The 72,089-nt window shown below is 24.8% G+C and overlaps 5 protein-coding genes across 7 annotated transcripts in view; 2 read left to right on the top strand and 3 right to left on the bottom strand.

The window, feature by feature from the left end:
• LOC112692722 (epidermal growth factor receptor substrate 15-like 1) overlaps positions 1 to 8,724 on the bottom strand; it is a 12,505-nt gene extending 3,781 nt beyond the window's left edge. Inside the window, exons 1-12 of one of the 3 annotated variants that reach the window (XM_025567481.1) lie at positions 8,498 to 8,724; positions 8,170 to 8,214; positions 7,550 to 7,639; positions 7,283 to 7,426; positions 7,064 to 7,210; positions 6,893 to 7,003; positions 6,651 to 6,824; positions 6,276 to 6,466; positions 6,035 to 6,206; positions 2,951 to 3,106; positions 2,112 to 2,201; positions 1,797 to 1,859 (exon numbers count right to left, since the gene is read on the bottom strand). In XM_025567481.1, the coding sequence (XP_025423266.1) occupies positions 1,797 to 1,859; positions 2,112 to 2,201; positions 2,951 to 3,106; positions 6,035 to 6,206; positions 6,276 to 6,466; positions 6,651 to 6,824; positions 6,893 to 7,003; positions 7,064 to 7,210; positions 7,283 to 7,426; positions 7,550 to 7,639; positions 8,170 to 8,214; positions 8,498 to 8,524 (1,410 nt within the window). In that variant the 5' untranslated portion in view covers positions 8,525 to 8,724. The remainder of the gene's footprint in view (positions 1 to 1,796; positions 1,860 to 2,111; positions 2,202 to 2,950; positions 3,107 to 6,034; positions 6,207 to 6,275; positions 6,467 to 6,650; positions 6,825 to 6,892; positions 7,004 to 7,063; positions 7,211 to 7,282; positions 7,427 to 7,549; positions 7,640 to 8,169; positions 8,215 to 8,497) is intronic. The other 2 variants (XM_025567482.1, XM_025567483.1) reach the window with 2 other exon arrangements.
• On the top strand, positions 4,033 to 6,028 carry LOC112692723. Its single transcript, XM_025567484.1, has 6 exons — positions 4,033 to 4,660; positions 4,723 to 4,879; positions 5,084 to 5,280; positions 5,338 to 5,519; positions 5,613 to 5,750; positions 5,810 to 6,028. Exons 1-6 carry the CDS (start codon positions 4,559 to 4,561, stop codon positions 5,979 to 5,981), a joined length of 948 nt encoding a protein of 315 aa, XP_025423269.1. The 5' UTR covers positions 4,033 to 4,558; the 3' UTR covers positions 5,982 to 6,028.
• Positions 8,725 to 9,034: 310 nt separating the features above from the next.
• On the top strand, positions 9,035 to 10,667 carry LOC112692740 (60S ribosomal protein L29). The gene is made up of 4 exons (XM_025567514.1): positions 9,035 to 9,141; positions 10,219 to 10,281; positions 10,342 to 10,406; positions 10,474 to 10,667. Exons 2-4 carry the CDS (start codon positions 10,245 to 10,247, stop codon positions 10,633 to 10,635), a joined length of 264 nt encoding a protein of 87 aa, XP_025423299.1. The 5' UTR covers positions 9,035 to 9,141; positions 10,219 to 10,244; the 3' UTR covers positions 10,636 to 10,667.
• A 12,093-nt stretch (positions 10,668 to 22,760) lies between these two features.
• Positions 22,761 to 24,015, bottom strand: LOC112692773. The gene is made up of 2 exons (XM_025567561.1): positions 23,530 to 24,015; positions 22,761 to 23,399 (listed from the first exon to the last, which is right to left on the bottom strand). Exons 1-2 carry the CDS (start codon positions 24,013 to 24,015, stop codon positions 22,761 to 22,763), a joined length of 1,125 nt encoding a protein of 374 aa, XP_025423346.1.
• Positions 24,016 to 26,607: 2,592 nt separating this feature from the next.
• Positions 26,608 to 49,600, bottom strand: LOC112692743 (phospholipid phosphatase 1-like). The gene is made up of 6 exons (XM_025567518.1): positions 49,321 to 49,600; positions 28,669 to 28,826; positions 28,375 to 28,589; positions 27,976 to 28,096; positions 27,203 to 27,376; positions 26,608 to 26,902 (listed from the first exon to the last, which is right to left on the bottom strand). The coding sequence occupies exons 1-6, from the start codon at positions 49,373 to 49,375 to the stop codon at positions 26,756 to 26,758; spliced, it is 870 nt and encodes a 289-aa protein (XP_025423303.1). The 5' UTR covers positions 49,376 to 49,600; the 3' UTR covers positions 26,608 to 26,755.
• Between the last annotated feature and the right edge of the window lie 22,489 nt (positions 49,601 to 72,089).

The raw sequence follows: 72,089 nt of genomic DNA, 5'->3' as shown, positions 1-72,089 counted from the left end.
AATTTATTTTTAGGCTAGAACAAATATTTTATAATACTTTGGTGACAATACTTTTTAAAATTTCTAACTAATATGTTGTGATTAAAATTTCCATATGTATGCAAAAGTAAATAGATTTATAATAATAAAAAAATCTTCTTGTTATCTTCTATTTTTGTTTCCCACTAAAATCTAACAAAAATGGCACTTGTGTCAATAGATTTATTTTTCGGCAAAAACAGTACTTTGTTATTAACTTGTATATACATTATTTTTCTTTATTTGTTATAAAATAAAAGGAAGAACTTTTAAAATATAAGGTTAATAATAGGTACACTGTTTCTATTAATGAGATATATACATGTATAAATAAATGCAATCAGGGGCGTCATTTGGGGGGGGGGGGGCAGACTATGGCAAATGGCCCACTCTAAGAAATTTTAAAAAGTCGGCAATTCTTTGTCCGATGATCAAATGCTAAAATTAGTAAATAGTAAATTTTTATTTAATATTTTGTACTCAGAAATCAGATAATATTCTCTTTTAAATACACGTTCATGGTTTAATAAAAGTTGAGAAACATTGGCTCCTCCCGGGTTTATGACAATTGTTATTCCACAAACCTTATATACTTTATTTTTGTATATTATATATTTATAAATATGTGATATTTATAAAACAGTTTTCCTGATATTGATACCATAAAAATTGAGCTCATAATCTATATATATAAAAAAAAAAAAAAAACTGTTAAAAACGTTCCTATTCACCTCAAACTACGGTACATTATATTTGAGATACAATTTTGTTTTTATAAATAAGTTCTGTTAAGTATTAAATATACAAATAATAAAATTATAAGTATTTATTTCATTAGATTTATATTATTATTCCATTAAACGTATTGATAGGTAACTTACAGCATATAGGATAAGTAAATTAATTAATGTTTTACTATCTTTAATGTTATTATTTAATTGGATAAATTGAAACGTTTCATGTTCTTTGTTTATCATCATGACATTATTATTCATTACTAATCTTTATATGTTTTGTTCCAAAAAAATATTTTATAGTCCAAAGATATTAAAATATAGAGGTAATCATAATCTTTTAAATATTATGAAGTCGGCAAATTTAAATAGTTGCCCCACTATTTTAAAAGTTTAAATGACGCCCCTAAATGCAATTACATTAAATTAAGGTTAGGAATAGAAAGTTATAAAAGTTATAAATATAACAAATATGACATTTTAGAGAATAAATAAGATGGTAACATGAAATATTTGGGAATAAAAAATTTTTTATTTTGATTTGGGAAGATATAAAAATTTTCAAACTTCTAATGACAATATACAAAAATGTATCAATTCAATAATTTTAGGATATTAAAAACATGTAATATTCATTTGTTTGTTATAAAAAGTATGATTTTTTAAAAAAAATAATTAATTTTCATCACATTTTAATTTATCCGACAGTACTTTTTCCCAAAATAGATTTATAACTGAGATTGTACTGTAATTAATGCAAGACCATTTTAAAATAAATATATTATATTTTTAAAAATTAAAAACTTTTTTAAACTGTATAATGAATACTTTGTTGGAATTTATATTATACTAAAATAAAATAATAATTTAAGATTTCCCTATTAAAATGATACACACAAACCATTTTATAATTATATATTACCTTATAATATAAAATCAACAAAATTATATATATTTTTATTAGAATTTAAATAAAAATAATTGTGAAAAAAATAATTATGCGGTAAAATATAATAAGCTAGGGATGGATTCAGGATAAAATACCTGTATTTTTTCAGCCTTTAATTTCTGATTGACGTTGATTATTTCATTTTCTACCAAAATAGTCTAAAATGGTGAAAATAAGCACATGCAAGTTAAAAGGAGGAACAAAAATAAAAATAACAAATAAAAAAGCTGACAAATATTAATATCAGTGTTATATGTTTAGTATGCAAAATAAATATAAAATGTTAGACAATAAATTAGTAATAATATATTTTTCAGATAGGTTAAATAATAAATATTCAAAAAATATACACAAAGACGAATCATTTATTCAACCCTAATTATTTCGTGGTATAATTTGATAAAAGTTACCTGGTTTCTGAGATCATTTAATCGTTTTTGAGCTTCACCTTTTTGATTTTCTAACTGTTTAAGAGTAGCTGATAAAGTGTCAAGTTCTCCCTAAAAAAAAAAGTATTGCTAAATGAATATTAAAAAATTAAAAGTTTACAATAGAATATACTATACTATTTTAATAAATATTAATTATAATAATTTAATATATATTTTATTTAAAATTATCAAAGGATTATAATAAATATATTAAATATAAATAAAGTAAAACTTAACTATTATATTTTTAAATTATGAACAATTAATGATGTCTTATTAAAAGCTTAGACAATTTACAATACAAAAGAATATAATAGGAAATAGAATAATTATATATAGAATTCTTTAGAATTAGTATGTATTAAAATAATTATTATACTGTATTCGAAAATAAAAATGTTATAATTTTTTTAAATATACATTAATAAATAATTTAATAATTGAGACAGTAAAAATTAAAAATAAACATTTACATTGTAAACAACGAGTTATTTGTTAAAAAATAAAATAAAATTTTAGTAAAGAATAGTCTTAAATCTTAAATAGATCTTTTATATTTTTTAAGATTAAGTAGTATAAAATATTTTTGTTATTAATTGCTTTTATAAGTAGAATATTTTAGCATAACTATGATTAAAATATACAGTTGAAATTGTAAGATAAATGGAAAGAAATTCTACCAAAATTATAAGATGAGAAAGATACATCATAAATAAAATAAGATGTTTTTCACATATTAAGAAATAAATGTGTGCTTAAAATTAAAACATTAAATTCTGAAAAAAAAAAATAATAAAAAAAATATGTTAAATAATAACCTGCAAACTTTTAACTTCTCCAGATCGTATCTTTAAATCAGCTTCTTTTTGAGCAATTTCTGTTTCCAGAACAAGTCTTTCTTTGACTAGTTCATCAATATCTTTTTGAATCATATCCAGTTCAGGGTTTGAATACATTGGAAGCTTTTCTTGAACCTATAAAAAATAAATATTATAACCTATACTTAAATTAAGAATACATATATTTTAATGTATAGGTTTTGGTAGACAAAATATTCTTTCGCAAACTCTTTGTAAAGTAGATGGGTGTGTGGAATGCCACTTTGATTTACATGTTGATTATTGACTAAACAAACCAACAATAAATATTTACTAATTAATGTAATTTGGGTACATGTAATTATTAAAACCAATGAAATTTGAATTCACATATTAGAAAAATAGGTATAGTAGATATGTTTAAAATATTACCTATGTAATATTTAAAGGTTTATTTACAGTAATTTTCTATTTTGTTAACTATAGTTTAAATGTATCAATATATAACTTTTTTACAGAACAATCATTTTGTTTTAATTCATTTTATTTCAAGTATATTATTTAAAAAATCATAAATTAAAATTGAATCTAAAAATATATGATAAATGTATTATTACAATTACATAATCAACCACTAATATAATTTTGTGGTGATCTGGTAGAAACCAAAAAAATTAAAATTAAAATAAACCATAAGTACTATTACAATGTAAAACAAATATTAGTTTTTGATAAAATTTAATATTTTTTTTATTGTAACTGAAAAAAAACTAATAAGGGTACAGACAATTTATATTAATAATTAAGATTTTATAGATATAATATAGTTTAATATAATCTAATAATAAAATTCTAATTTTATTTTTGTACTCCATGATGTCAGCAAATTTGATAATACATATGTTTTCAAAATATAGTGTAATATATAAATAGGGCATATTAAGATATAAATATTTTTTGGTTGCCATGACTAACTATCATTGTAAAAATGTTATGGAAAATTATGTAACTCCAATAAAACAAAACATGATATTATTTAAAAAGTTAATTTTCTTAATAATAGCAATTATATTATTTTCAGAAAATGGAGTCTTATCATTTAATTTAAAATTAAATTGGAATAATATAAAAAATAAAGCAACAAATATTTTAGCTGAAAGTTGGAATAAATCACGTGGTATATCTCAAATAGGACCAAAACCAAGTTTATATCTTGATTATCCTGGTTTGGATAGCGAAAAACTAAAGAAAAACATAAATCTTTGGAACTTGTACTATCAATGTTTGGAAGAATTTCTAAAAAATGTTAATAAAAATAATATTTTTCAGGCAAAAGTAATAACTGCATTTAAAAGCTCATCTTTGAGGTAATTTTTATCACTATTTTAAAAATGTAATCAATATTTAATATGCTCTTATGTAAATGTATAAAGTGTTTTTCTTCTAATTTTTAGTTTAGAATGTGAGCTCTGTATTTCTCCCAAGAATTTAAATCATAAGAATGTCTGGTACTACTCATGGCTAGGAAATTCAAAGAATTTAAGTTTAATAAATGAAAATAATTATTATCGAATTTCATCTTTGGATCTATCTCTAACTATAATTAAAATGGACAAGTATAAAAGTGGATACTATCAATGCAAATTATCCAATAGTGAAGCAGGACCATATTTCATTGAACTTATTAAAGATGAAATGCCAATTACTTTGGTAAATTGTTAAAAAATATGTATGTAACTGAATTAAGTGAATAATAATGTAAACATATTTAGATAAACAATACTATAAAGAACTACAAAAGTACAAAAATAATTTTGAATGGTTTAGATTTAAATATAAGGTATCATTGGACAAAATGGTCATCATGCAGTAAATGTGAAGAAATGGGTAAAAAAACAAAATTTGGTCATTGTTATGTATCATTAAATGGTACAGTATAAAGCAATAATACAAATGTAATCATAGATAAATCAAAAAATATTTAATAGTCACTAATTTAATAGATTTTAATTAGATTAAAATTTAGATTAATATATAATAGGTTTCAATATGTTTAAGCAATTAGTATGTTTAATTAAAAAACATAATAATATTAATTAAATTAAATTATTTTTGTGATTGTTTTAATTATAGAAATTACAATTAATAAAGCAAATATGAAACATAATTTAACAAAGAATCACAAGGGTCAGGAAATAGATTCATTACAAAACTTATTGTATGCTTTTGATACTGGGTTACCATGTCAAAGTAATTTAATAGATAGATTATATACATTTGATAATATATTAAAGAATAAGACACCACAAATAATGGTTGAATATTGCAAAGTAATATTATATTATTATAGTGTTTTGATATTTTAATATTTTTAATTCAATTTTAAGGTAAAATGTAACAATAATGAAATTTTTGAAATCAAAGATTTTAAAGGGAATATAAAAGAAAGAGTTAATAATTCAGCAGACATATATTCTCCATTACAAATTATACCAGAATTACCTCCAAAAGTTGAAACTTTAGTTATAACTACATTTTTGAATAAACAACTGAATATCACATGTCCTGGGTTAGAAATTGTTAATTATATAGATATAATATGTAAATAAAATAATTATCACCATTAATTTATAATTTTTTTTTTTTTTTATTACAATTAAAGGAATTTAAATTCGGATGCACCTTATGAATGGAGGATAAATAATCAAATTATCTCATCAACAAGCGGGAGGATAAAATCTGATATACTTAACAGACTCATAGTTCAAAACATAACACAAGATGATGAAAAAATATATACGTATAACCCAATATTAAATTATTTATAACTGTGAAATGTATACTAATTTTCATTTTTAGATGTTGGCAAGTAGATTATCTAGCTGGAATAGTGGAGATAATATTAATTAAGGACTTTAAAATTTCAATTCAAGAATATTTACACCTATATGGAGTTTACTTTATTTTAGGTATATTTATCTGGGTTGGATTTAAAATTTGTTTTGATAGAGAAGCAGCAACTTTTTTATAATCATGTTACATGTGTATATATATTTAATAATTAATTAAACTAATAAATAGTACTGTTACTTGAACAACAGTAGTTGGCGCAATAGTTCTATTGCTTGGAGGAATCATTTCAGGGGAAAGTGTAGTTGGTGGATCAATTCCCATGAGTTTACGTTCTACTAGCCACATTGCGAGACTAAATTGCTCCATATCTAATTTTCCATGTTGATTGATATCACAAAGACTCCTAAAACATTAGAAATGTATATTAATATATAAATTGACAATAATAACAAAACATTTTTAATACAATTACCATATATGAGCTAATATAGATTGATGAATACCAGTTTTAAGAAATCTGTCTTTGATTTCTGGTCCTGATACAAAACCATCCATGTCAACATCAGATTCCAAAAACATAGAATCATAACGATTTTTTTCTTCAGCAGTAACTACCCACGTGGCAGGGGATGGCACTAATCCAATACATGAAGTAATTGGCCTCTAAAGCAACATTTATTGTTTAAGTTCTATTAATAAAATAAAACCTTAATATAAATAATATTATAGGTAAAATAATAGCCTATCATAACTTGTTAACACTTATGTATTAAATTTTAAATATTTTTATTATTTATCAAGTTTATGTTATTTTTAGAACAAAACATAAATGTATATATAAATTTACTTTTGGTGGTTGTTTGACTAGATTTGAAGGAACACCAGAAGGTAGCACTGGTACAACAGGTACAGGTGAGTTAGCAACTACTGAACTTTTTCTTTTTGTTGGAGGTAATAGTTCTGGAGGCAGTACACTAGGAATAGCATATTTTTCTAATGCCTTATAAACTAAATGCATAGCCTAAAAAAACATATTTTTAAATAAAATAAGTTTTCAATATATATTTTATTAAAATTAAAAGGACATACAACAGCGAATTCATGTTGATCTAATTTTCCATCTTTATCCATATCAGCAAGATCCCAAATTTTACCTAAAGTATCAACTGACAATTTGGAATCTATAAGCAACCCTTTAACCTATACACATAAATAAAAACCAATTTATTATTAGTAAAACAAATAAGTATTAAAATTTACTTTATCTCCAGCAACTGTTCCATTAACTGGCCTTAATGATTCAAACAACTTATCATAGTTAATTTTTTCTGAAGGTTTCATAGACCAGTCATTCATATTACTAATATTTGTTGGTAATTTGCTTGTTATTTGTTTTGATACTTCGCCCTGTAATATTATTTTGCAATACATACTTCAGTAATGTCCACATAAATTCACATTAAATATTTTAATTTATACCATATTAGGAGGTGGTGTTTGCTGAGTAATGTTTAACATTGATATATCACGGCCATTTTGTGCTAATGATATTAATTTCAATGCTACAAAAAATCCAGGTTTAGATAAATAACCTTTAGCAGTTGGATCAGATAAATCCCAAATCTTAAGAAATAAAAATTAAAAATACAACTAATTAATTATTTAAATGTCTTATGTTTTATAATTCATTAAAGCAATAGTAATATTTTTAATAAAATACATTTATTAGAAATTATAAAAACCTACTTGACTAAGAATAATTTGTGATAAGCCAGACTTTTTAAGAAAATTTGCTGCATCCATTGCTCCAATATTTCCTTTTTTAGTAGGATCAACCTAAAAATAGTAAATATAATTTTACTTTAAGAAAGAAAATTATAAAAAAAAACCATAAAAAATTAATAAGTAATGATCCTATTTTGAACATTAAGCAAATACACAAGGATACAACTAAATAAATTACATTGAGACTAAAGATAAAATTGCAAATATTTTATTTAGAAGTTTTGTAGTATAAAATTTAAAATTTTTTTTAAATATGTTAAATATAAATATTAAATAATTGAATCAAATGCTATAAAAGAAAGATTCAAAATGTTTGGCAATTTTATAGTTCACACAATGAAGTAAATATAAAATAGACTATAGTATCCTTAATTTATATTGAAAGGTCCCTATCATTTATTGTAACATTTTAAATAGTATTTATATTTCTATACAAATATGAACAATGGTACAAGCTAATTTGTGCATAATTTAAAAAAATATAGGTATATATGAGTAAATATCATATACACATTATTAAATGAAAAATAGTATACTAAATAATAGGAATAAAATTATATAAATATAGGGTAGTTACTTACCATAGTATAGAGTGCTTCATATATTGGGAAATTACTTCCAGCTACCTATGAAATATAATTAACATTGAATATTATAAAAATAGTTTGAAATATAACCTTGAGATTGATGGATATAAATGATATAAAAATATTAATAAATTGATTTTAGGGTGGAGTCAAGATAATAAGCAATTCACCACATTTAAGAATTAAATCATAGCATAAAAAAAATTTTTGTAACCTAAGTTCACCATTTACTTGATTTAAGAAAGAAAGAAAAACAGTTATTTTATCTACATCTTTGGGTTTTTATCTAATTTTTAAATAAAATATTAATTATTTATCTCACTTCATTTGGGGAAGGCAATGAAGCCATCCTGAATGCTTGACCGTAATTACTGAATTAATCTCAAACGATATTGTAACGGTAATTGGATCAATATACTAATAAAATAATTACACAGTTAATAGAAGACGACCGTATTGTTAAAATAGTACACTTGATACACAGGAGTATAGAAAAATATAATAACTGTCGTCATAAAATAATCGAACGTAATAACAAAACACAAATAAAATTGATTTTTCTAGAATTTTTATCAAAAAGCAAATGACACTTTGATGCAGTGCTGCAATGTAAGCAATGTAAAACTCTAAATCCCTTTTATAATTTTATGTCAAATTTCATCAAATATTTTCCCACTGACAAAATGTTGATTATTTATTAATATTTATACTTAGATATTTATAATAATTGCAGAAAATAAAAATAATTTCATTAGGTTTCATAGTTATTAATTAAATATTATTATTATGCTTTTCAATTTCAATGTGAAGGAAAATTACAACTTTTATCTTCTTTGATATATTATCTATAATATGAATGTTGCTTATCACTTTCACAGTGAATGGCGTCATATTTTGTTTTCTTGTAATATCTTCTAGACATCTCGAATCCACAATTCATTAACTTGTTCGTCGTTTTCGTTTGAGGTAAATATTTGAATTTTACTTTCTTTAATTTTTACATTAATCTGATGATATTTTCTTCGTATATGTTTTAGATTAACAAACCTATTTTTGTATTCCTTCAAAACTAATTAGTATGAATCTTGAATCTGAATTAATTTATTGTATTTGAATACTCGTGTCACATGGTCTTGGTATTAGGTTATCTTCTGAATTTTTCTAAATTTCAATTTCTTTTAAAAGTGATCCATTACTAATCATTTTTCTATAAAATTAAATAAATATTAATAAAAAATCATTTGATTAATTATAAGTATTAGTTTATCTTTTGAATTAATATTTTATTCTTGAGCTATTTACATTATTCTGTCATTATAGTATTTGTTTCCCAGTTTAATTGATTAACTAGTATAGATTTACCAAAGTACTTATAATTAGGATATTGTGCATAATATATTTCTTAATTTTTTTTGAGAATGGAATGAATTGGTCAAAAATATTTAATTTCTTTTAATGTTCACTATTTATTTTATCTACTAAGTAAATATAAAATCTCAAACTCCAATGAAATTATTTTTTGTTATGTCTACATTGTATTCTAAGAGCACTCTCATCATTACGCAGCAGTACTCTCGCTAGTTTTTCTAATGCTATATTAAATAGGATTGGAGAAAGTGCATGCTTTTGCTTCAAATTTGATTCAACTGAGTAGGAAGATGACACTGTTTGTATTAGCTTTTGAGGGAAGGAAGCCAAACTCCTCAATCATTATCCTGTACAAGCTGTTCCTGAGTTTGTCATTGTATGCTTTTTTTGAAATCAATGAATAGGTGCTACATATTCTGCTAATATTTGTATCTTTTCTCAATAATATGCCTTTTAATTATTTGTTGCTCTATTGTCGATTCTTCCTTTCTGGTGCCATATTGATAATCTTCCATGTATGGGGAAGATTTTTTATAAGAATTTTGGTGAATATTTTTAATGCTGAGTTCAGCAATGATAGATCTCTATAATTATCACATTTTAATAAGTCTCCTTTTTTGTGTAACAGAAATATAATTATAAGCTAAATAAATAATTTATTAAATTAATTTTTAGGAACTTATTGATCTAAACGTTTTATCATGGCCAAATCTAAGAACCATACCAATCATAATCAAAGTAAGGTGGTTTAATTTTTAGTTAAAACTATTGTAAAAATAATTTTATCCATATTTTTAGATCGTAAGGACCATCGTAATGGTATTAAAAGGCCAAAGAAGTTCAGACATGAATCACGCCGTGGTGTAAGTTTTATTTTCATCATATTAATATCTTAAGAATATATAATTATTTTATTAATTATTTCTATAGGTTTGCCAAAAGTTCTTAAGGAACCAAAAGTATGCTTTAAAGGGTAATCTTTCTACTGAAAATCAAGTTTCCAGAGCTAATGAAAGGAGCCAAAAAAGATTAGCATTGAGAACCAAATTTGCTGAACTTAAAAGCAAAAAAGCTGCAACTAAAAAAGCATAATTTTTACTTATTAAAATATTTAATAACATCAATATGTTTCCTTATTGTTTAATCATAAGGATTTTATTAAAATGATTAAATATAATTTGGTGTTAATTGCTTTTTTATCCTTTATATTGATAAATATATAGTGGACCTTTCATTCGCAGGCATAAATAAGCAAATTTATGTTATTTGTAAACTAAAAGCATAGTATTTCAAATAATCTATGTCATTTTAATAAAGTAGAATTACCCTTTCTAAATAGGTATTAAATTTACAATAACACTATATTTGTAAACTTAAATTAAAGTTTACTGTTAAGAGAGTTGAATGGTATAAAATATTTTTAAAATAATTTACAACATCAAACATTTAAGTATTCATGTATTTCTATACAAATTTTATTTAATATATATATTTGTAATATAATATAACAAATAGTTAGGTTACATTATCCAAAATGTATACATTATAGAATGCGGATTCTTTAATATATCTTAATAATATAAAAAAATGGTTAAAATAGTTCATTAAGTATGTCAAAACTGGAATTATTTTTGTAATAATTAAAAATATATTGTGGCATGTTTTTTTTGATAGAAGATAATGTACTTCAATTGATGGTCTTTTAGTTGTTTTTGATTTTATTTCATTAGTTGAATCTATTGAAATATAAAACCGATATTAAAATCTAGGGTTTGCTTATTGTATTATTTCTTAAATTTACTTGTGCATTATTTAACCAGTCTTAAGTTAGATTAAATTTCTTCATATGATACTCATCTAAGTTAAAATATATACCTGACAATTCATTTTAAAGACGTGTACATTTTTAATAGGTAGTAAAACATAATCTTTTATATCATATTGATACATGTTATCACTGAATAAAATGTTGGCACATTTAGGTCTAAAATATTGGGGGGAGCTGAAGCCCTACAAAAAAATTTAGTCAATGTGAGCCATGAGGGGCTTCGCCCCCCCATACCTCCCATTGCTCTGCAGACAACAATAATTATTAATTAAAATAAAAACAATCGTAAGATATTATTACCATTGAGTATATTATACTATAATATACTATAATAAGTATATTATCATTGAGTGATCAAGAAGTTGTGCACATCAAAATAAATGAGTTTATAAATAGTATTTTGTTTGAATTACTTATAATGTTAATCATAGATAAAAATACAAAAAGTATTCAAAATGAATTTATACATTATGCATATATTACAATATATACTCGAAATGGCTACGTTGTCCATTAATAAATGCATGAACACATTTTACCACGTTTGTAGTCACTTTGTGAAGTTCGCTAGCATTGATTAAGTTAATCTTAGACCCAGATTTCTTTCTAAGGAGTAATTTTAATGGAAGGGTTTATAAAAATAGACCACAAATATTGGATGAACTGAAGAGTAACATATAAACGGAGATTAACTTAATCAATGCTAGCGTACTCCACAAAGTGGCTACAAACATGGGCGCAACTAAAGCCCAAATATTGGAGGTGCTGAAATTTCTGAAAATTAAATTAAATAGTATTTAACTGTAATTACTATAGATTATATAGATCTGAAAAAAAACAGAAGTGCTACATTTGAACTCAGTGGTGCTATTACGCCCCCCTAGTTCCGTTTATGGCTACAAACATGGTAAAAGGTGTTTGTGCATACATTAATGAACAACGTAGCCATTTTGAGTATATATTGTAAAACACGCATAATGCATACATATAAATTAATTTTGAATATTTAATGTATTTTTATCTATGAATAACAGTACAAGTAATTCGAACAAAATACTATTTACAAACACATTAATTTTGATGTGCGTGACTTCTCGATTACTCTGTATATTATTAAAAATCATGTACCTACTTCTATGTAGTATGTTTTACATAAAATATGACATAACACCACCGCAATATTCCACCTTCGTCCGTAACATTTATTAGATAACAATATTATTATTAATTATGTAGGAATTACAGAATAAACTATAATAATAATATTTTATGTTTATACAATTTAATTTTGAACAATTCTCTGCGTCATATACTCATATTATTTATTATTTATCTCACTATCCCATACTTAAATTATCATTAAATTTATAATAATCAAAAAAATGTGGGGGGCTAAGCCCCCCCTAGTTGCGCCAATGCACATTTATTAATTAAATTTAAACAATTATTAACCACATGTGTAGTCTCTATTTGACACGCATATATCATAGCAAATTTGAATTCTGTAGTTAAAATGTTTGTTTAGTTACATACCTTAGATTATTATATTAGTAAGAACTTTGTCTCCTACAGCAGTGCTGTAGCTAAAGAAAACTTTCCGTTGAGAGCACTTAATTACTTCATTGTTTTCTTGAGTTTTTACAATACTTATCACTTATTACCAGGGCTCATAACTTTTAGCATTTGCATATTTTTTTTGAGAAGTTCTAGAAGTACCTATGTGAGCTATAAATTTATTTCAGATAACCAAGAAGCTACATACGAAATTTTATGTTGCATATTTTTGCATATTTCGGAGTATAAGTGCTATTTTGCTTCTTTTCGCTTTTTTTGCTTATTTTTGGATTTTTGCATGATTTTTCTTAAAAATAACAAGTAATTATAGTCGTATTAATTGTTCATATTAGTAATTAATTCGTGTTAATTAATTTTTCTTATATAACTTATATAATAATATCAGAAGAAACTATATATATATACCTACCTACCTATACGAGTTTAGGCGACACGCGACGTAACGAGAGTATACGCCCGAAACTTCGTAATTCCTTCGATAAGGAACCATTACAATTGTATATAATTGTGACTTTTACTGTAGTATTTTATTTTTATAGTTTCTAGGTATTCGGGTATTCCGATATCATCATTCTCAGATTATTTACAGATTATTTTTCATTAATATTTTGCAGTAGTTTCCGATTTTTCGTGCATATAGTTTGTTTCATGAATTCAGTATCTAAATTTTTTTTTTTTTTTATACTAGAAGCTAAAGTAATAAAATAATATAATAAATAATAATAATAAAATAATGATTTTTGTATACAAACGTTTTTTTGCATATTTTAGTATTTTTAGTGCATATTTAAGCGCTTATAACAACCTTTTTTAGAGTTATAAGTTATAAGCCTTGCTTATTACTAGGGAACGGATTTATATGTAATAAAAATACAGAAATATTTACATATATATGTTAGTATAATTTATAAAATATGTGCTAAAAACATCCAAATATGTGGGGAAAAAAAAGTGATTATTATTTTTAAATTATCAAAATGATTTTTTGCATAGAATTATTACAATATCTTTTAAATTATCAAATGTTAAATGTCGCCAATTAGGTATCAAAATATTTTTAAAACGGCTAAATTATCGTTTCATATCAACCGATGTATTAAAAGGATATTTCAAGTGCGTACTATTAGAAGGCGATAATTTCAAATTTTTAGAAGAGTGTCTACCACTCATTATGTCATTGATTGTTTTAAAATCAATGTTGCCTGGAATTTTTTTCTGTAACAGCATGAATTTTATTTTTTACAACATCTATTGATCTGCTTACGAGTTTTAATCGCTGATTCAACAATTTGCATACTATCATTTGGGGACATATTTTTTATTAATAATTTTGTTAAATTATTTTTAATTAAAATTAAATTATTTTCAATGTTTCATTTAACATAATATTTTGAGCTTTTCCAATAGCGATAAAAGTTTTTGGATCTAATTTTGAAATAATTTCTTGTATTTTCGTACGAAGAAGACGTATGAATGATGAAATGATAAAATATGTTTAAAAATATTTCAAAATTAGTGAAATATGTAAAATATGTAAAATAAAAGTATCATCATTTTAATAGGAATGATTTAAATCATAAACATTTCTTATCGAGTTTTAAATATCTCGTTTTAATAAAAATATGCATTTACATATAAATCCGTTCCCTACTTATTACTTTATAAGACCCCATTGTAAATAGTAAAGATTAAATACATTTTTTTCTTTAAATAACATTATAGTAAATCACAAATTTATATTTATTGATATAAGTAATTTATTTACTTATAATTTTACAAATTAAAATGTAAACGTCTTTCTTTTCAGTCGGTAAAAACATTTGACCCTCCATTGATTATTATTCGTAAGTAAAATTTCTAATGTAAGTTTTAATATACACCTAGAGTAGAAAAGCTTCTTTCAATAAAGCGGTTCTAACTGGCAATATTGAAAACAATTTCAGCATTATAAATATATTAGAAAAAACATGGAAGAGCCCTTTAAATAAGATAGTGCTTTCGGGGTCAAGTATACTCAGTACTCCCTTTTGGCTACAGCACTGCCCTACATTACGACTGTATACTTATACTTTATATTTTTGGAGTTTTCCTTACTTTTTCTGAATTGAGTTCTTTTATTATTACTTTTTTTTTTATTTAAGCACTATTCTTAAATTACATATTAAATAAAAGTTACTATAAAAAAAAAATAATCATGTAATATGCACTTATGAATATCTATTATATATTTACGTAAATGGAGTAGAAACAAAATTTTAACTCTTGATGTTATGAAATATATTTGCTAACCACTAAGCTATATTTAAATTTATAAAACTACATAAATTTCTGTAATTGGTTCTAACTAGGATAACTTATATGATTTCAACAACACAGAATAAATGATTAAAATGAATGAGTATTTTGTGAATATTCTGTATGAAATATGTTTAGACGAAAAACAATTAAAATGGAAAGATGCATCTATTTTTATTTTGGTCAAAAAAATAGTTGTTTGACTGTTTATATTGATACCAAACAGTATCTATAAGTATAATAAATCTCTACTAGTGCACTAAGTTCAACATGTTTTTGTTTCAGTGTCCAAACGAAGAACATGTATGAATATTTATAGAATATACTTTTTCTTTGCAGATATGATTAATGCACCACATGTTATAATTTTAACTGTTGAGATAATATATTTAATAGAAGATTAATTCAACTATAAATTATATTGTTTATGTATAATTTTTAAAATGTTTAAGTCAATAAAATTTTATTTGTGATTTTTTACAATTTGAACCAATAGCCTATACCAGCGTTTCTTAACCTTTATTAGTTCACGGACCCTTGATGAAACATCATATATCCACCTTACCAATTTTTTTTTTCGTTTACATTTTTTTCCACAAAACATCTCATGTTATTAACACCAAAACTGTATTGATTATATTATATAATAAATTACATTAGTAGACATAAAAAAATATACATATTTATAATTATTTTTATTATACTTAATTTTTCAGCCAATTTAAATTTAATTATTTTAGTTTTACTTAATTTGTGATGGTTGGTGTTATACTTGAGACACAAGTTTTTTAACATAATATAAAGATAAAATCTGTCTATTATATAATAAAAAATATATAAAAATAAATAAAAATAAAATAATAATATTAATAATAATAATATCTAATAATATTTTAATAATATACTCATGTCACATATTGACGTATGTTAGGTATGTGTTAAGGCTGCTGCGGACCTCCGAAATGAATTTTGAGGACCCTTAGAAGGTCCGGACCACTAGTTAAGAACTGCTGGCCTATACTACAAATAGGTATGTGCACGATTGGTATTTGGTGTGATTGCCCCCTCCCCCCAAAGAAATGTTGTAAATGAATCCCCCTATAATTTAAATCTAAGACTAAGAGGTTGTATTTTAATTGACGTTGCTCATATTAAATGTAATTTATTTTAAAATATATGGTAAAAAAAAAAAAAATACGATGTTTCATAATAGATAAAATAAAACTAAATATTCTAAATTTTCGTGCAAAAACTTATGGTAATATAATAGCTACAATTCACTACAAAGGTACAAATCATAAATAATTTAAGCTATCTGAGAAAAATATACGAGGTTCATGGAAAGCATATTCATTGCAGGGGCGTATTTAAACTTACTTCTATGGGGGGGAGGGGGCGACTTAAATTTTTTCTTTAATTCAGGCTCAAAATATACAAGTAAAATGTTTGGTAATATTTATATCAGGTGAATTCTTAATATTTGTGGATTTTTTTTTTTTTAATCTAATGCCGGATCCACTTAGAATGGTCTTTTTTGTAGTTCTTTTTTAACACCTATCTGTGTTTTGAAAGTTTCGCTTCTGTTTTATTTAATTTTTCACTAAGTATGGACTGGGTCTTCAATTAAAATAAAATATAGACTAATTAAGTAGGTATTAAAGATATCAAATTAAGTTTAATCCGAAAAAAAATTAGTATGACTAGACAACTAGATAATTAGAACTTTACTTAATTACTGTTACTTCCCAATGTTATATCAAATACCTATTTTAAATATATTTTGAAAATCAGGGCCGGCATTAGGTGGAGGCAAAACGGGACATTCTTTCAGGGCCTCGCGCTTAAAATTGTCATTGAAAAATATTTTGTTTGGAAATCCATTGGCGTCATTTGGGGGCGGGGGAGCAGACTAATGCAAATTCCCCACTCTAAGAAATTTTAAAAATTCGGCAATTCTTTGTTCGATAATCAAATCCTAAAATCGGTAAATAGTAAATTTTTATTTACTATTTTGTACTCAGAAATCAGATAATATTCTCTTTTAAATACACGTTCACGGTTTATTAAAAGTTGGGAAACACTGGCTCCTCCCCAGTTTATGACAATCGTTATTACGCGAACCTTATAAACTTTATTTTTGGTATATTTATATATATGTGATCTTTATAAAATAGTTAAAAACGTTAAAAAAATTAAAAACTCACAAAAATATACATTCTTATGTCATAAAAACAAACGAAAAATCCAAACTCAAATAGCAGGGCTCTATGAAAAAATATTAAGTGTTCTCAGTTAGTGTTTACACACTGTATTTACAACATAGTATAACATATAAAATCTGTAATTCATGTGAACAATGACTAAAAAACGGCAAGTTGAGGGCTCTTCATGTGAACTTACATAATTGATGGACAAAAAGGATGGATCACTGGTAGCTGGAAATTCACAGGCCGTCATGCACCACAATACATACTGGCGGGAAATCATTATTAATTAATCCATTTAAATGCAACATTCTCAAAATTATTTCTTATTACCCATCTGGAGTATTAGAGATACCACTATTCCAAGTTTCAAATTCACACATATAGTAGTTTTTGAGAAATAGCGGTCAGTGAATGAGTGGTAAATAGTTTTTAAATATATTTAAAGATTATTATGTAAAAAAAAAAAAAAAAAATTAAAAAATTAAGAAGTTTAAACATAAAAATGTTAGAAACATAAGTTTTAAAAATTTTATATTGCAAAATAACAAATTTAAAATTAATTGAAAAAATAATATTGTACACAAAAGATTAGAAAATGCTTGTAGCACACTCTGCATATATGATATACGTGATGTTTTACCTGTTTTACTCTACTGGTAGCAGTCAATAAGCACGGCGTAGCTAGGAATTTCAAAAGAGAGGGATGTTATTCAAAATTAACTGGGGAAATAATCTAACGTATATTTTATTGTACAATCACAAAAGTACATTAGTACATTATACAATGTGTGAATATCTATCGATATGTGATGTACTTATGTATGAGAAAATATTTAAATATTTCAAATGTATATTTTGTTCCTTATATACCTACATTTTAAATCGTGCATTAAATGACACAAAACCACGGCTTTAAATTATTAGATAAGACGATGTAATGAGAAGCCGGGTCTCAGCTTTACATCACTGTTATCGTAATATGTTCCTATATACTTCGTTATGATAAATATGTATTCATTACGTTTATGATATAACACTCTTATGAAGTAAAACACGGTCAAGAGAGGGGGTGTTACTACACCTGCAACATCCCTTGACTACGTGCCTGATGAGTGATATACATATTATTATCTGTTATGGATCGAAAGAAAACAGACATTTTAAAGCTATAAAGCAATATTTACTATAACCAAGAGCTTTTAAAAAGAAATTCTCTATCCGGTTATGTAATGCTTGTAATGATATACGCCTAAGCATTCATATAATTTTTAAAATGTAATGTATAATTAAATAATTATAATATTCGATAGCCATTAAATATAATAATAAGTCGTAAGTATTAATGATAAGATATTACACACACACATACATACATAGACGCGCGCGCACATACACACACACACACACACACACACACACAACATTATATATAAGGAGGATAGTTTTTTTAGTTAAAGAGAGACGCGTTCTTGTTGTCCTTTTGTATAGATGGTCAAAGGTGAGTGTAAAAGACTACGCAGATTGTCTATGCAAAAATACATAATTAGTTGTAAAACGTTCTGTAAAAATTTAAAATACGTGTATTAATGTGTGTAAAAAGAAGTTTAAATAAAATTATTAAAAGTGAGTAATAGAAAAGTTATTAATATTTTAAAGTACGAATTGGTTACCTTATCTCATTCCTCAATCGTCTACTACGGTTTTCAAGAGGCAAACAGATTCAATCATTGGAGAGGTAATATTGTTTATTTATGATATAACAAGTAATGATTTAAAAAATATATAAATATTTTTCACAATAACTAACAACCTAATAAATTAAATTTTATATCATTACAGGCTACTGGAAAATTTTTAACGATTATATATTTCATATAACCTAGACATATTTAATGAAATACGTTTTACAGCGATTACTTACTACTGAGCACTGTTAGGTACTACCTATATTTATACATTAACAGTATTTGTGCAGTATTATAAATGTGTATAATGTTCATTATATTTACATAATAATTTGATGTTTCAGAAAATAAAAAACATGTAGTGTTGATTCATTGTCTTACCATGAGACTAGTCTTTGTATATTTAATAATAATATAGTCGTTTAATATTCATAGGAATGTAAATAGCAAAAGGTCTTTTTCTAAATGATATTGATTATTATTCACTAGATATTACAAGCTTGCGTGATTGTGTGACCATTTTATACTATAATGCACTTCAAAAGGACAACTAATGTTCACAAGAATTCAGTCGTAGTAAATATAAATATATATATATATATATATGTATGTTACCAGCAATATGGATAATTCAGGCATTTTGCAAAATGCCAAGGCATTATGTGAATTGTCGACCTGTTTTAGACAATGTAAATAAAACATATGATTTTCAATAATATTTTATATATGAAGGGCTATGGGGAAAAACGATAATAGTCAATATTCCTAAAATGTTCAGTATTGCAATTTTAAAGTTTCAGAACTCAAAAACCCAAGAAATAAAACTAATTTTACGTCATATAACGAATAAAAAAAATATTAAATTTACTTTTTAAATTTTAGAAAAAAAAAAAAATAAAAATACTGACATTGATCTTTTTTTCCTGTTATGCATCTTCATTTTTGTCGATTGGTATATTATTTGCATACTCTACATCTACGTCATCTCTATCTGTTTCATTTGACTTGAGTGCAGCATAGAATTGTTGTGCATCCAATTTGGTTAAAAATTGCTTTAGGTGTAGTAGGTCATTAAGTTTTGCTTTTTTTATTGGTAGGGGACCATCATATAAAGGAACAAGAGTAGTATTCTTATTTATTTTATTTTTTCTATTCCTTTTATTAGTGGCGCGAGTGATGACAGCTGATAAGTAAGGCCCATGATATATGGACTTATGGTTTATAAATCGAGGTTTACTTTCCTCAATAAGTAGCACTCGAATGGGTCTCGTTGGAATCGGGTTTTTCGTTGGGTATAAATCTGAAAAATAATCTGTCCACGTCTTGAACTCGACTTCAATGGCACAGTCAATAACATTAAAAGGTGTTGGTTTTTGACGGCTCTGTAGAAAGGTATTCCTCCAGTCATCAGGAAGTTCGATATAAGATTTAGAATTTATTTTTCTCATGTCTCTATCGCATTCTAAATACGAGTGACCATGAATTGGGAATACCATCTTTATGCTATCGAAAGGTTTTTTTATGCAGACCATGTAATGAAAAAATCTTATTGTCGTATAGTTTTTGTTCTGACCTACACACGAATCGCAAAAAATAATTTTCTGACTTTCAAATCCAAAATTTTAAAAAAATAATGTTCAAGCATTGAACATACGTCATCGTACGTACTAAAAATAAAAACCATACACTTGACTTTGATCATTTTTTCACGTTTCCGCTCGGACTCTGATCTTTTTTTGCCGTCATGGTAATATTTAAACCTGTATTATATCATTGACCGTGATATTTTTTCCCTAACTCGATTCACGTCACAATTCGTTCAAAAACCAACAAACAAGATATTATATTATCTGATTATTATTTTTTTTTTTTTGACTATTATCGTTCTTCCCCGTAACCCTTCATATGTATAATCTAAGTATTTTATATAATACTCAGTGTCGTATTTAGTAATTTTGCGCCCCAGCACAAAAAAAAATATTGGAGCCCCTCTAAGGGGCCTATCCATGGAAAATTTTGGAGATAGATCCTCATGTACCTTATAGATATTCTAAATTAATGCTATTTTTGTGTAGTAGGCACGCCACCACACGCCGTACGTGATAACATAATACTCCGTATTATTATAAATAACTTATGTTTATTGACATTATCACAAAAAATTTCGGAATTGATATTAGGTATACTAATAATATTCTAGATCTTTGATAGCTATATTGTTATAAATATATTAATAAATTAAATACATTAACATTAATTTATGATACTGTTATTAAAAACAAAAAAAAAATAATTTCAAAATAATTTTAAAAGTTCAATAATTCACAAATGAGCAAATTTCCGACCACAAAATTTTGGCGCCCCCAAAAAACTTGCGCCCAGGACAGTTGTAACCAGTACCCCCCTTAAATACGGCCCTGATAATACCTAGGCATTATGCAAAGTGACAATATTTTTTTAGGCAAAGTACAAAATATTTTGTTATATATTATATTACATTAAGATTCTTATAATTCTTCTTCTTCTTAGGCTTGAAACAGACCATTGAGGTCTAATGCCGCTTCTGCAATACCTCTTCAATGCATTCTATCTACTGTCAAATTGATGTTATAGGTAGGGTCCACTCGTGTCAGATCTTTCTTTACAGTATCGAACCATCTTTGACTTGATTTCCCTATAAGTCTTTTTCCATTCAGATTTCCATCGAGCACTTTTATTATAAGACATCTTTCTGCACGCCACACGTGTCCAGCCCATTCTAATATCTTGCTACTAAGAAATTTACAGATGTTTGGTTTATTATAAAGTCTTTGTAAATCTTCATTTTTCCTTCTTTCGAAAACTCTTAGGTCTACATTAAACACGGGACCATAGAGTCTCCTTAGTATTTTTCTTTCGAAGATGGCTAGCTTTTCCTCGTCACCCTTCGTGCTGGCCCACGTCTCGCATGTGTACGTCGCTATTGGTCACAAATAGGTTTGTATAACCTTTCCTTTATTCGTCACGACAGATTCTTCGACGTGAACATCTCTTTCATTGCGTAATAGTTTTTGTTAGCCATCATCAGTCTGATCTTTATTTCCTCATGCATGTTATTTTTCTCATTAATGTTCACCCCTAGATATTTAAACTCTTTTACTTGTTCGAAAGAATATCCGTATATCTTGAGATTGATTTTCGGTGTTACTTGTCTTGATATAACCATGTATTTTGTTTTCTCCTCGTTAACTATTAAGCCCATGTTTTGACTTGCTTTAAATCATTTTTCCGCACTAGTTTTTATTTAATTTATAGATGATCCTAAAATGACTAAATCATCTGCATATGCTAGAAGAGTATTCATCCCAATCAATTCCATTTCTCATTTTTCGTGCATGCCCCTTATCACTTGTTCCAAGGCAAGATTAAATAGTACCGGAGATAGTGCGTCTCCCTGTCTTAAGCCGGTCTTGCATTAAAATGCTTCGGAGGTCTGCTCCATAAAACGCACTTTGCAGTATGTTTGTTGGTTAAAAATCTCAACTAGTCTCACCAATTTCCTTGGTATACCGAAATTTTTTGGTGTTATCCAGTTGTTCACGGTCAATACTGTCATATGCTTGTTTGTAATCTACAAAAAGTATTATATTAGTAGAATTTTTCCATTACTTGTCTTATTGTGAATATATGATAAGTCGTAGATTTTCCTCTTCTGAAATCAGTTTGATAATCTGTTAAGATGTCTTCCGCATAAATTACTAGTCTTCTTAGCAACGCCATCGATAAAATTTTGTAAGCTGTATCTAACAAAGAAATTTCATGGTAGTTTGATACTATACCAGTGTCAAAATTTTTGAATATTGGACAAATTATCCCGGTTCTCCAATCCGTTGGAATCTGTTCCTTGTGCCATATTTCTCGAATTAAGGATTGTAGCTCTATAATTAAGTCTTTTCCTGATGTTTTAAGTAATTCAGAGTTTATGTCACCTTCTCCTGGAGCTTTGTTATTTTTAAGGTTATTGATAATATAATCTATCTCTCTAAGATCAGGCTCCTTGTATTCTTTATACTTGGTTTTGTTACTGTTATTTGTTTGGCTCGCATTAAGTAGCGCATCAAAATGTTTTCTGAAATGTTGTACGATTTCTCTCGGTTCCGAAATGAGATCATTCTGATTCTTTTTTAAGAAAAGTGTTTCTGATTTAAAACCCTGTTTGAGTCGTTTGCAGTGTTTGAAGAAATTCCTCGAGTTGTTCCTCTCTCCCTCAAGTTCTTCGAGTGCTTTCTTCTCATATAGTCTTTTTTTGTCTTCTAATTGTCTTGTTTGTCAACTCCTTAAAATGTTTATATCACTCTCGGTTTTCTTGTGATGAAGTGTGTATAATTTGCACGCGAGTTTCATTCCGCTTTTTTACTGTTTCCATACACTCATTATTGAACCAGTGCTTTTTCTTATTGTGATTGGGGTTTTCTTTGAGATTTTTTGCAGCCGAGGTAATAACGTTTTTGATATTTGTCCATTTATTTTCGTGATGAAGGATTATGTGTTCCTTCTTTTCTTTTGTGGTATAGAGTTCTTCAGTGATCCTTTTCCTATACTGTGCTATTTCCAAAGGGTTTCTAAGCCTGTCTACATTTAACATATTTGTACTCTTCCTACTTTTATTCTCTTTCCAAAAAATTGATAGCTTTTCAATAAGAGTTGCTACTACTAGGTAATGGTCGGTATTTGCGTCTGCTTCTCTGTGGCTCTTAACGTTACTGAACCATGAACGGTGTTTATTATCTGTCATTACGTGATCGATTTGATTTTTGATTGCCACGTCAGGAGATATCCATGTTTGCTTGTATATGTCCTTTTTCTGGAAATAAATGCTGCTTATGATGATTCTATTGGACATCGCGAATTATATGAGACGAGCTCCATTATCATTGGACATACAATGAAGACTTTCCTTACCAATAGTAGGTCTGTATATATTTTCCCGTCCAATTTTTGGCATTCATGTTTCACAATATAATTTTGATAGCGTGTCGGGGGATAGCGTTATACACCTGTTCGAGTTCATCATAAAATATGTCTTTGGTTTCTCCATCTTTTTCTTCAGTCAGTGCGTGACAGCTAAATATTATTACAATGTGCTCCTTTATTTTCAAGCGTATATAGCATATACGCTCATTCATAGCTTCAAAGCTTTTAACATTCTCTAATAGTCTATTATTTATCATAAATCCAACTCCAAATGCATGTCTATTATCGTTGCATCCGCTATAGAAGATTGTTGTCTCTTTATGTTTCAGACTACTATTTCCTGGCCATCTAATTTCTTGTAAAGCTATGATGTTTAAATTATATTTAGTTATCTCACTAATAACTACGTTCATTGACCCTGATTTGTAAAGTGTTCTGATATTTCATGTGCCAATCCGTAAATTCCTGATTTTGTTCCTGTTTTCGTGTTCAGTTTGGGAGTCCTTTGTATACAATGTCTGAGGCTTTTTGTGAAGTTTTTTAACAGAGAGATTTTTTCCACTGGATGAGTGGTTGGCTCAACGCAGAAAACCTCAAACTGGAAGACTAGGCTACCCCAACCAATTAAGGTCAGGGTAATATTATTTATTTAAGATATTAATATGTTATAATTATTATATATTATTACTCGTATTACAGACAAAATTTAATTTTTATCTATTACTATATTATTAATATTAAATAAATATTTTACTTAAACTACTATTTACTTATTATAATATGTTGTAGAAAATTGATATTTTGAAGTACACAAAATTTTATTTTTAAGGCAAATACATTTTTTATTTTGACACTTAGACTTACAAACACATTTTAAAAATCCTAGGCCAATTCTTGTGGATTGAATTTTTATCAACTCATTATACTGTTCATTAGATAAAAAACTAGTATTAGTGGCCAAATTTAAAAAAAAAAATTTGTATTTTGTTATAAAAATTTGACTTTATATAAATCGTATCCATAATTGCACACCACAACGAGACACAAAAATGACGAGAAAATGACGATATTGTAATAAAATTATTAGTACGTTCAATATTGTAGGTACTTCAGATTTATTATTATAGTAGTAAAATAATCTTAATCTTTATTGCGTTAAATCGTGCACGCACATTTATGATAAGTAAAGTCGTTAGTAATAGGCGATGCCCAATTTTGTTTATTTTCATCATATTGCCTACTCCATGTTTGGCATTTTGCAAAATACCGGATTATCCATATTGCCGGTAACATATACATATAAACATATTTATAAGATATCCTTTTAAAAACATAGCAGTAAATTTTCCTCTTTAATTTCAAATTTGTACGTGTTATTTTCATTAATAGTTACATTATTTAAAGTACAAACTTGAAGCTATTACATAATAAAATGTCTATTTTTAAATATTAATGAGTGAGTCGGAAGAAATGCGTTCACATTCATAATTTATTATTAAAGTATAAATTATTTACAGTACCTATGTTCTATTGAGGGTATAGTTTCTGAAGAAACTTTTATATTTAAACATATAATAATCATAAAAATACATATATCTATAAACTATACATAATTATCGTATAATATTAAAGTATAAAAGTTAAATTTAATCACGTCCACGTTTTATAGTTGTAATTCTATTTTGTGTGTAAGATTATAGTAATCTTTGGACTTCGTAATCAACTTTTTTTATGTTTTGTTTGGATATATAATTGTCACGAAATATTTGATTTACAAAAATTAATGCCGTGTAAATAAACATGACTTTTAAATATTATAAATTAATATTATTCTAAGTGCATTTAATATATACGAATATATAGTATATATATATATATATATATATATATATATGATCAATTAATACTACATTGAAATAATGTATCAATATTCAAATACAAAGATGTATAATATATTACAAATTTATTATGATTTAATTATGGTAAAAAATAAAACATAAAAACTACAAAAGTAATAGTGATATGTACACGATGACAAATATTAAAAATAGTTAAACTTATGAATACGACTACAATAAATTAGGCACTGGTATAAAGTAGGTAAAAACAAATTTACTCAACATCCTGATTTTAATGTGCAATGCTACAGTAAAATAAACAAAATACTATTTGTATAAATAAATTATATATTAGTGGCGTATTTAATTCTATATTTATTTAAAAAAATATATACTCGTATATAACATTCCGTTTAATTTTAAATTTATTTATAAAAATTACTGAAATTTTTTTAATTTTATCACCCGACTATCAACTTTTTTTTTAATTTTAAGTAACTCATATACAAAAAACTTTTAATCATTTTACAATTTAATAAATAAAGTTTTAAAAATAATGAGCAAAAACAAGGTTGAAATTCTAGGACCTATAAAAAAAAACGAAATAAATCGTTTGCTACCTTTGTAAATGTGCCACTGATATATATGTAATATCAAATATATATATATATATATATATATATATATATATATATATTAAACGTAGGTAACGATGAGAATACTGATGTTCAAAAATTAACAAATCATTTTTCGTTAAAAAAAAAAGCTGTACAGTGTAAAAATATAAAGTGAGTAGATATTTAAAGATTATAGTTGAATTTTAGGAGAAAATTATAAATTCAGAGTTGGATTTTTACCATCGGTAACTACGTTTAGTAATCTTCCTGTTAAATATCCGTTGTCTGTAGTTTCGTTGGACCAAGTTTCAGTGGTTGAATGCGATTTGTTATCGGTTTTTTGTTTATCGAAAAGTCCGTTCTGTTGGAGACAATAATTAATTAAAATAAGATTTAAACAGTTTCATAACTGAAACCTTTATACAAACATAACATTATATCTTATGTTTATATATTAAATATATAAATAAAGAATTCATCTAATGTGGTTGTTTAAAGGTTAACTGCATTTTTGCGGGGAATGTCAACAGTACAGCTAGTTTTTTGAAATGTCAGTAGGGTAAATATTTTTTATATCTGTATATGGGTATACTGTATAGATATTTAATTTTGTATACAACCATGCATTGTAATAATGAATAATTTTTAATTAAATACTTACTATGTACGTAGAAATCACAATTCCGATAATCGAACCGGCCAATACGTCCCACCAATGATGTCTGTGGTCCGTGATTCGAGTAAGAGAACAGAACATTGCCCAGAAAATACAAATCGCTTGTAAGACTGGCATCAACAGCATCGAACGTGATTTGCATTTATCCTGTAGATACCACTACAAAAACAACAATTGATTAAAAAAACAAAAAACAATTAGAATAATAAAGAAAATTTGAGTTTGACCACAGAAGTACTTAACCACAGTGTATGAATTTAAGATAAAAACTTACAAGAAAAAGGTATGGTTAAATATGGGAGAGAGTGGAATATATTTCCCTCTTTTTATTTATTTTATATTGGTAGCTTAAATAATAAAAAATAAAAATAAATTTGTTTTAATATACTTGCATCTTTACAGAGTACTTATCTGAATTATTTAGGCGGTCTTGTAGGTACTTCAAAATTATATTTTTATGGATTGTATAATTTATGTTAATGTATCATCCTCGTCCCCCTGCCCCATAATATAACCATTTAATCACTACTGAATGAAATTTTCTTAATACTAGATTCGCATTAGAAAATGATTTAACACCTATTTTTTCAAATATTAAATCTTTCCTACCTAAGAGTTTTATTATGGCCAATTTTTAAATAAAATGATATAATATTTATATATAAAAAATTACAATTAAATAGTTTAGCAGAGGTTGAAATATAAAATGAAAAATAACACATATTCGCATTTACTTGATGATTTTATATTTTACTTACAGCCAATGAAATTGATCCGTATACTGAAATGGAAGCATGCCCTGATGGAAACGATTTGCTAGCATCTCTTACGTTGTATGTATTTTCTTTTTTGTTCGTACATGTGTATTGGTCAATGTACCTAAGTATAAATAATATGAGACTGTTGTTTCAATAAAATACTAAAGATATGATTACTTTAAAATTAATAATAATATGAGCTTTTGTAATAGTTACAATAATGTTATTACATAAGGTACATTATTAATAAGGTATTACATAAGGTTTTTATTCGATTAAGAGTATGGTTAATAAATTAGTTATATCGTTCATCGATTTTTATTATTTAACACTGTATTTAATTAGGTTAATAAAATATTAGACTCTGTAATATGGTTTTATGATAATATAGTAAATTACTTATTGGTGCAGTTTTTAGCTTCTTCGGGATGGCAGGTATCTAAAAAATGTGGTCTAGGTTCACCAATCAACATTTTTCCAACGTTTGTGATAAAAAATACAAATATCACTCCCAATATAAACTTTCGGTACCACTTCAAAGATTCCTTAAGCCATTCATACCGCCCGGAATCGAATTTATTGGTATCTTTGGTGAAATACTCAGTCATTATTGCCTGTTTACACAACATTCCACATTTTATTGTTTGTTATTATTTCATATTTGTGTAGAATAATTCATCGATCAAAACTTACGGTTATGTATGGAACTATGAGCGTAACTAATACGAGTACATGGGACTCCACTGTATCACCTTTGTATTTGTAGTTTATTTTTGGGTCCCCGCAAAAAAAGCCGATACTCTGTAGGTGTGGAATAGTTCCAAATTCTACTAAAACCAATGCAATCGAAACTAAAAAATAAAAAAAAAAAATGATGAGTCATGAGTTACTATATAAATTGTCAAATAAAAATAAAATCCAACACGAAATATATCATAATAAAATACATAATTCTACTTTTCAATTTTAAAATCACTAGTTTTATGATTTGTAACAAGGGAGTGGCATGCACATATTGATGAACTTAGGACTTGTGTTTGGAGAAACTTTCAAGTCATACACAGTTTTAAATAATAATGATTCTAGATGGATTTAAAAATATACCTATTGTATAAATTAACACGTTTTTATTATACAGGTGAAACAAGTATTTTACAGATTTACTTTTTATCTATCCTTATATGATCTAATTTTTAACTACAATATTAATAAGATATGAAATCTGATATTTGTTTTTCTAGATAAAATGTACTCCAGAATCCAATGTATAATTATAAACTTTTCTCTAACAATTATAAAGTTATACGAATGAAGTAAATTATGTTCTTGTAAAATTGATAATAATGATAATTAATAAAACTAATAGTTGTTGATAATTTCGAAATTATAAGTAAGTATACAGTGTGTAAACGCTAATTAAGATCACACTATATCTTTGCGTAGAGACCTGTAATTTGAATTATATTTTTTAGTTGGTTTGTATTACATAAAAATACACATTTTTATGATCATCGAATTTTTTCAACTTAATTAGACAGGCGCATGCGCAGTACAACTTTTTTTTTTTTAATGGTGACAACCTATTTTAACCACTATTTTATTTGCCTAATTTTTTAATGAATTTTGGTAGCTTCATCAATTTTTGAATTCCAAGATTGACCAAATTAGAGCAATTTAAAAAAAATAAAGTTATATTGCGCGGAATTTTCAGTATTTTTATTGACATTCTGCAAATAAATGTTCTAGGATTATTCAGGCTTGACATTTTTACCCCTATTTATTAAGGTGAGATTTACACGTAATTATAATTTTGACTACTATTAATTTTCACTTTAATTTGTGCAAGAATTATAACTTATACTACTTATATATTTCATCAATATCCAGGCCTGTATTTATGGTGGGGGGGGCACGGGTAGGCACATGCCCGGGGGTGTCAAGTCTCAGGGGTGGCAAAATATTTTAGATTAATTTTAAAAATGATGTACCGAATGAAAAAAAAAACAATAAAAAAAAAGTTGTATTTTTATTAGGTATATTATAATTAATTAATTAAAAAAAAAAGGAAATTGTATGTTTTATTATGTTATAATTTGTTTAATTTGTTGATTAAAAAAAGTATTAAACGATTTTCATTTATAAGTTATATTTTAATACTAAAGAATCTCGATTATGAACGAAATAATAAGTGTTATATTATTATTATTTATTTGTGGGAGGGGGCATAAATTATAGGCCTGGGGGAGCCAAATTTTTTAAATACGAGCCTGCCAATATCATGATCATTTCAACTTTAACTCTAACTAATATCCCGTAAAAGTTAATGCTTGAGAGTATTATTATGACAAACAATATAATGAATCTTAAGCAATTGAATATAAATAGGTTAAATCAATAAATATCTTATTATATATATATTGTATTGATAACAATGTCGATAATCAACTAAACATTTTAAAAAAATAGTATATAATTACATAGTTCCTTGAACGTTCAGCTTTATAATACACATTTATTTGTATTAAACAATTATAATGAACTTGAACATATTTTGCAATTTTCTTACAATAAAGATGATTCAATATTATTATACGTCTGTTATTTCTACAAAGTTTTTTCATCATATTGTCTGTATGATATATATAATTATCTAATTGGATTTAAACGAAATTGTAATAAAGATAAGCGTGGTGTATTCATATATTTTTTTTTTAGGGTATACGCTCAGCATATAAGCGTTCATTAACAGGAGGAAGGGGACTAAACTCCTTAAAAAAATATTGTTCCTCCTACTTAGACTCTAAATTAAATAATATGATGACGACGTGAGATATACCACCGCCAGACATTTTTCCCATGAGGGGGGAGGGGAAGTACAAAATATCAAAAAAATATTTTTTGGGGGATTTGTAGTGGGCGCGCGCCCCCATAGTCCCCTTGGATCTACGCCTGATATGGAAGTCTACATTTTAAACTTATCTTTAATTAACTCATAGATATATATCATATATGAAACATAATATTGATGTTAATATTTATTTTCATGAAACCTAATGTTTTATTATGTGTAATAATATTTTAGTATTAATTTAAAATATTATGCACAAACATTTGATGAATAAATACTGATTAAGTGACAAACTGACAACAATATAATAATTAATAATCACAATCTATCCAAAACATCGTATACAGATCGGTTAATATTGTGATAAATTGATAAACAGAACTTTTTGACTGTTATCTATTTTTAACAATTATAATATCCGTTCGATAATACAATATCACACACGTCCACCGGTATTCTGATGTACAATATGTAGACGCTTGGCAATTTCCCACCGTCTTCGCAAATACCCGAAGTCGGGGAAAATTTAATCGAAGTTTATGCGGACACGAAGCTATTTTTGGATAGTGGCTATAGTGTATAATAATAATAAATTCTATACTATTGTTGTTGTATAATGTATACCTTATGGTGATGAAAAATTAGAAGCTTGGGACCCAATATGTACTAATGATTAGTTAGCGTATACCCATGATGGACGAATTTTTTTAAAGGTATACGCATAAATCTAAAAATAGGAATGCGGGATCCGGGTATACGGCGTATACCCACGTATACCCTCCAATACATCACTGGAGATAGAAATCATATTCTCATATAGCGGAGTAAATAAGCCATAAGTTTTTAAATTTAGTAAACGATTTGCAAATTGATAAAATAGTAAAAAAGTAAATAAAACAAAATATAAAAAGTGTATTGAATAACATAATTGTACTTTAGCTTAAAAATAAATAGTACTAAATAGATATTTGAAAAAATTCAAATTATTATTTTATATTATTAAATTTTATTGTTATATTTAGTTATTTCATGTCAAATCAGATACGATGAAGTAGTTCTCGAATTAGTCCAATGTACGTACACTTTTAATACGAGTATTTTATTAAACTTCTAGGAATTTAATTATGATTTGAAATAATGAATTTTAAACTAGACAGTAAAATATTATACATGGTGATTCAAATATTTTTTTCTATAATTCTGATAATTAGAAAACAGTTGAGCATTGACAATTAAGATCGTTGAGAGAAAAATGTTATTATTCATTTTTATGAATATTTTAATAGATATAAATATATGTTATGCATTTGTGTATACATAGACAATATGGCTTTGTTCCGATGATATAGACTCTTGTATAATAATCTACTACCTACGACTTAGATGATATCATCTACATTTACACTAAAGGGAAATGGAGCGGACGTTTGCATGGGTGGACATTTTCGGAGTAGGCGGCCAATCGTTTTGTGTCATTAAAAAACTACTTTGATTAATTTATAAATAATTAAAATGTATTAAAAACTGTTTTATAATGTAAATGTAAAATTACTGAAAGATATTTATTATGTGATAATCAACAAAGAATGTAAAAATTTAAACGAAATAAAGAAGTAAATTATAAAAGTAATTCAGTATAATTTGATATTCATAAAAATATTGGAATCTTATTTAAATTGAATGTATTTTGTCCATCAAGCCTACCTATAGCTAACCTATCAAATGGTTACAAAATTAAAAATGTATTTTATAGTTAATAGTTAATACTTTTTCACGTTTAGTGACTAAAATTATTATTTTTTATTTAAAGATTTTAAATGAAATATAAAAATTGTATATAAAAGTTTTATTTTATTAAAAATTATTGAAACTATAGTTCAAAATAAAAATGCAAAATTAAATGTTTGCATTCTAATTGTAGGTACCTACCAACTATTTATGTAATAGTATTTTATAATTCAAAAATCTACATAATTTTTGTTTTTATATCAGTTAAATACTTAAATCTAATACTTATATTAATCATCACATTTATATATTTTATAATTGTACAAATTTGATTTTTTTTTTTAAATTTCAAAAATAATAGTTAAATTATATTTTATAAATTGGTGGTTTCATTGTGATTTCAATTTTCAAAAATATTCATAAACATATATTTCTTCAAATATAAACGAAAATAAAAAAATAAAATATAATATATAACTATATTCTTTATTTGTAGGTAGATATATATTCGTATTCTGGTTTACATTTTGAGTATACATTTCAATAAAAAATATCGTTGTATTTCGAATTTTCATAAATGATTTTTAATTTTTATAATGTTTTAATGTACTAAAATACTAAGTCTTCAAGGACGTAAGTAAAGATTATTTATTGAAAGATGGGGAGGTTGATATATTTAATAACTATTTTTTCTATTACCTATTTAATTACTAACTGGAAATGTGGTAATGTGTGGGATTTGAACCATTTACTTATGACACTGTACCAAGTACATTATCAATGAGTTCAAACTTCAATAAATGTACAGATTATCTTGACCTTAAGACTATGAAAAAATATAAAGGAAGAAATCCCTTGGGTGAGTATTAAATATAATCATTAGGTACGAGATTATAGATGTCTGCAACGTGTTATTAAATATAGGCAACACTGCATAATAGTGTTCCGATTTCATTAATAATAATATGAAATTAAATATAAAATACTTAAATCTCATTAATCATTAATAATTGTTGAGTTAATTAAATGGTGATTTTTTTTTTTTTAGTTTATGTAAAATGTACAATTGTAAAAGAATAGTTTTATTTATTTCGCGAAATCATAGTTGGTACTTATGAAAATGCTTTTACAAATTTTAATTGTAAAATTTATTACTGTGACTAAATGTTCTTTTGTGATGCCATATCGAATTAAGCTATTATGCCGAATTCTACGATTAATATGCTAATTAACGTAATTCTGCGAATGTATATATTAGTAAATACATGGGTGGGAACAGAATAATAGTATAAATATAGCTGAACGCTTGTAATATCATTCACCGATTTTTTAGTTGTATCTAAAATAATACGATATGTGATGCTTCACAATTCAATCAAAGTTGTTGCTAAATTGATGTTGTAGTGTTAAATGCAAAATATCGTACACATGACACTGATGACAAGGTTTTCTTTATAATTAAACTTCAGCAACTTACACATCTAAAAGCCTGTAAGTAACGGTTAAATAATAATTAGTAATATATAGATTTCACATAGTCGATGCCTACAATTATAGGTATCGTACCTATTCCAAAACTATTTTGTTTTAAAAATAAAAGTGAGTAGTGTAGAGAATTATAAAGTACGGCACGGATTTCGGACGGAATCAGTTTAGGATTACCAAATTTTTGGTTATTCTTTTCAATATATTATCTAACGCTATTCCTAAGTATATATTGTGGTTAATGACGTCAATGCAAGACATCTATATGTAAACATGCTTATGTTATATGTACATATATTTATACGTAAATATTATGTACTATTTATGCTTGATTTCAATCAAGATCTATTTAGTTTTTCATCCACGCGAGATTTCTAAAGTTAAATAATTGGTTTTATTTCAACCTTATTAATTTACCTTAATTCTTCCTTGACATGAGATCGATATAATTACGTCATACCTCATACACCCATACATAACATACAGTTGTTAATTAATGACAGAACAAAGTGACAATATAAACATCGCACCCATAAAAAAAAATGTGTTAACGCTGAAAGTATTAATTTAAATTCACACAAGTGTGTATAATATGAGTTAAATACAAAGGGAAAAAAAAAATTTAATTTTAATAATGCATATTTGCCCGTTTCATTTGATAATATTCAAGGTCAAAGTTAAACTTTGTTTTTAGGAAGCCTTCAATTGTATTTTTACTATAACGAAAACCATAATTACTTACTCAGGCATTCGTTAATAATGAAAATATCGAAAAAAAAATCATTGATAATGTCAATTTGCAATGAAAATTAAAACAATTATAACAGTTAGGTAATGATCAGTTAAAAAGACATTAGGAGTTCATTTCAACTCAAAAAATATTATTTTTTTTTTCAATGATTACATTTTTTTTTATCTTGCATAATTTATTTTTAGAATTAAAGTGATGTGTAATATTCATCATAATGTTCAAGATAGTACTATAATTTTAATAGTTTCTTATGTCTGTTGCCTTCTTCTGTTTACTAAAAGCAGGTCGTGATATATGATTAAAACTAAAAAAAACTATGAGTATATTTTACTAATATGTGTGATAACCAACGCAAATTACATTGATAATGGATAATAAAATACAATTATTCTAATAATAGTAAAAAAAAAAAAAATATTAGCCATAGAGTTCTTGATAAAAAAAAATAATAATTACCATTGTAACCCTTATTTATTAAGTAATCAAGCAATTGATATTTATTTATTTTTTATCAAATTTTTTGGTATAAACGTATAAAACGAATATATGAAAAATATGAGAAATATAAATAACTTTTCATATAATTTATAAGCTTCATTGATTTTACAAAAAGTTAAAAATGTTTAAACTTTAAATAATATAAAATACATGTTTTTTTTTAAACTGTGGAAAACCTGGCTTCATTTTCGACATATTTATAAAAAAATTTAAGAACACGAATACACAATCAAGAATTTGATTAATGATGTCTTGTGATATGAATATAGTGCGGTGATAAGCATAGTACAAAACTTTAAACTAAGGACTGAAAAAAAATTTATATGGAGTAAACCCCGATTGTCGAAATAGACCTAAATTTTGGGAGGAGGGGGGTTAAAGCCTTAGAACCCTACCCCTGCATACGCCATTGTACACAGCAGTTATTAACGGAGTGATTTGTAACTTTAAGCTCAGTATTTTAAATTATAACTATACAAGAGTATCCTAAAATAACGGAATTATAATTACTCGTATTAAATAATTAATACATTTAAGTTTCACTACATCTATGTTTCAAAATCACAAGACTATAATCGAAAACAACACGACGTAAAAATGATACAATATGATGTAGAGTTTTTATTGAGAAAAATATGCTAATTCTGGATTCTAGGCCACTAGACAATCTATAGGAAAGATTTAAGATTTGAGTCATATAGTATTAAACTTAAACTATTTAACTTAAATTTAATAGTACATATATTATATTAATAGATATAAGTACCATTATTTAATATTTTAGAATTAAAATGCATATTCGTTAATTCTATCAGTGGCGTACGTTCAATCTTGCTCCGGGGGGGGGGGGGGGTGTTAAGAAAAATACAAAAATAATCGTTGTGACGTCCCGTTCTCGCTTCGCCCGTTAGATGCTATATAGGGAACATCTATCGAGTGGTGGCGCCGTAGTAATAGGCTCCACGGGGACGAGCGCACGTCGACAGATACCTATGTGGTTACCTGCCGACTTAAAGCCGAGACATTTCTGCCGGAGCTATAAGGTTTTATCCTACATTTTTCATAAAAAACATACTAGTCCTGAAAAGGGGATGTAGGTAACAATAAATATATATATGGCCAAGGACGAATAACCATGGTGTTACGGGATGAAGAAAAAACTTTTTATTATATAATTAAATTAACACCGAAGAAAAGCCGAGTGGCATAAAAACTTCGGTCAAACATCGAAAGGGGGATAATACAAAGGCATAGTACATAAGTTTCGATACAATATAAATAATAAACAATAATCCAAATGACACGACCGAGATATAACTATCGTTATGTCACAATATACACAAGATATAATACAGATCACATGCAAGAATATTCAAGGAAGGAGTTAGGGAAGTATCGGCGCATTCACACTTAAAATAGAATTTGTTGTATGATTATTTAACTAAAAAAAAATCAAGCGTTTTTTTTTTTTTCTTTTTTTTCTTTTTTTTTTCGGGTGCTAACCGGAGAGACGGATGGTGAAAATACGGATCGTCATTTTCACAAGTATTTATTTTTTATTTTCGGAGACTCCGTCGGGAAAATGGTTTGCCACGCCATTTATTATCAAATATATTTTAATAAGGGGATGTCGTTAAATAACGACTACAGATCCGTTATTTTACAAAAGTCCGTAGTTTGGCCTACCACATAACCCGACGAGTTTGGGATAAATATACGGATAAGCACCCAGGGTGAGTTTATAATAATAATAGTTATAGATATAATGATCATTGTTATTAAACGCCATAGTGACACAAGGAACGTCAGTCAGGTTATTATACATAATTTTAAGCTTAGATTACATAACAATAAACATAAATAATATAATAAAAAAATATTGTCGGCCAAGACGATTTAATACAAAGTTTACATCATATTTTTTACCGTTCGGGAAAAAAGTTTTCCAACGACGGGGACTGATTGAGCCTTAGCCACACATCTTGACGATTGAAAAACAGCCAGAACCTTCACAAATCCACAGTGACATCCGTAACGGCTGGGGCCGCTGGGTTGACGGAGGTGTTGGCTGTTGAACGATGGTGGACACACTCATTCGTTCTCCGGAGCTTAGCAGCCCGCCGAGACACGAATAACTTTTCAAATTATACTAGACAATTTGATTGGCCGATAATATTTATAATTTTTTTTAATATTGTGGTAATGTCGGAGGGGAATTCGCGACCGTGCGTGCAGCTACGTTATCTGCTAACCGTGGCTGTGTGTCAGAGCAATATAATTAATATAATCAGCGCGCAGGTATTCGCAGCGCGCACAGTTTTTGCACAAACAATTTTATATAAAATTATACTATTATGGATATACGATAATTGATTCTTGAACGTTACAGAACCCCCCACGAATAAATCTGACTCTGAGGAGGGAGATTTATTCGGAAAGAAGAAACGACGAGAATCGATTATTTATAAAAAAAAACGTAAGAAAGTACGATTCTAAAGGGTAGGAGAAAAAGTGAGACATAAAAGGTGTTTATCGTGTTCGAAGATTGCAAATATACATTACAAACTTAAACTTACAATAATAAAATAATCAAATGAAAACCCTGTGACATCTCCTTTTTTTTCTCTTTTTTTTTTTGAAGGGAGGGAAGTTAAAATAAAAAAATGACAATACCCAGGCTTATGGCCTTACGTGGTTATCAACACTCTCCGATAAAGTAATTGTATTGAGTCTTGGCTCTATATATTTACGTAGAAATACAACATTATAGGTACCTATAAATCGATTGGTGTCCGGGTCGTGGACGGTATACGCGTTGTTATTTTTAATCTCGGTAATAACGTACGGACCGTCATATAGTAAAAAAAATTTGTGTATCTGTTGATCGACTGCGGACGATAAACGGTGCGTTCGCACTAAGACCAAATCTCCTAATTTATATGAAATGTTCAGACCACGACTGTCATGACGCATTTTACGTTCGAGAGCGCGTGTTTTTTGTATTTCACGAGCAAGAGTATATTTTTTATTCACGTCTTCCACGTGACCAGGAGGGATTTCTACCAAATCGTAGATGGGACTATACCTATTTTCTTTTAAGAATAATTCTTGGGGCGTAAATCCAGTGGATTCGTGGATTGTATTATTCAAAACCCAAAACCCATTCAATATACGAGACATAATTCGACCAGTTGGTATGACTATTCGAGCAATACGTACGGAAAAACCGACCTAACTCTCGCATCACGCGTTCCGCGGGGTTACTTTGTGGATGGTACACACTAGTCATTGTAACTGATACACCTAACTCGGATAATCGGGACTGCCATATTCTACTAATAAACTGGACACCGTGATCCGATACTATACTATTATGGATATACGATAATTGATTCTTGAACGTTACATCGTTATCTTTTTTTTTTCGTTGCACAGATAAATAAGATAAATAACTGCTATAAATATATATTATTTTATACAACGTTTTTACCAATTTACAGTTTACTTTTACATTACAGTAAATTAAGAGCTATTGGAATATAAAAACAGCATAGTTAACAAAATTTTTCAAACACCTAGCAGTATAATTATTTAATTATTATAATATTTGTATAGTTGTATATTTTAAGTTTAAAACGTAATAATGAAACTACGAATATATTACACGTCATCAATAATAAAACAATTTTATTTTATTTTTTTTTTTGGCCTTGGGGGGTTTGTACCCGGACCCCCTCCCCCCATAGGTACGCCACTGAATACTATTAATATATTTAACATAAGATAAATTCTAACTGTATGCTGACGATATTAGCAAAATCGATGCAACCTTGATTCGACACTTGGTCTAAATACAAATAAAAACTATAAAATTAATTAATTAAATTAATTTATTATAATAAATGAACTTAATCGGAAAGATATAATTTATAGTATAATGTAATTATAACTTGAAAAGTTTTAACTACTAACCTTTGTCGTCGAAGTTAATAAAACAAAAAAAAATAGTTATACACTTATGATAAATTATATATAAATTATTAATTTAACTATAAAATAAATAAAACAATCATAACAAGATAATTTAAAACATTCAAATAAATAGGTATGTTTAGTAATTTTTATATGTTCCTTAATAACTTGATTAAAGAAAAACAATCTTGTATTTATACAAGGCATACAATAAACGTTGTTATATTGTTAGTTACATTAACCTATATGATTCCGTAAATATATATATATATATATTATATATTATTATATTATTATACGTATCGAATTAATTATCAAGGTTCATATTGTGAATTGTGATTGTATCCATTGCATTTTTATTGAAGATTTCAATTGAATCAGTTAAAAATTAAAATGAAGTAAATAACTAAAATAGTTGGCAACATTTAAACTCATAAATTTATTTAAAAATAATTCATAAAGCAAACAAATTATATTATAAACTACAGAGAAACTAATTTTCTAGTGGAGAATAAGGATTTGTAAATAATGAAATACCTACTAAAGAGTTCCTTTACAAGAGACACTAGTCGAATGATCTAATGATAATAATACAACCAAAACTTCACTTGTCCTTAAAAATGAATTAACTTGATAGTTAATATTCTTTATTTTAGATTTGGACTGTTCTCAAATTCTATCCGAGTAAAATTATAACTTATTTCTATATTAAATATAGCACGTATTTCACATATTTTAATGAGTCATTTATAATTTTAAATAATCTTGTTAAATGATAACCTATACAAGTAAAATATTTTATGAGAAAACATCAGTAATAATTGATAATTTATCTAATATATTATATTTTATAATAATAATATAAAAAATTATTTTAATTGCGATTCTGACTGAAATTTTAGCAACTGAAGTTTATTATAAAAGTATTTACGGGTAAATAATGAAAAATTTTTTTAGATTGACTTGTAAAATAGTCAATGAGATTAAAATACTAGTTACTTGTAAAACAATATTTATAATGTTTTTGTCTTTGAATAAACCAATAAAACTATTGATAATTTATATCCCTTGATTTATTAAAACAACGATACAGTAATTCGATATATTTTTGATGATATATGTAACAATAATTTAAATTTTATAATTCCATATAAATGTGTTTAGAATAATATATTAAATATTGAAAGGTGAAATATTCAAAACATACATCGCTTAATTCATAACTTTCAAATTTTTTAAATTTTTTATTCACTGGTATGCCTGTTTTATAATTTCACTGACTTTATTTTTTACATATTGCTTAATTTATTGTAGGAGTATTGGATTTTTTACCTGAAAATATGTGAATTCATAGATAACTTTTAAGAAAATATATTTCTCTAATTACCGCTTTTTGGTTTGAAGTTAATATTTTTTTTGAATTTGAATAGAATACAAAATATTTTATTGAAAAAAATATTAGGCATCAATATTAGTTTAATGAGTTTTAAATACTCTTATATTAGTGTTTTAAAATAATGTGCTTTATTTATGTAAAAAAATTTTAAAATCGTCGATATTGTTGTATTCACACAAAAAAGTATTTGCCTTATCATTTAGTTATATCATTGCTTAAATTAATATTTTTTTACCATTTTAAATATAATTTTATATATTGGTAAGTAAATATTTCAATAATTGTGTTATTATAAAAATATAAAAGTAAAAATATTTTTTTATTCTTCTTCTTCTTCTCTTAGTTGGAGCATTTAAGATCATAATATTAATATTTTATTACAGTTCGATGAATTTTTGCTGCACCATTGACGATGTAACGAGATTTTTTTTAATTTCAACGAGACAATAAAAGTTAAAGTATTATCTACGAGTGTCTATTCGCAAAATATAAACACATAATTTTTATTGGTGTACAGTGCAAAACGTACTCAGGGATTAATAAACTCACATATTCATGGGACAACATTGACTTTGTTCGAGTCAATGTCAATGCCATTTCAACCAATGCCATGCCCTCTAAGTTCATAACCCGCGAGTATAGTGTCACACTTAACGATGCATGTGTTGTTTAAACTAAATTATCCTGGTAAGCCGACGTTTAACTATATTGGAGTAATAAATCCCATCAGTAACAAGAGGTTATTTTGATTTTGTTATTATTACGTTATTATCTCAACCCGAATATCAACACGCTATAGTCATTAGAATGATTTAAAATTTGAACCTTAGTAATTGAAGTATTTTGTAAGTGCATTACATATGATAAAACAAGAAAAAAATCCAATCACGGATGTATGATATTTTGATCGAAATACATAAGTATTTACAAAAAAATGGTCAAGTGCAATAAAATATAAATCAATGATATATTATGCAAATTTTAGGTAAATAGAAAAACAATATTTTTAATTATATTTACGTATAATAAAAATTTAAAAGCAAATAAAATACTTTAAAAAAATAAATAGTTATAAAACTTCAAAATATTACAATATATTGATGATAAATAATAATCGCAATTTAGTTAATTTTTATAAATAATTTATAAAATTAATTTATATTTACAAAATAATAAAATGGAATATTAATTCAAATAAATCATTTCAAATAATGAATTTTCGATATTCAAACAAGTATATATTTGTTTAATTACTCATTATAAATATTATAATGGTATTTTAAAATAATTACATTTTTATCAAACTTTTATATTGTACTTAATAGTATCATTAGTGTTTATTTCAGAATATTACTTTTTTTTGATAATTCAAAGCCTTCCTTCATAGTATATAATTTAATATAATATCATGCATCGTAATTGTTTAGAATAAAATGTAAAAAATTTAAATAAATTTAAATGAGCCATACATAATTTAATTTATTGTATTATATTCATCCATACCGGCATATACTTTTGTTATTGATATTAACATTTATTGAAGCATTATTACTTTTATACTATTCTATAGGTAAGTACATATATTTATTTCGTAATCATTATTGTTTTTGTTGTTGTTATTAATCAATAATCAATATTACTCACTTTTTATAGTGAAGTAAGCTGTGTCTATTGGTAACCTTGATTAAAATCAGTCTATTTTTTTCTATAAATGTTTAATTAAGTCCTATCTCTGTACATATAATTTAAAATGCAATAATGGACTGGTGTATATTATATTTTTATACGTGAATTTATCAAATCATTTTATTTTTCATTGATTTAAAATAGGATTGCCTTTAAGCTTCACAGCTCAATAATTTTATATGTATAAAAAAAAACTATAAACAAAAAAATCGAATCAATACGGCTTTTTTTTCTATTATTTCGGAATTATATTTATTTGTCACAGCATGGAGTAAATTACCCGACCCAGTTTATTTTTAACAATCTTGATTTATCTTAACATTTTCTACAGCTGGTATCTACCCGACCTAAGCATTCTGTTAAACGAAAGATATTTGTTATTTCTATTTGAAAGAGTTACTAGCTACTACTAAAATAAAAAATACAATTGTCAATTTATATTATATAAATACATATATTTCCTGTAATTCGTATTTTTTTACGAAATATTATCGACTATATCTATTTTTTTTATATTTTATTGACATTTATAGTATATAATGAATCATAAAAAGAAACGCTTAATTGGAATTATGTTCAATTGAGCTGAACAGTTTCGAATTAATTGCTTTTAATAAATTGCCATTAGAGTAATTTACTACCAGGGTAAAAGTATAATTATCAAAAAATAATATATGCTCATAATTTATTTTTATTCTGACAACAAACCATTGTATTCTTGAGAAAAATCGAAATCATTAAGCTTAAAAGTTTGGCTAAATGCCAACGTAAAAAGAAAATTACTATAAAAGCGTTTATAATCGCTTACGTAGTATATGGTGATGGATTTATTATGTTTGTTCTTATACAACTTGACAGTTTAATCTTTTTATTTATTTGTATACATTTTATGACAGTAAAAACACCAGTGAAAAATGTTTGTTGATTCCGAAATGCCGCCATACTAACCAATTACCGATGTTAATGAAACAAACGGTGTACCATTGTAACCAAAATATAAGATGCATGTTGTATTAATAGATACCATATAAAACGAAGTTATATCGTTATAAAGGATCTTTATCTTGTTTCAATTTCAAAATGAACGTATTAAATTATTGATTTTATATGTTGTGCATAGTAATTGAAAAACTAATAAAATATTTACACCAAATATCGACTTTAATACCATAATTTCACAAATTTTGGTAGGTTATTAGTGATTATACAAAAACGGATGTTATAGTTATGATTATTGGCAAAAATTTAAATTCATGACAAATAATTGCATTCAAAAAACAATTCTGGACGTAATTGGAGGGTTGAAATATATTTAAATATATATATATATATTATGTGCCTATATTATTTTCTACATTTCAAATACCAAAACTGAAAATTATATTGAAATTAACTGTTGTGAATTTATAAAAATATATAAAAAGTAAAATATTTATAAGAATTAACTAAACCATATTTGTAAAGATTTTTTATAGTTTTTTTTAAAACATTTTTATAAAGTTTATTTAACAATAAAATAAATAAATATACAACTATACAATTAAGCACAACAAGTAATAATGATAAAGAAATTTTTATTTAACATGGAAATTATCACGATGCGGAGGGCTCCCAATGGAATACTAGAGATAAATAATTTTAATAAAGGAGGTTTCTACATCACTTTCGTTTGAGTCTTTTAACGGGATTGTATAAGATACTTTACCATAGTTAAAAATATAACATAAATAAAAGAAAACAAAATATTTAACATTATAAACATAGAAATATTTTTCTTCAAAATAATTACATTTAACACTACATTTTATTATTATTATGATTTAAATCCAAATAAAATATTAATATAAGTGATTTCAAGGTTTTAACGTTATATATTTTAAATATTATGATAAAATAACATTTTTTATTAAATTTTTAGGAGTTAAACATTTTTAAAAATGGTAAGTCATAAAAGACACGAATTTTAATGTAAAAATACATATCATTAAGTAATCAATAAATTATTGTTAAGATATATTAAGTCATCGATCTGTTTATCTCTTTCATTGAATATAGAGTCTTGTCCGTATTGGAGTCATAGTACACAGCATTTAAAGATGTATTATATGTGAAATTATATATGTACATTTGTGTGATGTGAATGATATTGTCACATTACTGATTTTGTCCAACGATGTATTACATAGCTGTTAAAGATAAAAATAGAAATAATCTACAACTGTTGTGAATTAGAAAAATTTAATAAATTTATTTGGAAGTTTTATTTGAAATTATAAAAAAATATAATATGAGAAAATTATAATTATAAATAAGGTAAAACAATATAATGGATCCATTTTCATATTTTGAGATCTGAATAAAAAAGAACAATTGAAATGAAATGTATTTTAGGTTATTTTTTTTGTCTATTTCTATTGTGTATTGGTCACATTTTTGTCATCTATACCTTATAATTATTTTACACACTATTAATATAAATCTCACTCATATTTAGATCGATTAGTGCAATCTAATATGTGTGAACAATAAAATGCATCAATTACATTTTTTGTCATACATTTTCGAACATTTAATTTTTTTTAACATTTTGTACGCTTTTGTCAGTATAAAAATAGTTAGTGTTTATATGTATCAATGGTTTTTGGACAATTATAGGATAGAATATTTATATAAATAAGACATAAAATATATATTGTTAAAAATATTTATGAATATTTATAAAAACAGTAAATTATATGACGTGGCGTATAAAAATTATTAATCAATAAAATATATTGTACAATGTATGTGGGTAACATTTATTTTAAAATAAATCGTATACCTATCAAAATTTACAAACAGATAACAGACAACAGATTGATAAACATAAACAAATACTTAATTCCTCAGTACAAATATTATTCAAATACAATTTTTTTTTACTATGATAATTTTATTTCTAAATTTGATTTAGCTATATTGTGTGTTTTAGTTATAATGAAAATGAGGCCAATTTTCTATACATAAAACACAATTGTCAAGACACTAGTATTAACTTATTAGTGAACTTCGTATTTTTGATTACATTTTATCGATTTTATGCTTACATTATTCATATTGTTTTTCATATTTATTTGTAAACATTTGAAATTTAATTTTTAAATGTAATAAAATAAATCTACATAACATTCAATAAGAATTTTTAATGCTTTCCTAAAAACCGATTCTATATTTTCTTGGAACGTAGCTGTATGAATGTAAGCATATTATTTTATATTGTACGAATAAAATTTTCAATTAGGTTTTAAACTGTATTAATATAAGTATATTTTTTTACATTTATGATGCATATAACACATAATCAATAGTTTTAACATTAAGTATTTATTGTTATTATTTTTATAAATATAGATGTATACTTCATTGTTTACTCAAGTTGACTCTTCGGATTTCTATAGATATACAATCTATGACAGCCGACAGGTATAAATCTTATTTACATATATGGATAATATTATTTCTATTGTAGATGGATTTTTATATTTATGAACACAGACGCGCTCCAGTAGTTTTTAAAGTCACCATTGTTGTTATATATTGTATTGTATTCTCAAACGATATATCTAAGTATACTTGTGTGTGACTTAACAAGAAAAATAAAGCTAAACTAGACGAAAATCTCACTTCTATTGTTATGGATATTTCCAGAACTGTTTATAAAATAATCAGTATTGTAGAATAATATATATATATTTATATGTATGAACCAAAATAAAGAATATTTTCTTTGGCTATTGTTAGGGAGTTAAACTAAAAATCGGTTTATCATTTCATTCTTTCTGAGTTCGAGTTTTACAAAAAAAAAAAAAAACTTATACACACTAAATTACACTATAATATATAAGTAATGAAATGTCTATTCTTTGACTGTCGAGCAATCGTATGTAGTTGTTTACCCCTTGTTCGTGCTTATCCATTTATTAACAACAATAAAAAAAGAACATAAGTGTCATGTTCATGTTTAATATTATAACTATAGAATATTGTTTAAAGCAAGTTAATTAAGTCTTAATTGACATGCTGCTGTGGCCATGATTTGATACTTCATGGTGAACCGCACGGTCGGTTTTAAACATTATTATAACATAGGCACGGTAAGAACAAATAACTGACCCGTTGAATGTCCATTATATATTATGTTTATATGTATATTCATATACATGTACATGAATTTACATGAATAATATAAAACATCTCACAAGATTTTTATCTTGAATGATTTCACAATTGTTATATATATATATATATATATATATACTTGAAATATAATAATATTTTGATAGGTGACACTCTCATTATACATTGAAGGTACTGTTAAATACGTCTAATCAATCTATATCACATCGAAAACTGTTATGTTTTATTGAAAAATAACAGTCGATGGGTTTTAAAAATTCATTCATACAATCTTATAATGTTGTGCATCTAGATCGTATACAGTAGATTTTAGATCCGAAATAATAACCACAATTTTAACGGTACACATTATTTGAAAACTATTTAATCCATGATGTAAAAAATATACATTTTAATCAAATGCATTCAAATCAAATAAAATAAATACAGACAAAGAAAATGATCTATTTATAATTATCATACAACTATGTATCGATAATCATCGATAAATATCGATAAGCACACACTAAAATTACATATAGACACAACTGCAATAAAATTTCCCCTCGATTAAACCTATAACAGTTTGTTTCTATGACCCTTTGCTTTTCCTGGATAGATTTTACCTTACTTCCTTTGTTATCCCAAGCGCTACGTCACATGCAATACGTCATGATTATGAACTTTAAAATTGCTATAATTGCAGGAAGTACATTGTTGACGTAGTGCAATATCAACGTCACTGTTATTGTTATAATATTGCAATATTTAGGTAGGTACACGTAAAAAATCGTTTGGAAATTATTTTTAATTTACATTAATTTTTTGCTGTTGGACTTTATAATAATAAAATGTTTTTTTAAAAAAACAAACATATACTCATATATTCATCTGAATTGAATAACAAGTTAATATGATTTTTGAGTTAATTTGAATAGTAAAATTTAAATTATTTTACCGTTAGAATATTTCCAATACATATAAAAATAAAAATAAAAACAAATCATACTTTTCTTTGGCTTTTCATTTTTTATTTTTTTATTTATTTATTATTATTTTTTTTTTTTACAAACGAAATCAATACAATAGCACATCGTCTTACAACACTTCGAAGGTTGTTGCCCTTTCGTATTTGGCCTATAAACTGATGATGTAGTTATTTGAAACAAAAATTTATAATATTACAATATTAATATAAAATTAAGAATATTTTATTCTACTATTTGTATATTTACTATACGATATGACTGAATGAGTATAACATGTATTAATTCATTAATTTAAAATTATATACAAGTGATACGTTAATAATTAACATATATTTAATAAATTTGAAATAAAAATTTATGTGCTTCAAAAATAAACTAACATTTTAAAATATTAAGTAAATACTTAATTGTTTAAATCCTATGGTGTTATAAAGCCGTTTAATGATTTTTTATTACTTTTTTTTTCTGTATAATACATGTATATTAATTAATTTCAGATTATCTGTCACTTAATAAAATAATTTCATAAAACTCAACATAGATCAATTCATATAAGGTACACTATGAAATATAATATAATAAAATATTGTTAAATATTATGTTAGGTTAGTTAATTTAAAATAATATATAGATTTACTGAATTCATATAATTACAGTCAGTACAGGAATATTATAATTTGTCAAATAGTGAATTATTTATAATTTGACATACTAGCTTTAAATATTCGTTAAAAATAAAATTGATTGATTCAAAACAATTAGTGCTGAATGTCACGCCCATGTTGGCCTTTTAAAAATGTGTAGGTAACACCATTAAATATAATGTATTACAGTCATAATTATTTTGGGGGAAGGAATGGTTGATGGAAACGTTTTATTAAGGTAATTATTTGGCCATGCGTGTTCAATAAAGTTTTTATTTTGTACACGTACAAATTTAAATCTACGAAGAAAATACAACCGATCATCTCAAAGTTTCCGTTAACTTACTACTCTACTCGCATAATTGAATACCTACATTTAGTTCATAAAATTATAAATATTAAAAAAATTATCATCGAATAGGAAACGTAATATATATATATATCAGTTTTACCAATACGTAATTGAATCGCACATTCAAAATTTCAGTTTATAACAATTTATGATGTGAAAGTTTTCATTTATGAGGTCAAAAAGTTTAATATGCCTTTCACGGTCATAATATCAACCTTGACAAAGAAAAATTACCCAATCAATTGTTATGCTTTTAAAATAATAATAAAATATTTTTAATACAATATAATACCATATCGAATTTAACTTTATTTTAATTTATTAAGTACTACATTAAATTTGAAAGTTTATCGAAAATATCGAAACATTGGTTTAATTAAACTTATAGATGATTTTATTAGATTTACAATACCATATAATTAATTCTATAATTATTATTTATTTTAAAAGTTTAAACTATAGTATAACTATTTATTTTCCTAAATTATTACTAACGAAAAGAATATTTTATTAGACTTTTTTTAAAAATATTTATTTCGTTTTATTTCGTATAGTATAATAAACAAATATTTTTAATAATTGCCATGGCACAAAATTAAAATAACCACTGTACAAATACAGGTTATGGAAACATTTATTAAATTTAATGTTATTTTTATGTGCCCTTAAAAAACAAATTAAATATAATCAATTAAAATAGTTAACTAGTCAAATTAAAGATTAAGTATTAAGTAACTAGTTTAAGTGTTTTATTTTAAAAATTAATTAATTTACATAATTATAAAATATATAAATTATATATTATAAAATTAATAATGTACCATCAGTAAATTTGACTTACCCAAAAGTAGTAATGCGAAATCGAGGAACAAAACCCAATATTTTTGCTTAAACATTATAAAAATTGTACAGTTTTAAAATTTTAAAACAAAATAAAATTATTATATGAACACTAATGAAATATTTTAAGTTAAAAATAATTGTATTTATTTAATTTCACAAGTTGATATTATAAGCACCATGTGATAGCATGAATCGAAAAACCTACTTATCCAACGACAGTCCGATTCAATGGTTACCCGGTGAATGGCCCATCCGATTGTGTTATGCGTTACTAGTAGTACCGTGTCGACACTAACTACTACTATTATGATATAGGTACACGTATATACTATATAATGACGTGAACGTTCCGTTATCATGGCTTAGGTGAATTGCATTTTTTTTTAACACATGCCCTTCGATGTAGTAAAATATAAGATGGTTTATAAATATATATTATTAATAATAATAAAATTAAAACAATAAATTGTTTCAACATTATTATTTAAAAACGTTAAATAACACGTTAATAACACGTTACACTATACAATAAATGTAAATAAAATCGTTTAACAAAGTTCAAATAAAAAAATGTAAGCCTTATGATAAATTTAATAAACAATAATCTATTTGATAACTATAAATTATGTGAGTACATTAATTAGATTTACAACATCTATTTTGAATACACCTAGTATATTTATAAGCATCAAGTTCGTGAATATTCTAATTTTTATGCATCTGGAATATTTCTAAATTGAATAAGAAACTAATTTTTAGTTCCAAAAAAATATAATATATATGTTAGTGGTGGGTTGAACTATTTTGCTTGTAGTAATATATAATTATAATAGCATAATAAAATAATACAATAAACATCGTATAGAAATTGAAAATAGGTATAATGTCTGTACTATTTGTTTATAAGTAAGTACATAATATTCCTTCATTTATATAAATCTACCCATAGTTAAAACTATAAATTCTTAGTACGAGATTTATCCTATTTAATTTATCATCTTCCCAGTATGACATATATTTATTAATCTCATATCAAATACTACCAAAGAATATCTTTAAAATAATTAGTAGTTGAATATATTTAATGATTATATTTAATAATTTAGAATATGTTTAATATTACTAAAAAAAAATCATTGCAGTCTACTAAGAGTTACATACTTACATTTACATGTAACATTAATATTACTGTAGTTAGAATAATAGACGTGATCATCCTGAAAAATAATTCTAAACAATATTTAGACTGACTTTTAGACAACTTTCATAACAATAAATGGTATATATTAAGGATCCAATTAAAATTCAAAAACTTACGCTTTAAAACAAATACAATTTTGATGGATTTTACAAAATATCTAAAATATTTATAAAATAATAATTTACTAATAATTTCAATTTAAACTACTTAATTTCTCTCGGAAGAAAATGTTATTTGAACCAATATGCACATATTGATTTTTAATGAAAATTAGAATATTATTTACCCAATATAACTGTATACTATTTTAATTGCAATAGAGTTATTTAAAAATAAAATTCTAACATTTTCTAAATTTTCTAAAAAATCCATTATTTATTAAATATTTTAAACATTTGAACTTTAAAAGTTGTATTATAGATTAAGCGATCTGATAGTAAGTCATTCGTAGAATAATTATTGTACATCATGATGAATAATAAGTAACTGACAATTAGACTAAAAATTGAAATATTTTGACGTAATTCTAATAGAAAATTATTTATAATATAAAGGAAATTATTATTTAATAATAATATATATTATATATCATAAGAAATTGTAAAAAAATATTATGCAAATTTTATAATTTATGTGTGAAATTCTAAAAAAATTATTAATCATATACAATCATACATAGATACAATATATCTATATTTCCTATATTTTATAATCGTGATAATTTAAAATTACTTGGATTATAATTTTATAAATAAAAAATTATCACTAGTTTTGTTAATCTCTAAAAAGTTGACTTTATTTTTGTAATATTTAAAAGAAAAATATATCTTATAACGCTAAACAATTTTGTTAATTGTTATTAACTATAATTATTTAAAACGTGAACTTTTTAGCCAGTAATAAATCAATAAAATTATTATAATATCATAAATTATTATTACAATAACAATCAAATAGCAAAATAAAATATAAGAGTCAAGAAATGAAAATATTTAATTTAAAATTTTAATTATTGCATTTAATGAAATTATTATTATTAGAACTTAAGTAATGTAAGGTCAATGAACGGTTATAAATTTATTGATTTCAACTCGTGTACATTAATTATATGAACCGCAATAACCATTTGTTAAAAAATGTTAGCTCTTTCAAATTTGCAGTACAAAGTGTACAATTATTAATTATATTACATACTACATTTAATTTTATCAACAGCATATATTGAAAAACGTTTTAGTTATTTTTATACATATTATTTATATATATAAAAAAATAATATGTATGAAAATAACTAAAAAATATATATGATATATAAATATAAACTATTTATATTTAAAATTTTAATATGAAATATTGTACGAATTCCGTCGTGGAACTACACTTGTCAAGAAAATATTAAAAACGCCTAGATACAGAGTTCAGTTCAATTTAAAACTGAATACATAATATTTAAGTAGTACAATGTTACCGATTTACAAATATAATAACATAAGTAATTAACGATTAAAAAAAAAGTCTCCTAAACAAATAGTTCAACCAAGACGAATTATATTTGCAATCCGTTTCCACTTGAAATATTTGAATTTTTTATTGATTTTCAAGTACAATATATTGATTCTGCTTATATATTTTATATATATAGTATTTTATCGATAAGAAAAATATTGATCATGCCGTATAGTGCCTTCGGTTTAATTTGTAAAATTTAGCTATCATCATTTATGTTGATTCTGTAATTTTACAAAACATTTTTCGGTAGCAATTAATTTTAGTTTTTAAAATATGTTTCATTAAATACTTAACTCGTAAATACTAAAAAACATCAGAATATTTTACCATAGAAATTTTACCCTCACATACAAAGAAATAAAATAATTCATTAAGCTAATATACATTTTAGAAGAGATGATTGGAATGGTTGGATGCAACGGGTATTCATATATGAAGACTCTAGCATTAAAGAAAGAAGAGAGGAAGTCTTACAACTTGTCACTATGACAAGGCTTAGCCATAATAAAAGAAGAAGAATATACAATTAATATATTTTTTAAATAATTTCTGTAAATATTGATTTCTTAGACTTAGATTTGAACTTCTGCCTATAATACTACTTGTATAATAGATATAATACTATAATAGATATAAAAGTAACTATTATTTTTTTATATGCATTTGTAAATGTATGTAATTCATATTAACATTTTTTAATTTATTTAATTTTCGAAATAAATCATCAATTAACTGCAAGTGAATACTTCTTATTGATTTGTGCATCGATTTTATAGCAATGCAGTCGATATCTGGCCGAATTAATATATAAATATAATCGGTTAAATTTGTAAAGGTAATCCTTAATAAAGTAAATGTATCATATATTTTTATAAAACCATAATATACAATAAATAGTTACAAATAGTTAATACAAACAATAAATAGTTTTACTATCAATTAGATGACATTTTCTTATAAATACTTGAGTTTTAAAGATTTTTTTGTCGAAATCAATTCTAAATTATTTACACAAATAATGACAATTTAGCACGACGTATTAATTTTCAAATATTACATTTTCATATATTATTACTCTAATAGTATTTTTAAAATATTTCAAATCTGACTATTTATTTGATTAAAAATTTGGGACTATCGAACACGACAAAGTTAACTGTCAGTAATATTAATAATACATTTATAGTGATAAAGATCTGACAGATATAGATGATATAATTACGAGTTCCGTCAAGTATTTTATTTAACAATTGAATAGTTTATTTTTTATTTTACACAAATATAATATTTATATATAGGTATACATATATTAGTGTAAAATATAAAATGTATACAATTATTTTCGTGTGAAATAAAAAGTTTACCACAAAAATTTAAACTGGAGTTTTTGTCTTTCACGGTAGACATTTGTTGAAATAAGCAAAAATCACCACTTGGAGCGAAAATTCTTTCCCTAATATTTGAATTAATTTCTTCTGAATCTTCATTTTTATGCTGTTCTTATCCAAGCTCAAGTCTTGTTATAGAAAATATGCTAATTTAAACGAAAACCGTGAAAACAACCAAACAACCAAACAAGAGAAAATAGGGCTGAACAAAATTAAATAACAGATCTTTAATAACAATAAAAAGATAAAAACCCAACTACATTCTAGATTGTATACCATCTTTGAGTAGTCCGACATCTGAGGAAGAAAAGCGTTTGAACTGCCGAATGTGGGAATCAACAATGTCAAGTAACTGCTCTGAAACCGCGATAGTTAATATGACCACCTTGATCAGTTATAGGTTTCTATGTATCTATATTATATATACTCGTATTCTGTTGGTCATTTAAGTCCAGTGTTTCCAACTGGAGGAAAACTACTAAATTTTATGTTGTTTAACATTGCAAAGCTTTTGCTTTAATTACATTTAAATGTATATATTATTTGAATAAAAAAATTAAGTATATTCTATTATATTTGTAAATAATGATGATTACAAATATGCATAATAATTTCTTAGACATAGTTTTGATTATTAAGCCGCGTTTACCCACAAATATTTTACAAACGTTTGGTCAAACGTTCCTCAAACATCCAAAATATCAAATAAACATGTTTGTTGAATGTTTGATTGGTATAGACATGTACCCAAACAATTTTGTTTGTCAATGTCCCAAACAAAATTTTTCGCTAATTATTCGAATATTATGGCATACATTTTATGAGAAATAAAATGATTTCATACAAATAACTGTTTATTTACTATTTATTATTTGTAATATACACTTGAGAGTGGGGTTGATATTTAAAATCGTCCCCTTCATGAAATTTAGTCAAAACCATAAAATTATTAAAAAATCACTTGCGTGTAAATCCAAAATGAAACGCTCATCACTTTAAGTTTTTCGGCGTTGTAGTAGTTGTCATACCCAGTGCTGTATTGAGACATTTTACGCTTCGCACAAAAAAAAAAAAAAATTGGCGCCCCTTTAAAGGGCCTACTCACGGAAAATATAGGAGATATATCCTCATAAACCTTTTAGATATGGTATTCTAAAATCAATGCTATTTTTGTGTAATAGGCACGCTACCGCACGCCGCACGCGATAACAACAAATTTGGGAACTAATAATAGGTATATTAATAATATTCTGGATCGCTGATAGCTATATTGCTATAAATACATTATCAATCAATTAAATACATTAACATTAATATATGATACTGTTATTAAAAACAAAAAAATAATAATTTCAAAATAATTTTAAAAGTTAAATAATTCACAAGTGAGCAAATTTCTGACCACAAAATTTTAGTGCTTCCAAAAGACTGGCACCCGGGGCAGTTGTAGCCAGTGCCTCCCACCCCCTAAATGGGGCCCTGATCTAACCCAGCATCGTCTTTTACTTCTATCCTTCATTTTATTTTTATAGTATTTATGAATAATTATAAATGCAGCTCTTACACACGCGACTTGCTCTAAAGACGCCATAATCAAAACTGTAGACAGCAGGACAAGTGGCAATCCTAGTAGTAAATATACTGAGTTTTAAAGAAATGATAAGTCATTTCTTTATTAAAATAGTACTGGGCAAAGTTTCAGTATAAAACTCGACCATTTAAAAGTATGTTTTACCATTTTTAGTCTAATTATCAGTAGGTTCTTTTTTTTATCAACCAGTTTAACATTTTATTGTTTGACGAAGCATTGTTTTTTTTTTTTACCAAATATTTAATATTGTATTCAAAGTATCATTATGATTGGATGGACCAAATTTTTTTAATAAAAATTTAATGTTAAAAATTGATGTAATAACAGTAAAATCCGTGAAAATCGCAGCTATAATAATTTACTTAAAAGCTTATGAAATAAATTTTAGACTAACATTTTTTAAAAAATGTTCAATATCGGTAAATAAGTACTCTTATATGAGTAAATTTATATTACATTTTTACTTAATATTCAAAAATAAAAATTTTATTACCAAAAGATTTTCAAAAAAATCAAGTATTTTTAAAGTTCTATATTTAAATCAAAATGGAAAATTTTATCAAATACGAAAAAAAATATCTTTGCTATAGGTTAAAAGTTTCAAGTTTCTAATCACATTACTTTTGGAATTATGACAAAATAACTAAAATCTGAAAAGTTGAAGTCTTATTTACAGCATATTTTTACCGTTTCAGGACAGTTTTTTCTTCGCGTCTGGAAAAACTCTTAAGATTTAAAAAAATTACCTATCTAATATACCACCACATACTAATTTTTTTAATCTAAAAAGTTCATAGAAAAAACTTTTGGACCAGTATTTCTATCCAAAAAAAGTGTTAAAACATAAAATTCAAATATCATTATAAAACCATAATATCCTTCGCTTCAGTCAGAATTTAAAAGTGATCATGTGATGAAACATTTGTGTTTACAGACAGGTAATTCGTTATAGGCGCAATAAAAATATAAAATCAAATTGAAAAATTTCAATTTAGAAATACATATTCAAATATTTATCAAATATTTTATTAATTGTTGAATTGTAAAGGGTTGGGGGAGGCGGTATAACCATTAAGGAACATGAAAAAGATAGAAGGGATTTAGCACCTCCAGATTTTTTTATTGAAATTGCGCCCCTGATGATTATATTAAGAACAAGATAAGTTCAAATGAAAAATGAATCATAATTTTTTGAAAATAATAAAATATAGTACATAATTTACATTTTAGTTACCAGAATACATTTTACATTTGTTCCAGCTATAAGTATTAACAATTAAGCTACATTAATTTTAATATCTCACGTTTAGTTTCCCTAAAATTAAAAATTTGTTATGGTTTTAATTTAACAGTGTAAATTATTAGCTAATTTGTTACTAATCAAATTACGTATTCTATATTATTTAATAATTACCTTTTTTTATTTAATTTTTATAATTATTCTACTTGATAATATTTATTTGATTTATAGTGTAAAACACTCAAAAAGTTAATGTATTAAATATACAAACTGCATTCATTCCATATTTTAAAAAACTATTTAACTTGCAACTAATTTTTTTAGTGATGATTACATCGCGACATCTAGGAAATAGTTTTAGAACTAAACGTTCACTAATTTAACACTAGACATATTGGAACCCAAAAATATAGGAAATATAATATTAAAAAATTCCTAATTTATTTTGCATATTATATATAAAACAATATAGTTCTAGGTATAATAATTAGTCATATTTATAATTTATATTTATTACACGTCTAAACTGAAATTGGTTTTTATTAAAATAAAATAAAAATACACTTCTATATTTACGGACTACAATTCATGGCGTCAGGTAATACATTATGATATATACACGTATCTATACTTTTATACAATTGATTATTTAAAAATGTCTTCAAAAATCGATTAAATACTGAAGTGTATAATATTTTTTTTTAATTTATCACAAAATCGATTTCTTCAATTGTTTTCTAATGATTTATTGTTTTATATCAAGTTATTATTTTCAACATTTTGGAACCTTTGAACATTTTCATACCATTCTCAGAATATATAATCTTTTCGTTGGACATAGATGATTAAAAACGATAACAAAAGACTTCGTTACTTGTATTGTTACCTACTATATCAGAGGTTCCCAAACTTCTTATAGTACAGAGGCGGCCAAACTTTTTTCGGCCACAATCTACTAAAAATATACTTCACCTTTGAAGATCGACTTTCTTGGAAAAATGTTTTTGTAATTAAACATACTTGCTTAAAATATATATAAACATACATAAAGTATTATAAACTAATTACTAATTACTAAAAATTATATAATAATTTCTAAAATCTAAATACTTAAATCTAAATACTTAAATCTAATTAACATTTTAATATTTATTTTGTTGATCTGGGCACTATCGAATTGTACGTGGCCTAAAAATAAATTCTAACATGATCGACCGTTTGGCCGCCCCTGTTATAATACGACCCATTATTTCAATTTTGACGACCCAAAATAATATCATTGACCTTTTTTTTTTTTTGCTATTTTTATCATTTTAAATTGAAGAAAATTATTATATTTATAAAAAAAAGTTTATACTATATAATTTAATTAGTAAGTAATAATTTTAATGTGAAGGATGTAATTGTTCCCTATTTTTCATAGCTGGATTGTTATTCATTTTTTATATTGATTGCAAAGAACTTGTTGTAAACTTATCATCAATTAATTTTCTCTTTTAACCGCTGACTCAGATATTATCTCTGTTTCTTCAGTTTCCGTAGAACTTTGAGTTATTGACTTTTTATTTTTAATAAGTATACGAGTGTTAAAAGTAAAAAAAAAAATACGTATTATTTAGCTTATACAACCATACTCCAAAAAGGTTTATTAACGGATATTTACGACGTCTGACTTTTTTAATACAATTGCATTTTTAAGCAGTATATTTCCTAGGATACATATTAAATAAATTTATGTCACTAAATTTATTTGAAAAAATAAAAAATTAACAAAATAAAAACTATTTTGAATAGTTGGTTATCATCATTGCAACAATTCTGATACTCACAATTAGAGCTCGGAAGTTGATGATCTTAAAACATTAAAAAATTATACAAATATGACATAAAAATGACAAAAAAATTTCCTTAAAAAATAACCTAAAAATATTTGTTTTAAATTAATAAAAGTAATAAAAATAATAAAATTTAAATTATTAAAGGTATTATTCACAATAACATGACAACGACACGAAAAATGTTATCGGAAGATAAAATTGTACAAGTTATTGGCATAATGATCAAACAAAAAACTATAAGAAGTGAACTAGTGTGAAAGTATTAAAAATGACTAATAAAGTCAGAAATAACTTAAAAAGTAAAAAACATCAAAAAATACAAAATAAAAATTAATTATTCCGATTCACAAGCTAACGAAACACATTTGTGGCCAGGAGAGCTTTGTCTGAAAAGATTCAAAAAAAAATGCAAAATGCATCAACTTCGGAGCACTCATCATGATATATAAGTTCATATAGTTCAAAACGGGACGAAATAAAATGTCCATATTATCGAGACTTCCATTTAAACAAATTCAGACAAAAATATTATAAGAAAAATATAGAAAAAATATTTTTAAAAATAATAAAAAATAGTAAAATTAGAACTGACTATATGTAGAGTGAATGATTTAGATATGTAGCACAAATTATATTTGATCTGTATTAATTAGTACCTATGTACTTACCGTTTACCAATAACATTAAGGACAATAAAACATAGCTGCAGTTATAAAACAAAAAGTAATAGGTCATAATCATTATATAACTCTTTAGCACAGTTATATTCTAGGTTAATATTACGAGAATAATAACATAATGTAATTTAACTGTGCTGAGTACAATAAATCGACTTCCATTGTAACTATTGTAGTTGTGGCTTCATCAATAAAAAAAAAAAAAAAAAAATCGACTTCCACTTTGAGAATAGTTTTTGAATGAATTGATTTATTATTATTGCATTTGAATCGTTTATAATTAATAATTTTATCTCTATTCATAAGCATTATTTATGGTCATAAAATATTTTTTAATATCATCCACCAAAAGTTTTATATTTACTCTGAACACTGTATTCAAGTTAGTTGAAATAACTGATAACGATAAATTTTAACTCTATTTTAATTACTGTATTATACTCAATTTGAAGGTATAGTGTTGTAGCAGATTGAAATAGTATAAATTTTACTATATAGTAAAAAATCGATCAACCGTCACTGTTGGGACCGGGACTATGACGGTTAATCGAATAGACGATTAATAAAAATTTTGCAATAAACGTATATTTTACGTGTGTATTTTCAGAAAAAAATAATATACATATACTACATATTACATATCATATTAAACTCAAACTAAATAATTTTAAACAAAATAATCTGTTATTTTCTTTTGTTTTTTTTTGACACTCAAGCTTTTTTAGCTGCAATATTTTGTATTTTATGTATAATTTTATTTATTTATTTTATGTATAGCTATAAGACCGGGTTACTCTTCAGTTACTGATTAAATTTAATAAAAAATAATTCAATTTCTTAGTTCATGTCACGTTTTTCGTATATGTTGGATATTTGAAAAAAATTGTATACGCATATATGCGTTTGATAGTCACCACAACGAGTTTATCGTGATTGTCTCATTATCGATAGCGATGATGCATAACAGAGAATGACGGTTAATCGAGTTTCTACTATATATAAATAGGTTTCTTTAAAATACTCTTTACTAAAAATTCTAGTTATAAAAAGATAAAAAAATAATTTTTATTAGCAGTATTGACCCTAAATTATTATGTTTTTATTTAATAATTTCATATAATAAAAATATTTACATTAAAAAACGTTAAACTTTAAATGTATTTTTAAACGATTTTTACCGCTTACTGAATTACGGTTCCGTTTGATTGTAATTATACATGGTATTTTGTTTTGTGATATTCGATTGTAAGTTTGTATTTTTTTTATCTATGATCAATTAGTTATCATAAGGAATTCAATCAATTGAATGGTATTGGATACCTTTTGCAAAAACTTATTATAATATAACAGTTACAATTAATTACAAAAGTACAAGTCATAAATAATTTATGGTATATGAAAAAAATATACGAGATTAAAGGAAAATATATTCATTGTGGCCAGTGATGTAGTCGTAATTTTTATAGTGAGTATACGCTTAAATACGATCGATAATTAAACGTGGGGGCCTCCCCCCTATATAGTTATATATACGTTATTAAAAATTACATATTTATATATACACTAACCTGTCACAATTAAATCCATGGGCGTATTTTAGGGGGGTGAAGGGGCGATCGCTCCCCTCCCCCGAAATCCGTATTTAAGGAATTAATTATATGTGAGATACACATTTCAAATTTTTTGAATGTCGATCATTTTATAACGAAATCAAATTACGCGCGACTGTAAATACTGAATTAGACTTTTTGTCGAGTCCATACTTATACAAATAGATTTGTTATAGTGGCGTAATTTGGGGGGAGGGGGGTTATGGGGATATATGCCCCCCAGACGCTTTTTTTTTTTTATAATAATTATAATTAAATTTCCGTAAGCACTAAGCTTTAAAAGATTTTAAGATAAGATATAAGAATACATGGATATTATCATAGTTGAGATTTTTTTTATTTTACTAATATAAAACTACGATAGTTCAACAATTATAATATATGACAAGAAAATTGTATTGCTCAGAGTTAAAATATAACACTGATAAATCTACAATTTACCACTCTTGTTTAGTGCTTAAAGTATGCAATATTTCACAAAAACGTGAAACATTGAAATTCTTTCTAAAACAAATATTAATGTTAGTTATTTATCAATTATTTATTATATAATCTAAAAGTTCTTATTATAATCATTAATATTAATGGAATGAGTACAGTGGTTGACATATTACTATAATAACTATATATATTGGGTCTTATTTTCGACTATTTATAGCATTACTTGGTTTATTTTCCTAGGAAATTGCTTTTGACGACGTCGACAAACAATGTATCATTATATTATTTTATTCAGTGGTATAAGGTATTAACCAGTCCAAATCTGTCCTTTTTAAGGCTAAATCTGGCATTTTTCATTTCAATCTGACTGAAAAAATACACAATTTTACTCCTAGCTTTTTTTCTAGCCATTAATTGTTTTTAACTAGCTTAATTCTGATTTAAGTTATATATAATATATTTTAATTAATTGTTTGTGTATATAAGTATAATATTACACAACGACATTGATATCATGAGTTTTTCCCTTCGTTTTCGTTATCACTCCATATGATAAACCATATTTATGGTTGTTATAACAAATTATATTTATCTGTGGTGGTTGTTAACTACGAATCGGATTTATATTCATATCTAGTTAATATCTATCATATCTAGTTATCACTTTACACCTCGGACTAGTATATCTTAGTTCGTTTCACGATTGTAGATTCGTGATTCAAAAGACTTTAATTCACTATTTTAACATTTTTTAAGTATTATCTATTAATTTTGTTTTGTTATTTTTATTACTTATTATTTTATTTCCTTGTTTGTTATTTTAATGTTGGACTGCTCAGAACATTAAAATTTAATAAACTATGAATTATGATTATTTAATATCTTTATTTATTATATTTAATATTCTTATAATATTATTTAATTGTAAAATATAATAAAAAGATTAATAGCTTTACTAAATAAAAAAATGGAAATTACCAACAATTTTAATAGTATTAATATTTTTATTTTTGCATTAATATGTTTGTTATTAATCGATTTTTTTTTCAACTGATTTCCGGCCTTTTGTGATAGTACTCATAGCTTTTTAAAAAAATTATAACTGGCAACACTGGTATTAACTATTTTGAAATATTATAAAATTGTAAACGATCAGCAATAGTACAACACCAATGTCAATTATTATTTATATTATATATAATAAAACGAGTAATAAAATAATATTATTTTTTTTTTTAACTGTGGATGTGTGTCTATTGTGCGATAATGTCAATTTAATATATTACTAAATTACATATTCAATTATTAAATTAAAAATGAAAAGGCAGTCGAATGCTTTTATTTCTTTTTTTCAAAAAAATTTAAAGAAACTGATCAAGAAAACAGCTTGTTAAAATATAATTCAGATTAAGACCAACCTAGCAAAAAACTTGTCGTAATAAAGTTGACCTATTTTTTGAAATAATCTAAATCTTCATACATTTATATATTTCTTATTTCTATTTAATTACTATGGCATACCCATATCAATAAATTTAAAAATCAATAACACAAGGATATTTTCTTAGGAAAAACAAAGAATTAGATCAATGATTTCTGTTGAACAACCTGTAAGTACAAATTAGAAAAAGTTAATAATTAATAATTAACATTTTTTACAATCATCATAATACTATTTAGTTTATAATAATAAATTAATATAATATTGAGATATATGAGATTTAATGGTTAAAGGGGGTGTGAGGGCATAACCCCACTAGAATGATAGTATAAATTTATATCCCAATCTCACCCCAAAACCAATTCCAAATTACGCCACTGATTTGTAACAAAATAAGCGTAACTTTCAAAACACAGCCAGGTGTAAAAAAAGAACTACACAAAAGTCGATATATCCAATTATTATTAATTTGTTAAGTACCAACTAAGATTGTGTAAAATACAATATACATATTTGATCAGCATTTATTTCCATAAAACTATTTAAACTCGAGTTTGGATCATCAACACATTATTCATTTAAAATATTGTCAGTATCATTTGGAAAAATCTATGCACAGCATTTATACGATGTAAATATGTATAATAATCATAATAATGTAATATTAATTAAATACAATTATTGTAAATATTTATCGTTCGTAAATATATATCATATTACATATATTTATTAAGAATAATAAATTTACAATAAAATACAATTTCGATTATCAAAATGTTAAGATAAATTTTACTTTTGTTTTTTAACGGTAAAATAACGTTTACAATTCTTTAATATTATATAATCAATTTTATCGATTTTAAAAATTATCGTACATCCTTCAAAACGAATTCATCTATCAAAACGATCCTACACTTTTAATAACGATAAAATAAAATTCTTCAAACTCCAATTAAATATTTAAATCTTTTAATTATTTTTATTATTAAATTGTATAATAGTACACATACCCCCCTCTTTAAGTCCGCACCATCGGTATCGATATATTATAATATATAATATAAAATTAAATAAATAATTATGTAGATAGTAACAACTCATGTAAACAACATTACTCACATTTAATTTTTTTGTTGGTGGACTGTCTACGGACGATTTGTTTGAATCCACATCAATGAGTTTAAAAAACTTTAAAATTGAACTCATTTTTGATTTTATTCAATATATGACAATTATAATTTAAGTGAATAGTGTACAAGCGTATAAAGATATAAATGTCGTGTATTCGTTGGCACAGTGTTGTTTTATATTAACAATGAACTCCAAAATGATCTATAATTATAGATGTTAGATAATATGTGTCGTTGGGAATCCGTAATATGTCGGTGGCCACAACAATATATTACACTTTTCGTCAACATTATCATCGAATGGGTGGCGACCGGTGTCGATCAGTGTTTTTTAACATATTCACTGTATTATCAACAATATTATAAATTTAATGATAATTTTATTGTTACGTCAATTTATTAATTATTATATATTTAATAAAAAAAATTATTAATATGTAACAGAATAACAGAGAAGTGCGTATATTCCCCACTACACCATTGATTGTGGCTAATATACCATAATATTAAATTTAAAATTAAAGTTATGTTTATTTAATTATTTATATATTATATTTTATTTAATATACCTACACATTTTGTTAAGTTAGAGTCCAAAAGTTTTGCAGGCACACCTTGAAATACAGATTTGCATACGTCTATGGTTGAACCAATACAATTAATTATAAGTATTCAAAGAGTAAATCAACCGACGTCGACGCGTTCTTAAGTTTCGATAGATTATTGAAATCTGACTTATTGAACAGGTAACGATAAATCAAGTTTATTTTATTTAATACTCGACACATTTTTACACGATGTGTACTCATTGGATTAGTGTGTACGCACACAACGAATTACTATTGCACCGTTTTTAAGCACTTAAACACTGAGTCAATAAAAGCAAAAAAGAAAAAAAACATTAAGTCATGGTGTTACATAAGGCCTTATAAGTTTTATAAGTTTTAGTTAAAGACGGCTGAGTTACGAGACCTATAGCTATTTTTTCGAAATTTAATTTTTAACAAAATATTTCACTTTACCGAATGTTACCTGTAAAACGTTCTAGATATATCTAATTCGAAATATTAATCAATTATAGTTTCTGAAAGTATATATGATTAAATTATCTACATATTTCAAGTATTTTACAACTAATTATTTATTCATAATATTGAAATACATTGAAATATCTAGCTAATTGACATCTTCTACATGTAATAATGTAAATCAAGCCAGAGTTTTCTAAATCTTAAAGTCTTGGATTATATAGATGTGAGATATAATATCCATTTAATTCAAAACAATTTGTCAAATATAATACTTATTAGTTACAATAAATACGATTCTTCTATAATTGCTCAGTTTATATTGTCAACAATATTTCTATACATGCCAGTTTTAATCGTAAATTTTTAATTGTAATTGTAATTTTTTTTAGTATTTCAAGAGAAAAATAACAGTGAACAAAACTGAATGTTTAAGCACAAATAAATATTATATAAAAATATATGAGAGTATTTTAAAGCCTCAATGTTAGTGCCACTCAATGAGTTCTGTACATTATTTAATATTTTTAAAAATTTAAATAATTTTATCTTTAGTGAAATTATATTATTTATTTATACCATTAAAAAGAAACGAAAAAAAACTACATTTCTATAAAATGATAACATGATGTATAATGAAGTTGTTAATAAAATATAATAAATATTATGATGAAAAATATAACCTACTGTATAGTGCAAAATATAATACATATATATCTAATATACTATTAAAGATGATTTCAATGTTTAAATTAAAAATAGAATGTTTAACCTAAAAGAGCTAATTTAAAGAGTTTGAGTTTTAAAAGTTTTAACATTAAGAAATTATCTGGATCTCCTATTGATGGAATATCTTCTCTTTTTCTAGTGTCTGTTGGGTCCGAATCGATTGGGGCAGATGCAACGAATACCACTGCAAGCAACAAACAACACAAAATCTGCAATCAAAAAAATACGTATTCAATTTAATAAAGAATATTATACTTTTATATTATATTTTACTATAGTATAATTTATAATAATATAATATGAAAATATTTATCAATTGTTGAATACATGTCAACGATACTTAATAGTTATTATGGGTAAATTATTAAGTGTAACCCAAAATATACAAATTTATTTAAACCAATTAAATGGATCAATTTATATTGAGTAAATTGAAACGATTTATATTAAATACTATTATTAATTATTAAATGGTAAACAATTTTGCTTATTAGAATGCAGTCTAAATTAAAAACACAAAAATGAAAAATGAAAAATACAAATTTTGTGAATAATATTTAAATTGAATATAATAAAAGTAAACCTGGGATTTGTTATTACGAGTGTAGTTATCAATTTATAGTTTTTGTGTCATAGGTCACTAAGTAGGGGAGATTTTTAGAAATTAATTTTATAAAATTTTTACCAATATTATAGTTAAACGTTTATTTCCATTATTGAAACTATTATTAATCGTTAATTTTATTTTACAACTATACAAATAGCACATTTTTATGAAATACTTAACCTAATACATAATACATAATTTTTTAAATTGAGTCATGTCCATTTATTATCTCTTATTATTTAAACAGAGTCAGTACGTAAAAATTGAGTAACATATTTCCAATTCAACTAGTTTCCTCACACTTTTTATACTCTCGGTGATATTTTTCTGGTATTTACGTTAAATGACCGAATACGAGCATAACAAAAGTTGTTGACAATGACATGTAATGTAACGCTCACCTACATATAATACAATCATGCATGAAAGTAATAAATGCTACTTTCTGTTATCTTATAACCCTTTTAACGATTTTCAAATTCCTTCATAAATATATTTGTTAACCTGACCCATTTTCTATCTATGATTAATGAGTTTAAAATATTTTCGAGTTATCATAAATATCATTAATATTAATATTATTAATAATATCATTAATACTAATATTATATTAATATTAAAATGAATATAATTAGTTAAAACATTAATTAATTAGTTTACTGGGATAATACTACTTATAATATATATAATATTATTAACAGTTTGGAAATATTATAACAACTATCCTTATTGATTTATTTATTTCTATGATCAAATACAAGAATGAACTTTTTATAAGTACTATAATCTAGCGCCTCGTTTAAAAATTATTGTCTTAATAGAGTATATAATATTATACAAGCAAAAAAAGTGGTAAATTTGGAAAAGTGAATTTTTCTTTCAAGACACGTATTAACACAGTAGAAATGGTTGTTGTTTATTCAAACACTAATATTTTATTGATAACTCCAATATTTTAACTCTTCTATAGGAATAGTAGATTTATTACGCAAATCAAAACCTATAATTGCTAAAACTGTAAAATTACTCTAAAATAATAGAACATTAGATATTTTAAACTCGTATTATTTTAGATTGATTAATGTAAAATATTAGTAAGTAAAATTTAAAAACACTCCTTAAAGTATTTTATCAAACCATATTTTTGCTTTAGGTAACGTACATCTATATATATACGCCTGTAAGTAAATTCAGTAAAATATTTATTTTTGTATTTATCTAAATTTATAAATAGGAGTAGTAATTTTGTAATACTTGCTAGCATTTTCTTTTTTCAAATTTTAATATAAAATAAAAGGTTAAATGTATGTTATATATATATTAAATGTATAAGTATAATTGATGCAATACAATTGTTTAATAATAATAATAAAAACAATGACGGTTTAATCAAACTATTTAATTAAATTATTCTAATAAGATTTATTTTTAACCAGAATCAAGTATCTATTTAAATAATGGTCGAAAATCTGATAAACAATGGCATTCGGTCGTATAAATATTTTTTTTAGAAACAAATAAATAATCATCATATTTCACAATTAATGTGATAATTAATTATTGTGTAACATTATAAAGTGCTATAACTTCGATTTTTGTTTGTGAATTAACACTTATTTAAGAATATAAAAAAAACAGAAGAATATTATCTTTACCTATTATCTGTCAATTAGCAACACAATTATTAATATTCCATTATTATGATATACACTTGTCAAAAATAAACTACAAGATTACAAATAAAAAATCCAGTATCTATGTGTTTACTTAATATGTTAATTATTTATTAAACTTAAAGGAAACTAACTTAAAAGATAAGTGTTTTATCATAGTATCTTCCGAACACAAAATCTTATTCCATATTTGTAATTATGTCAGAGTTTCTAATAACTGCCTATTAAATTTGCATAGTATGACAAATCTAAAACCACAAATTAAATTATAGGTTTTATTACATTTTGTTTAAAAAATTATTTTAGTGTTTAGTTTTTTTAGGGTGTAATATTTTTATAGACATCGAAAGCTACTACTTAATTTATGAAATCTGTAAAAAAAATATAGATCTCTGAATTAAATTATTATCTAGAGTTTACTTATGAGCAATTTCATTTTTGTATTTCATGAATTATTTTTATTTATTTATTAATAATACGGTAACCAATGGTAACAGTTATGATTTATAAATATGTAAATATGTGTATATTATAATTATTTAATTATTATATTAAATATATATATATATATGAAACAAAATTAACTTCCATTGAGTCGGTAATATAACAAATAAAAATAAAATAAAAAAATTATAATTAAGATGGTACAATGATAAACCAAAAATTGTTCTAAATTGGCATCCGCATCATCATTCATCCTTTCTAAATGCACATTAGCTGATTACTTTTTATACTGAATTCATTTTTATTACAGATAATATGTTTTAAAGTCAAAATTAAGTATACTTAAATTTAATTATGTTATTCACTATAATTTAAATTATTATTTAAGTAAGCTCAGCAAAAAATTAGTGAATCAACATTTTAAAGTGTATTCTATAACTTTACTGTTCTCATTTAAACTTTATATACTTGTTAATATTTAATTATTGATTCAAGACTTAGTTCGGATTTCTCGAAAACAACCTGAAAAAATATTCCATTTCAGATTTTGGAGAATAAATTTATAAGTATATGTTCTGATATTAAAGAAATTGATTTCAAGTTATAATATTTGTTGTTATTTTACTTGTGTTAAAAAATAATAATAACGTACTTGCAATATAATATTTTATATAGTTTATATAACTATATATTTATATATAACTACCGATATTTTTTATATTGAACTAAAAATTATAAAACATTTTTCATAATAAATAAAATTATTAAAAATTGTAATTTAAAATAGATTAAAATATGATTGAAGATGCATTACACTTTTAGCGTTTATTTATTGTAATGGTAACAGTTTTATTTGTATAACCATAATACCTATAGTAATTTGATTTAAACAATATTTAATAAAATAAAAATGTTAATTTATGAATAAACATACTTACTAAGGTTTTGTACAACATATCGGTGATAAAAAATTTCGTAATTTTCCAAAAATAAAACTCAACTTCTCTTCGGATACCGAGTTGGTGAAGTAAAAAGTTACAATGGAGTAATTACTTCGACTTTTATAGGTTTGGGATGTACCGAATTACAAAATATATATATAAATACATATATACACTCACTTAAAACTAGTTGGCCTTGCTGGTTTACTACCTGATTAACTCCACTCTATAGACTTTTCATTTCACTTCTTTCTAATTTTTGCACATATTTTTTCTTATAAGATATGTACACTGTAGCACTATATTTAGATAGTGCATTATTGACTGATTCAATTATTAGTAAATGATAGTCAATCTCAACACAGCATAAGGACCAAACATCATAAACAACAACAAAATTAATAATTTTCTAACATTTATTATTCTATACCGTAAAATCTAAATTAAAAGCAACGGGAAAAACGATAATAGTCGAAAAAAGAAAATAAATCTGATAGTTTATCATCCGGCCATTTATTTAAAAAGGTAAATTTAATTTTTTTTCTTTAATTTTATTAAAAATTAGTTGCATTACTACAATAACTTTTTTTTAATTATTTCATACTTTATCTTTTAATTTTTGGAGTTTTGAAACTTTAAAATTGCAATACTAAATAGATTAGGAATATTGACTATTATCGTTTTTCGCCGTAGTCTTTCAAATCTCAATTTAATACATTATCAAATATATAATATGTAATTATATATTTTAACCGATTAATTAATAAACTTATTTTTTTTTTTATTAAAGATTAATGAAAAATAACATATTGATTAACATATAGTTAAAAATCAAGAAAATCCCATATATTATGAAGGATTTTTGATATCGCGTCATTTCAATACGTGGCAAATGGACGCGGTCAGTTCGACGCAAGACAATTAAACGCTTACGACATTTCAACGCCTGTAATTTCGATGTATGTCAATCCGATGCGTTTTTTTATATTTATTCAATGACAAAAAATAAACAATAATATTAAAAATATTACGTATACATTGGTAAAATAATTACATTCTGTAAAAATTTAAACAATGGTTAAAAGTAGTAATGTTCAAGTTTCGGTGAATATCTTATTTTAGTGTGCTATTGTGATGTCTATCATAATGCGTAATGAACGTTTAACGATACGGATAGAATTAAAAAAAAAAATATGGAATTGGTAATTGATAACTATAAAAATTAATATCCAAGTACCTATGTAGGTATACATAAAAAAAATGCGTCAAAATGGTCTTGCATCGATTACATGCAACCTTTATCGAAGTATTTTCTCATTAAGCATTAACATAATTGTATCATAAATTTGTCGCATTGATATTTGTCGATATGTCATACACGTCCAATTTTCTTGCGTCTATTTGTCGCGTATAAAAATGAGGTACATTCGGGATTTCCGATTATTGAATGAAATTTGTACAAATTTGAAATAAATAATTGTCATTTTCAAGTATATTTGTAAATAAATAATATATGAATATTAATCTTAATGAATAAAATAATTTGGAATTTAAAAAAGAGAATCAAAACTGTAGATTTTTTTCATGGTATGTATTGTATTAAATTTAAATTAAGTTAATGTTTTACTCGCTCTACAAATTGCAACTTAATGTAGTTTGTAGTTGTCATCGTGTTATTTAGAAAAAACAAGTTTATTCACTAAACATAATTTTAATAGGTCAATTAACCGGTCTAAAATTAGGAACTAATAAATGTTATGATATAAATGTTATACAACTATTTATGTTAATTGCTGTTTAAAACTAACTAACTTTTAAAATCTAACTGTTATAAAACTTGTACTGAATATATCATAAATAAATGATTGTTTTATATTCAAAAGCATTACATTAGTATAGTGCAAAAAAAAGTTTTTAATTGTCCAAAGTAATATGGTAGGCACCTGACTAAAGCGTTCTTCAATTATTATTTATGATTCTTTTGAAATTATATTTATAAATATTAAAGAATTTTAAAACTGTGTTTATTATTATTTAATATAGGTACTTGATAGGATGTGGAATTAAATTTATATTAATTTCTTTAGATAAATAAACAATTACATAATTGTATAATTAGATTTATAAAAGATTAATTGTTGTATTATAATATCATATTTTAAATGCAACTGTATTCGACGCAATAACTTTTATTTATATGTTCATTTTTAATGACTATTTGACTTTCTCCGTTAAATTAAAAGTCAAGTTACATCAATCACAATAGTCGAACCTAATATTATTTTTATATTATTTGAAAACAATGGATATCAAACAAGTGTAATAACGACAGTTTAAACATCAATTTCTTTTATCTCATTCTAAATTATCTTAATATATAAAACTATTTATAAAGTATTAATTAATAAAACTGATTAGCTAAGCAAATTTTATTTTTATACTGCGGTTTTAGTTTTCAAACAGTTAAACAACATTGTTATCTTTAAATATATTATATAATATACATAATAGCAATATAATTAAATAACACCATGGGTAACTAACTATACAATTATCATTTTTATAATCACGCACTTGATTTTTAATCCGTACTCACCTGGATATTAGAAACTATGATTTAGCCTGATTAAACAAATGCCTCGCCTATAAGGCTATAGAAGTTTTTAATTAAATTTTTACAGCAAATTTTTAAATTACCATGTAAAATCAAACCGTCTTTTAAAAGCTAAAAATTATGTTCCATAAATTTGCTTCTATTACTAAATATAAATAAAGTCAATTTTGACAATTTTTGATTTATACTTAAATTATATGCAAAATGTCAAGTCACTTTCACTTTCATATGCATTGTTTTAATTAAAATCATTTCAATTATACTATAAATTTACATGAAAAGGAACTTATATTTCAAGCATATATATTATATAATTATATCTATATATATAATATTATATAAGTATTATGTATTATTATTTTAAATAGTTAACAAAATACAAATATTTATTTTAAAACGATATTGCGTTACTAAAGTCATATTTTTTCGAATAACTCAAAATCGTAAAAATCAAAATATAAGTAAATTCTTACATAATTATAAGTTGTTATATAATGTTAATACAACAATAATGTATATTTTAATTTCCAAAATTATGAGTTGTGATTCCTAAAGAATCATTTTTGTATATAATTCATCATCATTATCATTATCATATTATCATACGTATCATTATCATTCATGTATCTTTAGTATTTATATTAATAGGGATTCATTAAATATTT

This window comes from Sipha flava, unplaced genomic scaffold, assembly GCF_003268045.1.
Source record: "Sipha flava isolate LNK unplaced genomic scaffold, YSA_version1 76_pilon_pilon, whole genome shotgun sequence".
Lineage (NCBI taxonomy): Eukaryota > Metazoa > Arthropoda > Insecta > Hemiptera > Aphididae > Sipha > Sipha flava.
This window is presented reverse-complemented; position numbering and strand designations above follow the sequence as displayed.

Excerpts from the sequence above, each read along its gene's own strand:
- LOC112692743 (XM_025567518.1), bottom strand. The coding sequence starts at position 49,375 with ATGTTTAAGCAAAAATATTGGGTTTTGTTCCTCGATTTCGCATTACTA. Across the intron at positions 28,097-28,374 it reads GCTAAAAACTGCACCAATAA|GTACATTGACCAATACACAT; the intron begins GTAATTTACTAT and ends ATTTATACTTAG. Across the intron at positions 27,377-27,975 it reads ACGGATCAATTTCATTGGCT|TGGTATCTACAGGATAAATG; the intron begins GTAAGTAAAATA and ends TTGTTTTTGTAG.
- LOC112692723 (XM_025567484.1), top strand. The coding sequence starts at position 4,559 with ATGGACAAGTATAAAAGTGGATACTATCAATGCAAATTATCCAATAGT. Across the intron at positions 4,880-5,083 it reads TTGTTATGTATCATTAAATG|AAATTACAATTAATAAAGCA; the intron begins GTACAGTATAAA and ends TTTTAATTATAG. Across the intron at positions 5,520-5,612 it reads CTGAATATCACATGTCCTGG|GAATTTAAATTCGGATGCAC; the intron begins GTTAGAAATTGT and ends TTACAATTAAAG.
- LOC112692740 (XM_025567514.1), top strand. The coding sequence starts at position 10,245 with ATGGCCAAATCTAAGAACCATACCAATCATAATCAAA. Across the intron at positions 10,282-10,341 it reads CCATACCAATCATAATCAAA|ATCGTAAGGACCATCGTAAT; the intron begins GTAAGGTGGTTT and ends CCATATTTTTAG. Across the intron at positions 10,407-10,473 it reads GACATGAATCACGCCGTGGT|GTTTGCCAAAAGTTCTTAAG; the intron begins GTAAGTTTTATT and ends TTATTTCTATAG.
- LOC112692773 (XM_025567561.1), bottom strand. The coding sequence starts at position 24,015 with ATGTCCAATAGAATCATCATAAGCAGCATTTATTTCCAGAAAAAGGAC. Across the intron at positions 23,400-23,529 it reads ATAATGAGTGTATGGAAACA|AAAGCACTCGAAGAACTTGA; the intron begins GTAAAAAAGCGG and ends CTATATGAGAAG.